The sequence below is a fragment of the Mastigoproctus giganteus genome, chromosome 3 (assembly GCF_048544385.1).
Source record: "Mastigoproctus giganteus isolate SK-2022 chromosome 3, ASM4854438v1, whole genome shotgun sequence".
Lineage (NCBI taxonomy): Eukaryota > Metazoa > Arthropoda > Arachnida > Uropygi > Thelyphonidae > Mastigoproctus > Mastigoproctus giganteus.
In genome coordinates, this window is record NC_143577.1 from 167,407,280 (window position 1) to 167,479,368 (window position 72,089).

The window sequence follows — 72,089 nt, forward strand, 5'->3', positions numbered from 1 at the left end:
AATGTTTGAGAGAATTGGCATTAGCAAAGGCACATGACGCAAGAAATCAAGCTTATACAGCATCAGTCAAAAAAAAAAATTCCCATTTCGCCCATTCATTTGTTCTAAAAGTTTGTCCAGTTCTTCCTTGAATTTATTTAAGCTATCAACTTCCTCATCAGACCACAAGATCATTCGAGCCCACGTATTGCCAAGTTTCATAACGAGCCAGAAATCGCAGAGAAAGTCTATTCGTTGTTGTTTATCACAAGACTTTAGTTTTTGCACTACATGAATCTTATACGGGAACCAGCGTAAAGTTATTCGAAGCACTTAACGTACAGTAGACCAAGGAAGGTTCAAGTCTCTTGGCACACCTTTGGCACTACTGACTGGTAGTGTTTTGAATTCTGACTTGGAGACCATTGTAACCGCCACTTCATCCAATAGCTCTGTTCCGATACTTGGTCTTCCCCTTCCTGGAATTACACCAACTCCCCGGTCGCTTCAAATTTCTTTATTAGTTTTCGAAGCCCCACTGACGTCAAAGCTCCTTTACGCAAACCTTTAAGTTTCCGATATTCACGTAGTGCTGCATTAGTTGTCTTTTCCCCACTGGAGAATTACCTGAAGATCGGCATTTAAGGAATTGGCAGCAGATTTTCGAGAACTTGAAGCTGATTGAGCAGGACAAGGTTTCTCAAAATGGAAAGTTGAATGCAATGTGCTATCATCGGCAAAACTATAGATAGGATTTCCAGTCAATGGAAGAAGGTCATTGATATACAAGAGGAAAAGAGTGGGGGAAAGAACTGAACCTTGGGGGACACCGGCATTAGTGAAGACGTTAGAAGACAGAGAGCCATCTACCATCACCCTCAGTGAGCGATCAGAGAGAAAACTGGATAACCAATTACTAAAAACAGTTGTCAAACCATAAGATGGAAGCTTGTTTAGAAGACCTTTATGCCAAACACGATCAAAAGCCTTTGAGATGTCAAGAGCAACTACTTGTGTTTCACCGAACCTTTCCATTGAATTAGTCCATAAATGGGTAACATAAACCAGAATATCACCATTGGATCGACACTGACGGAATCCATACTGGCGATCGTTGATCAGACGGAAGGTTTCTAGGTAGTTTAAGAGTTGGCAGTTAATTGATTTCACCATTACTTTAGAAAGAGTAGAAGTAAGTGCAATGGGACGATAATTGGATGGGAGGGATTTGTCACCCTTTTTGGGAACTGGCTGGATATGAGCAAATTTCCAAGCAGAAGGAAAAACACCTTTGGAATAAGAAAGTGAAAAAAGGCGGCAAAGAATAGGAGTAAGTTCAGGAGCACAGGTTTTGAGAACAAGTGGAGAAATACCATCAGGATCTGGAGCTTTCTTAGCATCAAGATTCATCAAAATCCTTCTGATATCCTTTTGACGGAAGACCACAGGAGGCATTGAATGGAGCGTGTTAGGAATGGTGGGAGGTGTTTTACCAAGATCATTAATACATGAGCTGGAAGAAAAATGGGATGCTAGCAGGTCAGCTTTATCCTTGGCTGAAGTGACAACAGAACCATCTGGTTTGGACAGAGGTGGGAGCAGAGATGGGCAAAAGTTGCGGCCAATAGCTTTGGCAAGAGACCAGAATGCTCGGCTACCATTAGGGCAAGAAGCAAGCTTTCTACTCTTAGCCTGTTCAAACTCTAGTTTGGACTAATTAATAACTGCTTTACAATTGTTGCGAGCTTTGGTGTAGGCAGAAAATGAAACTGAAGAATTAGAAACAAGCCAATTACGATATGCAACATTCTTCTCTTGGACAGCCTTAGCACATTTATTGGAAAACCAAGGTTTAGATAAAGGACGAGATTTTAAAGTGGAGTGTGGGATAAAGGATTCCATTCCTGCAAGAATAATTTCACTGACACGATCTGAGCAAACGCTGACATCAGAAGTTTTGAAACAGTAATCAGACCAAGGAAAAGAAGAAAAGAAGTCTCGCAGGTCATCCCATTTTGCATTCTTGTAATGCCAAACAATACGAGGTTGGGAATAGCCATGAGATAAAGGTTCCATTGGAGAAGAGACAATCACCAAGTTGTGATCTGAAGTGCCTAAAAGACCTCTCACTTCGACCTTGTACTTAGAAGGGTTGTTTGTGAGAAAAAGATCAAGCGTATTGGCTGTATGATTAGGATTGTCCGGTATTCTTGTAGGTAAATGAACAATCTGTGCTAGGTCATTAGTAATTGCAAAAGCCTCAGCATCTCGACCTGCTGGGTCAGTGTGACTAGAAAGCGGAAGCCAGCTGGAGTTGTGAACATTAAAATCACCAAGGAAAATTACCTCACTGTTAGGAAAGTTGGACTGGAGAAAGTCAAGTTGCAAAGAGAGGAAGTCAAAGAGCTCCAAGTGATTAGTGGAGTTGGGAGAACGGTAGAGACAACAGTTGAATTTGACACAATGAGATAGAGAGATTTTAAGCCAGAGAAGATCAAAGAGAGAAGATTCCAAATTGCCAAGTCTCTGACAGGGAATATCAGAACGGACATATGCACAAGTATCACCTTTGAGGCGAAAGGAATCATACAGCAAATAATTTGGACATCTGAGATGAGCAGTAGTTGAATCAACCGATAACTGAGATTCAGTCAGAAAAAGTACATGGGGTTTGGAAGACTGCAAGTGGAAATGGACATCGTTGAGAATTGAGACCACGTATATTTGTGAAATGAATTAGGAAGTCCTTGGGAGGTTTAGATCTTTTCGCAGATAAGCTTGCTCTATTATTTTGACAATTCATGGTGTATTCAATAGTAAGAAAAAGTGGGTGGGACATGCTGTATGAAGTAAAGAAATTTTTGGATATGGCGTACATGTGGTAAGAATATACCCAGATCCTTGACATAACGTGGCCTCGACAACGCTCCCCGCATACACACTACTCGGACTCCCTCCAGTCACTATCTGGCAGAGTAGAGGTAGCAAGATTATACACTAGCTGATCCGGAAGCCTCCTAGAGAGTTACCAATAGGTTTGGTCCGGTGTACTGACTAGCGGCCGGCCTGCGAACACCGTTTTAGAGCTGTACCCTCGAAATGTAAGGAATATTGGATCTCGCCACGACATTCATCATAACCTCAAAAATCATCAATCATACTGCATGATGGAAGAGATAGGGAAGGGTTGACCAGACCTTAGTTCTAGAGACTAAACATGGGTTCCACCACTTCAAGCCTCCAATAAGCAAAGTGGTGGTATTTCACGGGTTGATGAGAGTCGTCTACCACCTAGTCAGTTTGAGTGGCAGACGACAGACAATGGCAATTAATGGACATAGCTCTTCATGGACTAATGTTATTAATGGAGCTCCCCAGGGTTCGGTGTGGAGCCCATTGTTGTGTCCTTTATTTATCGATGATATTGATGAACGCATATCCAGCTTAATGTACTAGTTTGAAGATGATACAAAAGTTAGCAGGGTGGTTAATGACAATATGCTACTGCAACAGGATCTAGAAAAGTTAGGAAGAATGTCTGTGACATGCCAATCAAAGTTTAACATAGATTAATGCAATGTACTACATATGGCTACAAGGAACTCCAGAGTAACATACCAACTGTGTGGTACTACGCTCAGGGAAGTTGAAAATTAAAGAAGATCTTGTGGTAATTGTGCAGTTAGTTATGCAGTTCTCTGAGCAATGCAGACAAGCTGCCAGAACTGTTATTGGGATTTTGTCAATTATATACAGGAATTTTGTTAGCATGGATAAGGAGATGATTATCCCATTGTATCAGGCAACGGTCAGCCATACCTGGAGTACCGCATATAGGTCTCGATGTGCCATTTTAGGAAGGATGTGGAGCTGCTGGAACGAGTACAGAGAAGGACAACGAAAAAGGCTTCAATTCTGCAAATTACAGCGTCTGGAGACTAGGCACCTGCGAGTTGATCTGATTGAGGTGTTTAAGTCTTTGAATGGATTGAGCAAGCTTAATGCTGACAGGATTCTTCCTCTCACAGACCACATAGATGAGCCGGCATAAATTCAACTTGAGGAAGCACTGTTGCAGAATAGATGTGCACTAGTTTGCTTTTAACCAAAGGGTCGTTGATTGTTGAACAAACTTCCTTGTGTTATTGTTTAAATTGATAGTTTAAATAAAATTCAAGGAAGAACTGGACAAACTATTGGGTGAATGAATAGGTGAAATGGGGAGGTGTCATGGCTTGTTTTTTGCTGATACTATATAAGCTTGTTTTCTTGCGTCATTTGCCACTGCTACTGCTAATTTCTGCCCTGTATTAGTTGTCATATCAATATTTTTAGACATAAGAAAATTTTGTCTTAAGATACTCTTTCACAGAGGCATTCAATTATTCGAATTGCATTTATAAAATAATTAGGTACTTTTTAAATAAATATTATAATTTAAGAAATATGTGTAATGCAAAGTGGTGAATGGTAATATTTGGAAGGTAATATAATACTTCTCTAAGTGTGAGGTAATATAATACTTCTCTAAGTGTGAGGTAATATAATACTTCTCTTCAAACAATACATTGTACTTTGATACATTTACGAGAATGCATCGCCTACAATAAGATAACGGTACTGAACTTTGGAACGTGTATCCTGTTTGAACATTGTATATTATTTAGTTACTAAGGTACAGTGCTATTTCCCATATTAACAGGATATGCACACTCATTTACTGATTCTCGTATACACTTACGTATTCAGCTTGCTATCATAGTCCACAAGGAGACATTCTATCGTTCCATTCCCATCCATCACATTCATCCTAATGGTCATGGTCACACAGGCTAATTCATTCAGTCTACTTATCATACTCGTACACCAAATCATACACGCACTCTTTCACTCACACATTCATCCACATTCTCACAATCACTTAGTATACACTTCACGCAGGGCATGGAAGGAATTCTGGTATGCCTGGGGGGTTGTCAATATCTAGCTATCTTGTCATGATTGGGATGTGTTCACTACTTGGGTAATCATAGCTTGATTTCTTCGCCTGGAGTCGAAGACCCGTTGGGAGAAGCTAAAGAAAGCTATGTAATAGGATTTAGTGATGAAAAGATCCTCATTACCACGTGGGATTGATCCTATTTTAGTCATGAGTAGGCTTCTGTGGCTATGATAATCACAGGATGTGCTCCCAATCCTGGTCAGCACCACAGGTTCACTTAGAATCATTCACAAGTCCCAGATGGCACAATTTGACATTAAAAGAGCCATGTCTGGTAAGGATAAATATGGTATTGAGACCAGAGACATACCAGTGGGGGAACTAGGACCAAACTAGTGTAGGAACCTCCTAGTGACCCAGCCTATGGATGTTTCATCCCATCTTGTTTGCCATAACTGGTCAGTACTCTTTTTCTCACCTGCTTGGTGTGATCGTCAAGGTTTATTGTGATCCCTAAGATGTCAGTTGGGATCTTCCTCTTGGTTCTGTAGTTAAGGCCTCATAACTTCTAAGTCAAGTGGTAGTGCACCTGCCAGAACCTGGAAAGCAGGTGTGCTGCCGTACAGCATGTTTTTGTTATGATCAATAATTCCTTTCCGTTTATACCATCTTCCTAAAGAGGTTTATACGATCTTCCTTTTCGTTTATACCATCTTCTTTAGGAAGATGGTATAAACGAAAAGCCCCCATCAAGCTTCAGGAAATCTTTTCCTTTTTACTTCTAATTATTCCCCCATGCATGGATTTAGGATCAAAGCTTGCTTTATTCCTTCGTCGTCTTACTAGATTTATTTTATTTCAATACTGTTCTAATTATACCCCACCCAGATGCAGCCATTCCTGAAAAAATCAGAGGGATGAGAATTTCTGCCTTAAAACATAAAATTTTAAATTTAATATTCCAAAAATACTTCTTAACCAGATCCTCTACAAGAGAAAATCAAAGTAAGTTAGCATTTGTCCGATTTTACAAAATTAGCGGGTCTCGTCTACACAAGTTGTCTGTCCAACATGTCTAACAAAGCTTCGAGACTTGAGGATTTCCATAATGTTTCTTTACACTATGTCAGGTACCTTCAGAAGGAAAGTATAGCCCGTGTGGAATTGCAAGCCAAATCTCCAGATATCAGTCCAGTTGAACGGCATTCCCGTGATGCTCCAGTAGGAGGGCTGTTATTCGCAGCCCTTTCCCCCAACCTAGAAACTTCAGTGACCCTTCGTTATGTGTACTCAAGAATGGGAATTGTTATCTACGGAGAATCACGTAGTTTTTTTTGTTTCTGTCTATTATTATAGGGCCGTTTTTGGCGCTCTTGAACTTATTTTCATAATTCTATTATTTTAGATCGTAATTTATTCGGTCATTATGCGTATTAGAAAGAATGCCTTACTATTTAACAAAATCAGATTGATCATTTGTAGACATGGGGGGGGGGGAAGTTTCCCTGCAATTTGCGGTACTGTAGGAATCTTAGTGGTATAGTTTCGTGTATACGAGCCATGTCAAGCTGTACGGTGGTTGCATATTGTTACGTAAATTGGACGGGTCCACCTGTTACGTAATTATGTGCCTTTTAATAGACATGATTTATTATTAATTAGTAACTAATCTCCTACAGTTATAAATTACAGACAAATTATAAGAACGGTCGCATTCAGTCAACCTGGAAAGGCAAAATAAAGAAAACAACAAACAGCAAATTTTAGAAGTTGTGATAGCCGAGTCCGTCCTATTTGTACATGCGCTGTTTGTATACTATTAATATTAACATTCAGAAAGCATCACTGTCGGAAACTATGATCATCTTTGTACAGAATGAGACATTTCTGCCATCAAGTTATTTTGTCTTACGCTAAATTTTATCAGCAGATAGTCGGAGCTTGTTTTGATGCATTACTTCAGATTATCAGGATTTAATTTAAAAGGGCGTGGTAAAAATGGTTTTTGCTATTGCATAATATTTGGCGATAAAAACAGGACTTGCCTCCCTTATCCATAGTAAAGTTTTGATATTATATTAGGTTTATCCCATAAAAGCCTATTAACACGTAAATTTGTACTTCATTATATTTTTATGGATTTCAGTGATGTTAAAATGCCTACCCGGTATGTGACTATTTCCTATACAGGGTCATCGAATAAGGTGTCCCTGATTTCCCTTTTAATTATCTTCGGGAATAGTAGCATAGTGGCATAGTATTTAGGTTCAGGCGCCACCGGTGGTTTCCCACATCTGCGCCATATGTGCTCTGTGATACAATGAAGAACTACTGCACAGCCAGAAGAAAAGTGTAATGTCTGGTTAATGTAGTATTGTGCTTTGTTCTGTTGTTGTGTCTGGCTGCTTGGCCGCGGAGCCCCTACCGGGACCCCCACGCTGCCCACCACAACCACTGGGAGGTGAGCCAGGTCGCCCACTATACTCTGGCTGCCTCCGCCAGGGTTGCCTGAGCTTCCTGACAGAGGCCATAAAAAAAAAAAAAATAAATAAATAAAAAAAAATGAAAAGAGAGGAAAAAAAGAGGGAAAAAAAAGAAAAGAGAGGGAAAAAACAAAAGAAAAGAAAGAAAAAAAAAAAATAAAAAAAAAATGAAAAGAGATGGGAGGGAAATGAAAAGAGAGAAAAAAAAAAGTTGAGGCGGTTTTTTTTTTGTTTCTCTCCTTTCTGAAGAGAGGAAATGGGGGCGTAAGAGAAGAAAAAGAGGTCAAAATGTGGGGGACAGTAGTTGGAGTGGACCAAAAGGGAAGGCAGTCCACTCTAAGGTAGAGGATGGAGAAGGGGGTTGAAAATCACAGGAGCAGGTGCTCCTGTGTATCCTGCATCCAGGGTGAACTGCATTATCCTACCCCAGTCGGGGATCGCAGGGTGGGACGTTATTCTGTTCTGCCCTGAGTTCCCCAAGTCTTGCTCTTCTAGAATTGAAAACAGCCTGGGCGTAGCGTGTTAAGGCTAGGTATGTGGCCTCTTCTTGAAGTAAAGTTGACTCCTGATTGCGGAGGTTTCCTTGAATCTCTGTGAGGAATTGAAGTCTGGCGTTGTCGTAAGTGAGACACTCGTACATAACGTGTTCCCAGGACTCCTCTTCACCACAGTGGCAATATGGGTTATTTTCTATTCCCATGGCTGTTAATTTTTGCTGGAACGGTCCATGGCCTGTAAGCAGGAAGGTGACTTGCAATCCAGGGAGTACCAGGGAGGAGGCTTTGTGGGGAAGTCCTACTTATTGAGGGAATAAACCTTTTTGTTATTGCTCCTTTCGGCGTTGTGTCCCATGTTTCTTGCCAGAGGTTTTGTAGGTGGTCTGCAATTTTTCTTCTTTCCTTCTTAGGGTCATTTGCATGGTTCAACTGCAGATTTAATAATTGCGTTGGGATTCCCTTCTTCAGGCTCTGGAAGAGACCCCTCTTGACAACTTCCAGATAGAGAGGTAAGTAACCTGCAATGACTTGTAATGCAGGGGTGCTGCCAGTACAGCACGCCATGGTAACCGATAGTAACATAAATCTTTGAATGGAATCAAGCTTGCGCTTGTTCCTTTCAAGGATTGCCTTTTCACACCGGACGGAGGCTCTATAGCACACAATCGGGACATATACTGCTTTATATATTAATGATAGAGCTTTATTCTTTAGGCCCCAATCCGCTCTACTAATCCGCCTTATCATTGCAGTGTATTTTCGGATTTTAGCTGACAGGTATTTTAAGTGGGGGTGGAAGGATAAGTTGGCGTCTAGATACAGGCCCAGATACTTGATTTCTGTGGAGAGACGGATCGGGGTGTTGTTATTTTCATCACTGGTGGCCGTCGGATTTGGAGCTTTCCTTTTAGAAGGATTGACTTTGTTTTTTCACTGGAGATTGTTAATTTGTGCATGGCAGCCCATTCTTTGAGTTTTCCCAGTGCAAAGTTGGCTTGAACTTCCAATGTGGCTGTTGTAGCAGAATGAACAACCAGTACGAGATCATCAGCAAAGGCCAGGGGCTTGACCTCGCCGAGATCCATCCCCAGGAACTCGTCCAAGACAATGGACCAAAGAAATGGCCCAAGAACAGAGCCCTGAGGACAGCCTCGCAGTATATTCTTGGTGACTGTTTGGTATTTGTTGGTTACCTGCACTGTTCTATTGCTGAGGTAGGATTTTATACTGTTATATAGACTGCTGGATGTCTTGGCCTGCCAAAGTCTTTGAAGTATGCTGGGCCACCATAGTCGATCGAAGGCCCCCGCAAAGTCCACCATTATGGCTAGAGAGTATTTAGATTCTGTCTGGGTAGCTAGAGAGATTAATCTGTGGATTGCATCATCTGTACTTCGGAAATATTTGATCGATTGCTGTGATCTTGCAGCAAACAGTGTGGTAACTCTCTAAGTTTTATTTGACACCTTAACAATGACCTTGGCTGCGCCATGAGTGTGCGCAGAATGACTCCTACGCGCACCGCCTCAGACAGTGTCAGTAAGATGGCGACCGTGCATAGTGGCATAGTATTTAGGTTCAGGCGCCACCGGTGGTTTCCCACATCTGCGCCATATGTACTCTGTGATGAAATGCAGAACTACTGCACAGCCAGAAAAAAAGTGTAATGTCTGGTTAATGTAGTATTGTGCTTTGTTCTGTTGTTGTGTCTGGCTGATTGGCCGCGGGGTCCCAACTGGGACCCTACGTTGCCCGCCACAACCACTGGGAGGTGAGCCAGGCTGCCCATTATGCTCTGGTTGCCTCTGCCAGGGTTGCCTGAGCTTCCTGACAGAGGCCATAAAAAAAAAAAAATGAAAAGAGAGGAGAAAAAAAAAGTTGAGGCTATAAAAAAAATAAAATAAAATAAAAAGATAAAAGGTTTTTTTTTTTTCTTTTCTGAAGAGAGCATATGGGGGAGTAAGAGAAGAAGAAGAAGAAGAAGTCAGAATGTGGGGAACAATAGTTGGAGTGGGCCAATAGGGAAGGCAGTCAACTCTAAGGTAGAGGAGGGAGAAGGGAGTTGAAAATCACAGGAGCAGGTGTTCCTATGTGAATCCTGCACCCAGGGTGCTTGCATTATTCTACCCCAGTCGGGGATCGCAGGGGGTGGCACGTTATTCTGTTCTGCACTGAGTTCCGCAAGTCTTGCTCGTCTAGAATTGAAAACAACCTGGGCGTAGCGTGTTAAGGCTAGGTATGAAGCCTCTTCTTGAAGTAAAGTTGACTCCTGATTGCGGGGGTTTCCTTGAATCTCTGTGAGGAATTGAAGTTTGGCGTTGTCGTAAGTGAGACACTCATACATAAGGTGTTCCCAGGACTCCTCTTCACCACAGTGGCAATATGGGTTATTTTCTATTCCCATGGCTGTTAATTTTTGCTGGAACGGTCCATGGCCTGTAAGCAGGAAGGTGACTTGCAATCCAGGCGAGTACCAGGGAGGAGGCTGTGGGGAAGTCCGACTTATTGAGGGAATAAACCTTTTGGTGATTGCTCCTTTCGGCGTTGTGTCCCATGTTTCTTGCTAGTGGTTTTGTAGGCGGTCTGTGCATAGTGTTAGGGTCAGACGCCACCTGTGATTTCTCACATCTGCGCCATATGTACGCTGTGAAGAAATACAGAACTACTGTAAATGCCAGAAAAAGTGTTGTCTGTTGTATATGACATATTGCGTTAGGTTCTGTTGGGTGTCCTGGCATTTGGCCGCGGGGACCCTGGTGGGACCTCACGTTGCCCGCACACACCGCTAGGAGGTAGCCAGGCTGCCCTTTATTCTCCGGCTGGTCTCCGCCAGGGTCGCCTGAGCGTCCTGGACGAAGACCAAGTTAAAAAAAAAAAAAAAAAAAAAGGAAGAGAGGAGAAGGCCTGGGGAACAAGAGGAAGGGGGTCTGAATGTGAGGAACAAGCTAAAGTGGACAGATAGAGAAGGCAGTCCACCCAAGTAAGGAGAAATAGGGGATGGATAGAGGGATCAAAAGTCACAGGGGCAGGAACCACTGTGCGAGTGCCAAAGCCAAGCACTCTCTGGGAGTCAGCTTTTCAAGGAGTGCCAACCATGATGCCAGCATAGTATTTTAATCTTCAGTCTTACTCTTTTATCAGTTGGGAAAACGCTATCCGACCCGAGTTTGTGTTTGCACTTGAAGGTCGTTGTTCTGAGCAGCTCTAAGTTCAGCAAACTTTGCCCGTCTGATGGTAAAGACAGCTTGTGCGTAACTCGTTAAAGCTTTGTATGTTGTTTCATTCTGAAGCAGGTATGTTTCATGGTTACGAGGGTTATCCTGGATTTCAGTAAAAAATATGGGCCTACAATCATCGTAAGCAGGGCACTCATACATGAGATGCCCCCATGACTCCTCTTCGCCACAGTGGCAGAATGGATTGCTTTCAATTCCCATTGCTGTCACTTTCTGTTGAAAGGGCCCATGTCCTGTGATCAGGAATGTAACTTGCAGACCAGGTGAAAACCAGTAAGGAGACTCTGAGAAAGTCATGTCAATGGATGGGAGGAATCTTCTGGTAATTTCTCCTTTGGGCGCGGTTTCCCATGAATGCTGCCAAAGTCCTTGAAGGTGTTCGAAGATACGTTTTCTTTCTTGTTTCAGGTCATTGGTAAGTTGAAGATTTAACAACTGTGTCGGAATTCCCTTCTTTAATCGATGGTAAAGTCCCTTTTTAATCACCTATCAGGTGGTAGATGACTTTCATCAACCGGTGAAATACCACCACTTTGCTTATTGGAGACTTGAAGTGGTGAAACCCATGTTTAGTCTCTAGAGCAAAGTTTCCGGCATCCCCCTCCCCTCCCCTCTCCCCATACTTCTCCTTCAACCCATGCACGGTACTAAGTACTATAGGTTTTGATACCTTTCGTGTTTGGAGTTCTCATAAAAAAAACAAAAAAAAACCTCAAGATAGAGTGGCAAGCATCCAGTAATAACCTGTAGGGCAGGGGTGCTGACAGTGCTACATGCCCTGCAGATAGACAACAGCATGAATCTTTGTATTGAGTCAAGTTTACGCTTGTTTTTTTCCAGGATGGCGGCCTTTGTACACCAAACTGAGGCTCCATAACACACAATTGGGAGAAACGCCGCTTTATAGATGAGAGACAAAGCTTTATGCTTCAAACCCCAGTCCGCTCTGCTGACTCTTCTTATCATAGCCGTATACTTTCGGATTTTTGTGGATAAGTACTTCAGATGAGGGTGAAAGGTAAGGCCGGTGTCAATGTAGATTCCCAGATATTTGACTTCTGTGTAGAGACGTATAGGGATCTTATTTAACTTCATTGTTGGAGGCCTGCGTATTTGTAGCTTTCCCTTGAGGAGAATCGATTTTGTTTTCTCACCAGAAATTGAGAGGTTGTGGAGTGCTGCCCAGTTTTGGAGCTTTTCCAGAGCTGTATTTGCTTTTGCTTCCAGTGCCGCTCTTGTGTCACCTTGAACCACCAGAACAAGATCATCAGCAAAGGCTAAGGGTCTAGCTCCACCCAGGTCAAACCCCAGGAACTCGTCCAGAACAATGGACCAGAGGAATGGCCCAAGGACAGAGCCCTGAGGGCAACCCCGGTGAACGCATCTTGTCATAGTCTGGTATTTGTTTACAACTGGTAATTTTCTATTGCTGAGATAGGATTTTAGACTATTGTATAGGTTTTTGGACCTGTTTGCCTGCCGAAGCCTCCGAAGGACACTGGGCCACCACAGTCGATCGAAGGCACCAGCAAAGTCCACCATGATGGCTAGAGTATACTTTGAAGTTGTATGTGTGGCCTGGGTAATCAAGTTGTGTATAGCGTCTTCAGTGCTGGAGCCTGTCTTGAATCCAAACTGACATGGTGAGGTGAGTTGCTTATCGGTATAGCAGGTGGAAAGGCGATACAGCAGAAGTCGTTCTAGAAGCTTGGCCAAAACAGAGAGCAGAGCAATTGGTCGGTAGGAGGCAAGAAGTTGGGGTGGTTTATCTGGATTTTTCAGGATCAGCTTGAGAGTAGCAGTCTTCCAGGGTACAGGGAAAGTTCCTTCAGCAAGGCACCTGTTGAGGAGGCTCAAGAGTGTGGTGGGGTAGCCTTCAGCGAATTTCTTGACTATGTCGACTTCGAGTAAGTCAGCACCTGGCATTTTGCCGTCTTTCATTTTAGCCAGAGCCATATTCATCTCTAACATAGTGAAGGGCGGTTCCGTAGCCTCTAGCTGATAAGCTTGATTACTGTCGATGAACTGCTGTTGCTCCAGTGACATCGCTGAAAATTCAGTAGGGTAAATGGAATCAAGAATATTGTTTATTGAGTCAGACCAGGTAAAGGTTGAAGAGCCATCCGGTTTGAGAGTTGTACTAAGAACCTCACCTCTAGGCAGCCTATTGGTGACGATGCGGAACACGATGCCCCATGGGTCTTCATTGCCAATAGTAGAGACCAGGGTGTGCCATGATTCCTTCTTACACTTACGAATTTCCTTGGTGTACATGTTTCTAACTACCCGATATGCCTCCCGGGCAGCTTCAACCTCATGTGGGGGAAGATGGGCACGTGCACGTTGGTAAGTTTTCCTGGCTTGTTGTGCCCTCTTTCTTAAGTCCCGAAGGTCTGTATTCCACCAGGGAACAGCATAGCGGTATGGCCTCCTACGCGGAATGGACAGATCACAGGCACTTTTGATGATGGCAGTAATATTGCGTACACAGTAATCCGGCGAGAGTGAAGCCGGTAGAGGAACATCATCCGGTAGCCTTCTGGACAGTTCCACAAGGAAGCGTTGCCAATCCGCTTTTTTGGTGTTATAACGCACAATGTCCTTTGGAATCGATGCGACGCGTTCCACCGAGCGAACAAGGGAGAATGTGATCGCTCTGTGGTCTGAAGTGGTCCAGGATTCCTGGACCGTCCATCCGGAAAGTTTGTTGGCTAAGTCAGGCGTAGCCATTGTGATGTCAATTTCGCTCTCCCAGAGTGGGCCACTGTAAGTGGGTAGATGTCCTGGGCGGTTTAAGATTTGTAAGCCTGATGTGAGGATAAGATCCTCAAGTCTTGAGCCATTTCCTAGGGCATTCCTATCTGGTGCTTGACTGTGCCAGAGTGGCGAGCGACAGTTTGAGTCCATGCCTATCAGTGGCTGCCCACCCGGGAGGAGCTGGAGTGCCATTTCAATCAGAGAGATTGCAGCAGTGATGTCTTCACCTAAACATCTGATCCTTACCTAACTGGCCAACCGATCTTAACCTGGATAGGATCAACTGACGTATGGACCATCTCATTCCTCAGTGGCAAATTGCACACAGCTCTCTTGCTGCCTTATTTATTGTCCTTCCCGGGTTCCCCTTTCAACTGATGGCGCTTATTGCTCCATTGATAACCTGGAGGATACCTTCGCCTACATCCTCCATATTTCTAGCTATACCCTCCTTTCTTGCGTACACTCTGTACTTCCCCAACTCTACCTTTTTTTTTTTTTTTTTTTTTTTTTTTGTCTCCGTCCAGGAAGCTCTGGCGACCCTGGCGGAGACAAGCCAGAGAATAATGGGCAGACTGGCTACCTCCTAGTGGTGTGTGTGCGGGCAACGTGGAGTCCCACTAGGGGCCCTGCGGCCAAATGCCAGGACACACAACAGAACCTAACGCAATATGTCATATACAACACACAACACTTTTCTGGCATTTACAGTAGTACTGTATTCCTTCACAGCGAACATATGGCGCAGATGTGGGAAACCACAGGTGGCGCCTGACCCTAATGCTATGCACACTATGCACACTATGATGTCTTCACCTGGATGGCTGTAGAGAGAGAGAGGATGAACAGTGATCCAAGAGATGTCATGATTTGGGCACAGGCACTGATGGAAGTGCATAGTGGGGTGATCTTGGTTGCTGTGATATCAGGGTTTCTGATGACAATCGCAGCCCATAGTTGGTCATTTGTACAGTGGACAATTTTATATGATGAGGGGTAGCCCATAACCACCCAAGAGCGAACATAGGGCTCCTGGAGCAGGATTAGATCTATTTGTTTTTCCTCAGCCTTTATCTTCAGCTGGTCTGCAACGACTCTTGCTCTCTGCGCATTTAATTGTACAATTCTTATCTCTAATTGGTAATTGGGAGAAGGAATTCTATCCATAATTTATTCGCATTTGGTAGAGACTCTTTACTTTTAGATAGACAGGGCAGTTGGTATCTCGGATGGAATGTTGGTGTGGAGCCCTTGCAGCCTTGCAATTTGCGCAGCTTGGCGGCTGATCTCTGACAGGACAATCCTTATAGTCGTGTCCCTTTTGGGCACAGTGGCCACATGTGGATTCACGCTGGTTGCAAGTATGTGTAGGTGGTCTGCAATTTTTCTTCTTTCCTTCTTAGGGTCATTTGCATGGTTCAACCGCAGATTTAACAATTGCTTTGGGATTCCCTTCTTCAGGCGCTGGAAAAGACCCCTCTTGACAACTTCCAGATAGAGAGGTAAGTATCCTGCAATAACTTGTAATGCAGGGGTGCTGACAGTACAGCATGCCCTGGTAACCGATAGTAACATAAATCTTTGAATGGAATCAAGCTTGCGCTTGTTCCTTTCCAGGATTGCCTTTTCACACCAGATGGAGGCTCCGCAGCACACAATCGGGACATATACTGCCCTATACAGGGTGTTTCAGTTAAACGTTTCAGAACTTCTAAGAGGGGTAGGGTACATCCTGACAACTCGAAATCATATAGCAATGTGGGGTCGGAAATGCTTTCCTGAAGCGGTGTTGTACACAGAAGCACCATAAAGAAAAGAGACCGTAAGTGAGAAATCGTTTTAATAATACATGAAAAGAAGCAAAAGGTACATGGATTAAAGTAAGTGTTCGAAGTTTCTTCCACGGGCTACAATGCACGCCTCACATCTCCGACGCATGGACATCCGAACATTCTGGAATACTCCAGGCGAATTTCGAATTTCTTCGGCAGCTACTGCGATTCTTGCAACCAGCTCCTCAGCATTGTCAACAGAGGTGTCATAAACTAGCGATTTCATATGACCCCAGAAATAAAAATCAAGACATGATAGGTCGGGTGACCGAGCAGGCCAACGCACGGGACCACCACGTCCGATCCACTGTTGACCAAATGTGACATCCAGGTAGTTACGAACATCTCCGCTATAATGGGCAGGGGCTCCATCGTGTTGGAACCACATTGTGTGTTGCGTCGATGCAGAAATCTGTTCATCTCTCAAAAGTTGTGGCAATACTTGCTGCAGAAAGATCAAGTAGATAGGTCCGGTTAGACGACACGGTAACAGGTAAGGTCCGATGAGGTGATCTCCCATAATACCGGCCCATACATTGACCGAAAATCGAATCTGTGCTGCACGACGTCGTATTGCATGCGGGTTCTTGACCGCCCAGATATGGTCGTTATGCGTGTCGAAAATTCCTTCCCTTGTGAAGGATGCCTCATCGGAAAACAACACTTCAGCAGGAAAAAGGGGATTTGTAGCACATTTTCCAAGGTACCACTGTGCGAAAGCAATACGAGGTGCATAATCCTCCGGTTGCTGTGTCTGGACACGCTGCACGTGAAACGGATGCATGTCTTGTTCTCGGAGAATCCTCCAGACGCTGCAATGGGAAACCCCGACTGCGTTTGCTAGACTTCGTGTACTCGTTCTTGGATTCCCCTGTACATGCTGCAGCACATTCTGTTCGACGGCTGGAGTCCGTGCTGTTCTTACCCTGTCCCTGTCAGCTCTTTCAAATGAACCTCTCTCAGCTAACCTCTGGTGCAGTCTTGCAAAGAAATTATGACTGGGAATACGCCTCGTCGGATATCGTTCCGCGTACAAACGCTGTGCGGCTGGCCCACTACAATTTGCAGCCCCGTACGCCAAATGCATATCGGCTAACTCTGCGTTCGTGTAATCATCCATCCTACTAACTTGGCGTTCTTGTTCAAGAAATTCGAAATTCGCCTGGAGTATTCCAGAATGTTCGGATGTCCATGCGTCGGAGATGTGAGGCGTGCATTGTAGCCCGTGGAAGAAACTTCGAACACTTACTTTAATCCATGTACCTTTTGCTTCTTTAAATGTATTATTAAAACGATTTTTCACTTACGGTCTCTTTTCTTTATGGTGCTTCTGTATACAACACCGCTTCAGGAAAGCATTTCCGACCCCACATCGCTATATGATTTCGAGTTGTCAGGATGTACCCTACCCCTCTTAGAAGTTCTGAAACGTTTAACTGAAACACCCTGTATATTAATGATAGAGCTTTATTCTTTAGGCCCCAATCTGCTCTACTAATCCGCATTATCACTGCAGTGTATTTTCGGATTTTAGCTGACAGGTATTTTAAGTGGGGGTGGAAGGATAAGTTGGCGTCTAGATACAGGCCCAGATGTACTTGATTTCTGTGTAGAGACGGACCGGGGTGTTGTTAATTTTCATCACTGGTGGCCGTCGGTAATTTTCATCACTGGTGGCGACCGTGCAACAGAAAGTGTGTGCTTTGGTACGCTGAATTTAAATCTGTCATACCAGTGCAATTCAATACCGACGTACTTACAGACAAGATGCGCCAACAGACAAGACTATAATACGTTGTTTTAATCAGAGTAAGGAAACTGGCCGTGGCCATCTTACTGACATTGACTGAGGCGATGCGCGTAGGAGTCATTCGGCGCTCACTTACGGCGCAGCCAAGGTCATTGTTGAGGTGTCAAATAAAACTTAGTGAGTTACCACACTGTTTGCTACTACGATCACAGCAATCGATCAAATATTTCCGAAGGTAATTAAAAGGGAAATCACGGACACGTTTTTCGATGACCCTGTATTTTAGAGATTGCAAGAAAAGAGTACCCTTAGACAACATTTGCTCAACAGGAGGCGTTCAGTAGTTTAGATTCTATTTGTTCTCCGTAAATACTATACATAAAAGTCATAGAGTAGAACACAGAATAATTACCGCTCGGATCTGAAGTACATATTTTTACTGGAATATTGAAGATTAAGAATTCGATTTTATTTTATAAAACTGAATTCACCTGACTAAAACTAATTTGAAATAGATAAATATTTTCGACGGTCGAATGCAATAATATTGGAAGGTTTACGAATTGCCTGTATCTTTTAAGAAACTGCCTGTTTTATGAAAAAACAACTGCCGATTTATATAGATGCGTGATTTGGAGCATTGTGGAAATTCGATTTGGTTTATATGTAATTTCCATAACCATTTGATTTTCACTACAATTATGTTACAAGAAAAAAAAAAAAAAAAAAAAAGGCTTGCTACGTGATTTTTTTAGTGTATTTGCTAATACCGACGATAATGTGAATCGAGATTTAAAGATTCTATAGTCTACATTCTACACGATTTTCTGTTTCCTCTTAGGAAGAAAACTAAGTAGGTCATCCAACGTGAGAAAGTCGCTTGTCAACTTTTCTCACTCACATAAACACCTGGCGGAACTTTAAACGGAATGACCGATTACCGAGGTCCCTCTGTTTAGTGGTGCCCTCTACCGGAGTCGTATTCCTTTTGAATGCTTTGATTAATGACTGCTGCTGTCATTGATAAATTGTTTCTTCAATGACGATTATCTTCTTTCTTCAGCATTTTGACTCTGCTATCAGCAAAGAGGAAGAGATAATATCCAATTAATTACCCATTGTTAATATCTGTTAGCTTTTTTTTGTGCAGTAAGTCATACATATGAGTAACGTTCCACTGCTGTGATGTTAAGTAAACTGCCATATGTAGTTTTACTTTTTTTTTTTTTTTTTTTTTTGTCAGTCACGGAGCAGTTAACAAGTTAGTTAATGTACGCAGTACATTGACTAACTTGTTTAACTGCCCCGTGACATTAAGATCTTATTTTATTTCTCACATTAATTGATTTTTTTTTTATTTTTATTTTTCTATATTTAATAGAAGCGAAAAGTAAATAACTAATTATCTTGTTACCAATTAATTACTAACTGGTTAACCAATAATATGTAATACAAGTCACTTCACTGCACGTACTTCCAAAATTAATATCTATCACGTTTTGTAATGCGTTATGATCAACAGCTCGTGAAATGCAACTCAGTTATTTCAGGCTCTGTACGTTAATAAATTAAATAGTAGTAATCAACGCTTTCGTAATGCAGTTTACTTATTCCTTCTTGGATTTTAATAACAATTGAAATATAACACTTATTTAAGGTTTGTATTATTAATGAAATAGGCTATTATTACATTAATAATACCTTAAATAACTGCTATTTATTAATGTAATAAGAAAATAGTAATAATTCACATTTTATGTATTTAAGTTTTTTTTTTTTTTTAATGAAAACCCCAAACTCGAGAGGTATTAGAACCTATAGTATTTAGTACCGTGCTTGGGTTGGAGGTTGAGAAGACGCAAGGAGATATTGGTTGACATTAGACTTGAACTTCTGTAGACTGTAATTTTCAGGAAATACGTATGAAGGAAGGTTGTTCCAGAAAACGGAAGTTGAAAGTATAAACGAGGAAGATGAAAGTTGGTTCTGTGAGTTTGAAGTTGGACAGTAAATGGATATTGGCTGGTGGCGGCACGTGTTCGGACTGTTTTGAAAGAGAGAGAGCGGGAATTATAGAAGCCAATTCAGAAGAACAGTGCCCATGGAAGTATCTGTAGAAGAGGCATGCAGCAGAAACAGTACGTCTATGAGACAGCGAGTGGAGAGACTCTGTTAGAGATGAATCATTAATTAACCTAACTGCCGTCTACTGAATGGAATCAAGAAGCCTGAGAGAGATTTTGGGGGCACCACCCCCAGATGTGGGAACAATATTCCATGGCAGGGCGGATTTGCGATTTATACGGAGTAAGCAGCTGTTTGGAAGAAAAGTAACGCAGAGAACGAAAGAGAAAACCAAGTTTTTTTAGATACAGAAGTTGCAATATTTGTAATGTGCTTGTGCCAAGAGAGATTGGAAGTCAGGGTAATCCTCAAAAGAGATATATCATCTTGCCTAGAAATCGTAGTGTCACTAAAGATAAGCATAAGAGCAGAAAAATCCATTTTGCGATATATAAGACAAGACTGAGTTTTAGGATTGAAATCAACTAAGTTGTCTTTGCCCAACTGGAGAATTACATGGAGATCGGCATTTAAGGAATTGATAGTTGATATTCGAGAAGTTGAAGCTGATTGAGCAGGGCAAGGTTTGTCAAAATGGAAAGTGGAAGCAATGTGCTATCAACAGCAAAACTATGGATAGGATTTTCAGTAAATGGAAGAAGGTCATTAATATACAAGAGGAAAAGAGTGAGGGAAAGAACTGAACCTTGGGGGACACCAGCATTATTGTAGAAGTTAGAAGATAGAGAGCCATCTACCATCACCCTTAGTGAGCGATCAGAGAGAAAACTGGATAACCAGTTACAAAAAAGTTGGCAAACCATAAGATGAAAACTTGTTTAGAAGGCCTTTGCCTTTATGCCAAGATAACATCGTATCAAACCTATACCCGACAATACTGTATGCCTCAGAGATATGGGTCTCGGCTGCCGAATCAACATTAAAAGGATATTTATTCTGTGCCGAATTCTGGCTTCTAAAATGGGCTAACACCAAACTCCACCTTGCCCCAGCTCTCAGATCACGCAGTTAGCAGATGCCGTTCATCTGCGCAGGCTCCGATCCTGCATCGGAGAAAGAAGGCTGCTGTTCACCATCAAGATGGCCAACGGTAAAATTACAGAGCCGAACTTCTGGGATCACTGCTTTTGGCGGATTCCGCCCCTTATCTCTGGTCTTCGGCACAACTGCTAGCAAACCAAAACCAGCTAGTATTAACCGGCATATTCCTGCCAAAGCAAATGCTGCTCTCACTGCAAGCGATCGACGGTAACCTCCAAGAAGTGGTCAGCAATAAAAAATACAGGAAGGGAATCCTCGTCGAACTGAAAATGTAGAACTGTGCTTTGTTGTCTTCCAGTAATCTGGATTTTATGTAACATATATATGTTTTTCTTATGTCTATTTCTTTTGTAAATATGTATTGTAAACCCCTGGCACCACCATGCCGTGATAGGACTAATTGTATGTATATCATGCGGCAATTAAAGATTCTATTGTATTCTATTCTACTAGCCTGATGCACCAGGCCGCTCGAGTCCCACTTTGGCTGAAGCGAACGTGTCCCCATTACGCTAGAAGACTAGCATAATAAGAGTAATAAATTACAAAAAAATAATAAATAAATAAATAATAATAATAATAATAATAATAATAAGCCATCGCGAAAGTTGCTTCAGCGGACTTACGTCTCCCAAGTCGAAGCGGCTGAGGTAGATAGTGGCGCCATCTAGTGTCTCCCCCAATAACTAACCCTACCACTGGACGTAAGCGGAAGTCTGGTCCACCTCCATAGATGGATGTCGAAGATAAGTAATAATCATACTGCATCGAGATTGGCGCAGGATAAAGTCACATGTGGTTACTACAATTGAAGGGTAAGACCATCACCCCAACCAACTGGAAATGTTTCCTATGCAACTGCGCACCAACGCATAAATAGTGGATCATCGAAATGAATACGTTCATCATGCGAACATACTATGAAACATGCTACCAAAAATATACAAACATACTACCAAGTGTTGGAAAGAATCTCGGATATTAAAGTCACCGAATAGCGGACGAGAGAAGGACCATCTCACGAAGAACCTGATAGCTGTTGCTGCAGTCTTGGAAGAAATCAAGCAAGACATGACCGACAAAGTACATAGAACAAAGAATTTGGACAACATGAGAGCAAGAATAAATACAACCAAGAGCATGTGAAGTGGAAAGGGACAATGTCATGATATCCAGAATAGAAAACGAATGGAAGAAGGCCTAACAGAATTTGAGGGAATAGATCCCACAAAGACCAACGTGATACCGAAGCGGAGACCCAATAGAATCCCGTGGAGAGTCACACGCCACGTAAATCGGCAAATACTACATTACTTGACAACAGCTGTACAACACCGGAGGCCATCCACACAGTCGTATACTCTGGCAGTGTACCCAGCTGCCACAATAGCCACTAGGATTAATGGAAGAGAAACGAGAGACCAACAGCAGAAGAAAGGAAAAACAAAGAACCTCGAGCTTGGGAAAGAAGACCTCAGCAGAAGACAGAAGAATTAATAATCAAAATAGGCCAATTGACAGGGTAATAGGAGTAAGAAATTGAATGGAAAAATGAAGAGCAATCTCAAGAGAGGCAACGTCCACAAACAAACAATTACATTTTAGGGTCACCCAGAAATTCTCACATATACCCATTTCTCCCATATGTATGTACTGTATTGTGTCTGTAAATTGTGTGTTCTCTGGTCGATTTGCCGGCTTTGCTGATGAAAAACTCGTTTCTGGGGGAAAAAAAAAAAAAACCTTGCGATGTACGCCTGAGACCGACTTACTCAGTCACAGAGTGAAAAAAGCCCATTAAAGTTCCTCGCGTCATCGACGGAATGCCAACCCCGGCCTTCTCCATCCGGTGCGGGGAGGACGGTGATAATATCACTGTTCTACCCGTGCAGACCATATCTATGCACCAGCGGTCTTTGTATTGGGGTGCGCGAAATGGAGTGTCTCATCTCAGTGGTAATCACCATGTGGTCAGAGGTTGTCCACGCTTCTCGCACTTTCCAATCAAGTAGGTAGCCAGCTAGTGATATAGTGGCGAAGGTGTCTCCAAAACACTCTACCAAATGAAAAAATAATTATAGGAGCGGATGTAAACTGTCGCTCTCCACTATGGCACAGCGCTACTGCCGACAGAAGAGGAACAGCAAACGGGCAGCAACTCGAAAACTATCTGATAGGATCCCAATTTGTTGTACTGAACCAACCGCGCCACCTACCAAAATTCTGCAACACCCTTTGGGAGGCCACCATCGACATCACCCTAGCAACTAGGAACCTGGCGAACCACGTGACCGACTGGAGGATGGAAGACGCTTGGATCACCTCGGACCATCGAGTCATCAAAGTCTTCAAAGTGCCAAGAACAACAGTAGATATACAAACAGGCCACAGATAATCATTTGCCAAGGCAGATTGGCCCCAATACAAAGAGCTACTAACTACAGCGGTTAACAAAAAACTTTCGTCCCTGGACCCACAGAATAATCCGAACGAACTGCAGAAGGCAACTGCTAAACTGATGATAGACATCAGCAACCAAACTATCAGGAAGAAACACCCCCGGCTGGGCGCAGTCCCCTGGTGGACCCGGGACATTGCCATGCTCCGGCGACAAATGAACAAGAGTAGGAAGGACTTCCAGAGGGCCCGAAGATCATGGCCAGTAATTGAGGTCGAAGCCCTGAGGCAAAGATATAGACAAATCAGAAACCGGTACACTGACGCCATAAAGACAAGTAAATGACGCTCTTGGGAGTCTTTGGTCCCCACAGCAGGAAACACTGACCCCTGGGGCATTGTCTACAAGGTAACCACCAATAGACTGCCTAGGGGGGGAGGTGATTGCTACCACTAGGACTCGGCAGGGAGGTCTTACCACGACCTGGGAGCATGGATGAATAATATACTCGACACAATATATCAAAAACCAGATATGCTAACCTTGCCAGCTCAGCAACAGATATGTGACAGAAACGATAACTACAGCAACCAGGCGATTAAGCCCCCCCCCCCCCCATTCACCCGGGATGAACTCAGTGTGGCCACTAGTATGGCCAGAAATAGGAAATGTCCGAGCCTCGATCTTATTGAGCCTGAAATACTCAAGAAAACCGTGGAATACAAGCCGCACCTACTCCTCACATTATACAATAGATGCTTGGAAACAGGACTTTTCCCAACTGCACGGAAAACAGCAAATTTAAAACTAATACTGAAAAATCCTACCAAAAATCCAGAATATCCGGATTCATACCGACCCATCGCACTGCTCCCAGTGGCAAGAAAATTGTTTGAAAGATTACTCCATGCGAGAGTTATAAAACACTATGAAGCGGCAGGCCTCTTTCTGGAAACCAGTATGGCTTCAGACCAGGATCCTCAACTGTGGACGCACTGGGAAGCTTGCTAAGGATATTCCAGGATTGTAGACGAAAGTATCTGCTGCTCATCTCTGTTGACTTTACTGGGGCGTTTGATTCACTTTGGTGGCCAAGCGTCCTGGCTGAGGGAGGCTGAGGTGCCTCTTAATCTGTATAAAGTAATTGAAAGCTATTTAACGCAAAGAAGAGTGGAAATCAACGTACACTATTAAAAAATAACAAGAGAGGTGCACAGAGGATGTCCCCAGGGGTCGGTGCTGGGGCCGCTCCTGTGGACAATGGTCCTCGATGAATTCCTGACGACGGACCTGGGTTCTGTGGCAGCACTCCTTCGCAGACGACTTGACATCGACGGTAGAGGCGGACTCCAGGGCCCAATTGGAGAAGCTGGCAAATCAGGCACTGCAGCGGCTGCAGCAATGGGCATCAAAGAACCAGCTGAAAATATCATCAGACAAGACCTCATCGATCCTCCTAAAGGGGACTTTACAACTACGACGACCCCCGCAAATTAAAATTAACAATGTAACCATCAAATTTGTGAGCCAACTGAAGTATCTGGATGTTATCTTAGATAAAAATCTGACGTTCTAGCCGCATCTGAAATACATAAGAAGAAAAATCAGAGGATACTCCGGACTGGTAACCAGAATCACAAGGAAAGATTGGGGACTCAAGAAAAAAACACTGATGCTTTACTATAAAACAACCTTCCTGCCAGGAATCACCTACGCAGCAGCAGTGTGGTATCCAAAAACGACACTGGTAGTCAACAAAAGAACGCTAGAAATGATCCAAAGGACCATACTGCTATCAATAACGCGCGCTTGCAGCACGGTAAGTACCCCAGCATTGCAGGTACTTGCTGGAGCGCTCCCTCTGGGCCTGGAGGCTATTCGAGCGGGGCTACTGTTTTTGCTGGCCAGGGGAGTGGACGCTACCCACCAAGGATATACGACTGACCCGGCGGGCAACCTAAAAAACGAAAAAATTAGGCTACGCCCATCTCCTAGACCTTTGGCAGAGAAGGTGGACGGAGACTACAAAAGGCGAAGTAAAAAAAAGATTTCTACCAGACCTCCGGAAAATATACCCAAAGCAGCCGGCCTGGTACTTCCGAGAGTACCATATGACAACACTATTAACCGGATACGGACCCTACAAGAAGAAGCTGTTCGGCTTCGGACTCGTTGAGGACCCCAACTGCATATGTGGGGAGAGCGAAAGCTGGAGCCACATAGTCTATGATTGTCAACACTATGAAGACCTCAGAGGGCTACTAATAACAAGATTGAGATACAGTACTTCGCAAAAGGACTGGAGCACCACTTCCTGGACACTGAGGATGAATTTAGGGCGGCTCTCCCAGTATACGCAAGACCTATTCACCAGGAGAAAAACACTAAGAGCTATCTACAGCAACCTACATAGAGATTGATAAAAATCGCCTCCAAATGTGACAGAAAACTGAAATTGCAGGGGACCAGTACTTGGACAAGAAAAGTGCTGATCACACGGAAAAGAAAAGCAAGGACGGGGCTTGCCCCATGTGTGTCAAAACAGAACAGACTAAACGCAGCACAGAGAGCAGAGAACAGACTAAAGGCAGCACAGCTGCAAACAGCCTGATGGCGATCTGAAGAGGGTAGGGACCCTAGTCCTCTTCACCTATTATTCCCACTTCCTTGGGGGGGACGTTCTATGTCCCCTCTCCTCCACCCCCCAAACTTCTACTCTGGTAGGGCATGGGCATGCCCCACTGAAAACTGGGGCTATCTACTATATTTCTGTCTTTCCCCCCAATCTTCAGTCTCCCTCCCCTCTCTCTACCTTCATCATAGTGAAAGTCCCACACATCAAAAACTTAATATGATAAAATTACCTTACGCCAAAAACTCGGCCTAGCAACCCTAAGCGATATTACCCCTACGATAGCGCATATTTTTTTTTTTTTTTTTTTTTTTTTGGTCCTAGCCGCCGAAATCCCAGGAAACGAAGCGGCAGGATCTGCCAGAGTGAATCTACGGTTACTGGGTTCCTGGTCTGCCTCCACGGGACGTAAGTGGGGCATCGTTGGGCCTCAATAGGGGTCCAACGGCTAAATGACCAGATGAACAACGGTACAGGACACTACACATGAACAATCCCCACACACTTTTAAATTTCTGACTGGCATTTCCCAGTGAACTGGTTCACCACAATGAAAACAATGCGGAGATGGGGGAAACCCCTGGTGCCGTATGACAACACACACACACACACACACACACACACACACACACACACACACACACACACACACACACACACACACTTCTCTTTGTCTGCGCGGGTAGCAGCACAGTGGTATCGTCACCGTCCTCTCCACACCGGGTGAAAAAGGCCCGGGTTCGAATCCTGTCGATGACGCGAGGAACTTTAATGGCCTTTTTTCACTCCTTGGCTGTGTTAGTCGGTCTCAGGCGTAGATAGCAAGGTTTCCCCTCCCCCCCAGAAACTGGGGTTTTTCGTCCAGCTAAACAGACAAATCGACATAGAACACACGCAATTAACAGACATAAGACACAGCATGGCAGATGAATTTAATTATTTGGGTGGTCTAAATATAATAGTTTGGTTTTCAGTTTTTAGTTTTTTATCTTCTCTTTGTTTAATTTCCCTTAGAACTAGGGGGAAATCCGTACGGATTGAAGATGTCCGATTGTCTGTTCAGTCCATAAAAATACTTCATAGGATGATTTGGCCAATTTCAGAAATTAAAGTTTTTCCTGTCTAAGTCCGGGAAATAATGGTGTCAAAGAAGTGATACAAGATTATCTTGATTCCAGCTGGACCATAAGACAATCTCAACATCGATTTGTTAAAGGGTGATATTTCCTGACCAATCTGATTAGCTGCCATGAGGTCGTCACAAAGGAACTGGATACAAGATAATTTTGACGTCATATACTTAGGTTTCAGTTAAAGCTTTGATACTGTTTCATATGAGCGATTCTTGTATAAATTGGAACAATATAGCATTATTACGAGAAAGTTACTATTATGTTTAAAAGGTTTGTTAAGTGGCAAGAAACAGAATTCTTGTAAATGGTCACCTTTCTTCATGGACTGATAATACGACTCGGATACCACAGCGTTCGGTGTTGGGCCCTTAGTATTGTGTATTTATTAATGATATTGACGTACATTTTCAAATTTTATCTTTAAGTTTGCTGTGACACAAAAGTGAACAGGGTAATTAATAACATTAATCAGGGTATGCTTCTTTGAGAAAATTAGATAAACTAGGCAAACGAGCTGAAAAGTGGCTACTGAGATGTAACATGCGTTAATGCATGATACTGCATTTGAGTAACAGTAATTCTGGAATAACATGCCATTTTGGTAGCATCAGACTCAAGGTAGCCCATAAGGAAAAAGATGCTTAGGGGTAATTGAACGGTCAGAGGTGATGTTCTTTGAGCAGCAGATAGACTGCTAGAACAGCTCATGGTGTTCTGTCAATGATGTACAGGTGTAGCAGGGACAAGGAGGTGATTATCGTATTCTATAAAACAAAGCAGCTGTACTTTTGATTTTTGCCTGCATGTTCTTAACGGGGACGACTTTAATTTGAACCTTCACTTATGATTCGTAATTAATGGAAAGGGAGGATTATCATTAAGCTATTCCAGTAAGCCAGTATTCGACACGATCTCAATGAGAAGTATGGGTAGGTAGCTTGATTTGGGTTGCGCATGTGCTAGCTATTGTGTAGTTCAAACGTTACTAAGTAGACTTTTTATTACATAAAATTTATTGGGTTTTATATATTTTTGTTTCATATTTGTGGTGCAGTTAATATATGCGTTTATCTGTTTAAGTAAGTGAAACTTTCTTTACTGATGAGCGGTTAATGGAAAAAATTACAGTAGAATTAGGAAAGAACTATACTGATTATTCATCAAAATATCCTTCACGAGGTTTTATCACCCTTACACAGACGTGGCATTCTGGCAATTAATTTTATAATAATACCTTGACTAGTATTATTCCAAGCGATCTGCAAGGTTTCCCCTAAATTTTGTGTTGCGAGAACACCAACTGTATCCTTACCATCTGTAACGGGTACAGGCCTTGTCACCAGCAGATTACCCTGCGCGAGTAATGTTCTGCCAGTGGTATTCAGGCAGAAGGTGGACATTTTGAACAATTACTATAAGGTGATGTGAACAGTTAAGTGTCATAGACAGACCTTCAAAACTCGGAAACCAAACATTTCCGGAACTATGTTGATATAAAATATTTTTATTGTCTACATATGAGGAACTCATTCCTGAAGTTATGCCGTGTATTTTTGAGACACCTTGTATACATGTAACTTTTACTAGCATTATTTTCTGGACTTGCATTACCTATTACGATTTGCAGTTAATTCGTGCTGATAAATTATTGTGATATGATAATAATGCATTAACGATGAACCTTTTTCTTTTCTTTTAGAGTTAAATTTTAGCGTTTTTGTTTATCTTCTAAGAGCACTTGCTTCGACAGACTCATTCATTCTGGCTGTCTGACATTTCTGACATTCTTAATTAAGAAAAAGAACTGGAACAGTACATTGTTGTTATGCATATTATATATTATTTTTTATTTGTTTATCTCATGTCAGTTTTTCCCCCCTAAGTTTCATTCAGAGAGTAGGCGTGCTATTATATCTGATGACAAACAGGAAGTACCAAGGGACACAACGAGTTGTCTGGATATATGGAAATGCATTTATTCCTAATTAAAACTTAATTAGCTCGGCAAAACCCGTGACTGTTACAGGCTTACCATAAGGACATACTGTACCTGTCCGATGACACAATCCTGTTTGTAAACAGGCTGTTCACGCCTACAAATAGTTGTGTCAACAAATTGTTAAATACAGTACATGTCGTTTCAGCATTCAGTTCAGTACGATTGATGGTTTTAGAAAAATAAATTTATGGATTGCATTACGCAATATGCATCACGTCTGCATAATGGAGATCTGTATTTCGAAGCACTTTGTTATACTTCTTCTATAGTATAGTATATGCAAAATAAAGTTTCCTCCTGGGGGTCTACTGATAATGCCGTAATATTGAACAATAACAAGATGTGTTGGGGAAGAGATTTCTAAGTAAAAATCATTAATTTTATTCTTTCCTTACTCGTCGTTATATTTTTAGGCGCATTCGCCAATGTATATGCTAGGCGCCAAATTACCTTCATCATGTCCGTCCATCTGCATGTAACAGAGGGACTCCCAGTGGACGGATTTTCATGAAATTTTGTATTTGAACTTGTTAAAATATTTGTTGAGCCAAGCCAAATTTCATTAAAATCTGGCAAATAGAAACCCGGCAATTATTATTTATTTTATCCACACAATTTGCATAAAAAAAAATCATAGATTAATTGAATTTTTAATGCAGTATTATAAGCTTTAGACAATCCGTGCCTTGTTATGCAAGACTCGTGAACGTGATGTCGCTTGTGAAGAGATACATACATATACACTGATGTTCAAAGAAATGCATCACTCCTTAAAATTGTAATTTCCGTCCGAATAACGTAAGTACATGACAGTATTTCTTACAGATTGCATCAGATAAGATTGAAACGCGCAGGTCATGACGTAATATTGCATCAGCTATTGCTTTCAGCTATATAAGCACGCTCTGTAAGAGTTGCAGTCATTCCTTGCTTGTGTCAGGATGCCGAGTTACGTGCAGTTGACGCCAAGAAGAAAGAGTACTATGTTGCTTTAAGTGAGAAAGGATGTTCTTCCCGTCATATTGCTTATAGAGTGTCTTGTAATCGGTCGACAGTGAATAGATTTCTTTCCAAACTCAAGAATACTGGTTCTGCTGATAGGAAAAAAAGAACTGGGCGCAAACGCGTCTCTTAGCCAAAACAGGACCGCGTTTTGAAGCGCTTATGCCTTAAAACCATAAAGCTTCTTCGTCTGAGCTGAAAAAAAGAATGGGAAGAGCATACAGGAGTGGTAGCAAGTGCAGTAACAGTCAGAAGACGCCTCTTCAAAAATGGACTTGTAGCCCGTCGTACTACGAAGAAGCCCCTCCTCACACAAAAAATGAAAAAGGCCCGCTTAATTTGATTTGTGTAAGGAGCTTGTCAAATGGACCCCCGAGCAGTGGAAGTCAGTTTTTTTTCGGACGAGAAGAAATTCAACCTGCATGGCTCTGGTGGGAGACAAACGATTCGCCGTAGACGTGGTGAAGAATACCATCCAGACTGTATGGTGTCTACAGTGAAATTCCCTACCAGCCAAATGATATGGGGGGGGGGGTGCATTTCGTATCGCGGAGTAGGTCACCTGCAGTTTATAATAAAAGGTTCCGTAAATGTCAGTGGATACCTGGCTATATTGGAAGGCAAATTGCTGTCAACCATTAGAGGCCATTTCAACCTTACAAGTAACTGCATCTTTCAGGACGACTCTGCTCCTTGTCATCGGGCGAAAAGTGTAAGAAGGGACTTCTGTAGTTACTTTAGTTTCATTTCTGCATTAGAGGTTCGACAGTAATGTGTTTACATTTGTTACAGGTGAAAAAATGGTTGGAAGAACGGTCCATTTCAACTCTTAGCTGGCCAGGAAGCAGCCCGGACCTGAATCCTATAAAGAATTGTTGGCATCGTGTGGAATCTCCAGTTTCCAGAAAGAAACCGAAGACCCTTCGTGAACTTCAGTGAGCCATAATTCGTGTTTGGAACCAAGAACTATCAGTTGATTATCTTCAGAAATTGATCTTGTCAATGCCTCGACGGTGTGCTGCTGTCATCAGGGCCAGAGGCGGTTTAACTAAATATTAGTTTGCACCTGGTGAACTTTTCATTTTGTTTTCCATTTAAAATGATAAACTGAAGCAAATTGAGGGGTTCTGATAACATTTCAGCCATAATTGTTATGTTTACCAAAACTGTTGTATAAAGGTTGCAAATGCTCATTTTGGAATATTTTGAGAGCACGTGTCAAATATTAGCCTTACCTATTAATAAATATAGTTTGTTTATATTTCTATTTGTGATGCTAGTTATTAATGCAACATACCATCGCGAAAAAAGGTTAGAAATGTGAAATTTCTAAGTGATGCACTTTCTTTGAACACTAGTGTATACAGAGAGAAAAAGAGACTAAAAAAGAAAAAAAAAAAAAAAAAAAGAGTAATTCGGGTGGTCAACTGTATTATACAGTTGTATTAATGCCCATCACCACCAAATACGGAGGATGCGAAAAGGTCAGGGAATGACCACCGCATATTCCCGGAGCAATGTGGCCTTAGTTGCTAATGCTCCTAAAAACCAAATAACAAACAAACAACAAAAGTTGTATTAATTAAACCGAACGGCTAAGTTTAGAAAACGTAAACCAATAGCATTTTATTAAGAGTTTATAAAGTTATTATCTTATTAATTAATTGATAAGGCGATAACTATATTTACTTTCATTTCTGTTAATTACAGAAAATTAAAAAAAAAAAAAAAAAAAAAAAAACGAACGCGCCTTAAATATAACGCACTGCGTACATTAAATAACTTGTTCCTACGTCTTTCGGTCTCCAAGCTTCAGTGAAGTCCTTTGTTATCCGGCACGCATTGGGATTAGGGCGTTCCTCTTATGTTAATGCAGTAGAGTTTAGGAGCATAAGCGACTAAGGCCGTATTGCTCCGTGTATACCGTCTGTAAGTTGCGTGTGTTCTAAGATCGATTTTCTGGACAAAAAACCCGAGTTTCCCGTCGATGACGCGACGAACTTTAATGGGCTTTTTTCACTCTGTGGCTGAGCTAGTCGGTCTCAGGCTTAAATAGCAAGGTTTCTCCCCCCCCCCCAGAAACTGGATTTTTTTCGTCCAGCAAAACAGGCAAATTGACCAGAGAACATATGCAATTTACAGACACATCACATAAATGGATATGTAAGAAATTGTGGGTGGTCCTATTATAATAATTTGAATTTGAATTTTTTCCTGAGGATGCAGGCTCCCTCCTGCAGGAACAGCATCTCATAAGAGAAGGAAATGAATCCTATGCAACAAGTGACGCTGAACAACCGTTTACCTCGACAGAGCTGAACATGGCTGGCTAAAGCAAAGGAAGGTAAAATTCCTGGTTGTTACCTCCTGGAGGTGGATATGGTGAAGAAGATGGCTGAGATTTACCCCAACAAACTTTTTGGTGTATTCAATAGACGCTTCGGTGCCTTTCCCTCTGCCTGGAAAGTGGCCTCCATCAAGCTGATCCCAAAGAGTCCTGATGAACTCTTTCAGCTCCCCAAATCTTACAGACCCATAGCTCTCCTCTCAGTTTTGGCCAAACTCCAGGAACGAATTCTCCTTTACCGCATATCTGACCACTACTTTTGAACAATTCACCTCACCACAGCAGTTTGGCTTCAAGACTGGATCCTCTACGGAAGATGCCATTCACAAGTTAATCAGCTATGCCACGGTGACAAATCACAAGTACTCTCTGGTCATTGTGGTCGACTTTGCTGGAGCCTTCGACAGCTTGGTGGCCGAGCATCCGTAGCTGCATCAGATTCTATCTTATTGACAGGAAAATCCAAGTTATCACACAGTTCCAGAGCATTACAAGAAGTGTTTCCCGCGGCTGCCTCAGGCTCAGTTCTCGGGCCATTTCTGTTGTCTTGGATGATTTCCTGGGGATGGATCTCTTTGGTGTCTACCCTCTTGCCTTTGCAGACGACCTGGTCCTCGTAGCCCATGCTGATACAATAGAAACACTGGTAACCGCAGTCAACTTTTCTTTGGCCAGGTGCAGGACTGCGCCTCCACTCACCACCTGTCTATCTCTGGTGAGAAAACTAGGTCTATCCTCCTGAAATGTAAACGACAAAATAGAAGACATCCTGTATGAGGAGTTCAAATACTTTGGTCTCTACTTCGATATGTGCCAGTAGCATGTTATGGAGCCTCAGTCTTGTTTCCCAGGGTCTTTCACTCCCCACACACTTTTTAAATCTCTGGCCTTCACAGAATTCTGTGCTACTCAAACAGAGTACACAACGCAGAGATGGGGGAAACCCCTGGTGCCGCCAGACAACTAACACACTGTGCACTTTCTCTCAAGGTCTTCCTGAAGAGAAACAGGCAGAAACTGGATACTGTCCATGACCAGGCCGTGCCGCACTGTCAGCATTCCTGCCCTCAAAGTTATAGTAGGATTTATGCTACTGCATCTTCAGGTTGCACGTATAGGCCTATTCCAGCGGTTAAGGAAAGGATTACCAAATCAAATCCTGGGACTGGAACTTGACTGGCCAATGACTCCAAGCAGGAAAAGAGACGGAGCTGGAACTACCGCCTAAACCTATGACAAGAAGAATGAAACAACGCAGAAGATAAGAATTACCAAGAAGTTTCTACCCACAGTCAATTTTACCTTCTCCAGGCCTCATCCCTGGTTCTCCCCTGGGCTACAAGTCACCTTTGTGCTTACGGGACACGGACCTTTTCAACAGAAGCTCACAGCCTTTGGGATTGAAAGCGATCCGAGATGCCACTGCGACGAAGAGTAAACCTGGGAACAAATGATATATGCCTTTCCAGCCTACAATCACCTACGCCTAAGACTACTCACGGAAATACAAGGATCTCCACAGGACCAGGAACACATACTCCTAGCTGATGAATCGACATATGCTGCTTTCGCACGATTTTCCCAGGCTGTACTCACAGACGGACCAGACGCTCCAGTACTAGAATTGGAGAATTGGAATGGTACCACGCTAACCCCTAGTGGGACAGGAATATGCACACTCCCGAAGGGGTAGGATCATGCTAGCACTTAAAGTGTAGAATCTGCAGCGTTACTCTCCGCAGTGCTAAATGCGAGATCTTCATACTGAGTGCATGGCTATTGGCGCTCACACAGGGGCAACTGCTTCTGTGACATGCACTCCCCTTTCCTAATCCCCATTTCGCCTATACTGCTTAGTGGACCGTCTTCCCTGTTTGTCCACCTGTCACCTCACATTCTACCGCTTCTGCTCTTATCTCCCCGTACGCTCTCCTTGCTTTTTTTTTTTTTTTTTTTTTTTTTTAAACTTGGACTTCGTCCGGGAAGCTCAAAAATCAAATTATTATATTAGGGTTACCCGTAATTGATTACATTAACCCGTATTTGTGTCTGTAAATTGCGTGTGTTCTCTGGTCGATTTGCCTGTTTTGCTGGACGAAAAAATCCCAGTTTCTGGGAGAAAACCTTGCTATCTACGCCTGAGACTGACTTAACTCAGCCACGGAGTGAAAAAAGTCCATTAAAGTTCCTCGCCGACAGGATCGAACCCGGGCCTTTTCCACCCAGTGTGGGGAGGACGTTGACGATACCACTGTGCTACCCGCGCAGACTGTCCAGGAAGCTCAGGCGACCCTGGCGGAGAGTCCAGCCACAGAATAAGTGTAAAGTGTATTCGTGTCAAACGGCACCAGGGCTTTCTCCCCATCTCCGTGTAGTTTTCATTGTGAGCTTTTTTTTTTTTTTTTTACCCTGACGGAGACTAGCCAGAGAACTATGGGCAGCCTGGCTACCTCCTAGTGGTGTGTGCGGGCAACGTGGGGTTCCACCAGGGGCCCTGCGGCCAAATGCCAGGACACACAACAGAACCCAACACAAAACTACACATTCAACACACTACACTTTTTCTGGCATTTACAGTGTTCTGTATTTCTTCACAGTGTACATATGGCGCAGATGTGGGAAACCACAGGTGGCGCCCGACCCTAACACTATGCACTATGTGAGCTTTTTTCACTCCGTGGTTGAGTTAGTCGGTTTCAGGCGTAGATAGCTAGGTCCCCCCCCCCCAGAAATTGGGGTTTTTTTCGTCCAGCAAACAGGCAAATCGACCAGAGAACACACGCAATTTACAGACATATAAATATATGGGTGGATGTAAGAAATATGGGTGGATCTGAGAACGGGTGGCCCTAATATAATAATTTGAATTTGAATTTGTGGGTGTAACAGATCACTGTCTAGGCCAGAGATTTAAAAGTGTATGGGGTATGGAAGTATTGTGTTGTGTATCGTTATTCCTCTGGACATTTAGCCGCTAGGCCCCTACTGAGGCCCAACGTTGCCCCACTTATGCCCTGTGGAGGCAGACCAGGTACCCAGTAGATTTTTGTATACTCTGGCAGGCCCTGTCATCTAATTTCCTGAGATTTCAGTGGCTAGGGCCTTAAAAAAAAAAGAAAAAAAAAAGAAGTTTTTTCTTTTTTCCCTTTTCCGTGGGGTAGTTCGCTAATAGGATTTACGCCGAAATTGGTGCGCGATTTGGCTTTCAGAATTTGGAAGTATATTTAGATTTTGTCGTGTGGGGCATACACTGTGTTGTATAGGAAGAGTAAGGGGGAAGTCTGAAGACTGGGGGGGAAAGATAGAAATATGGGGTCAATAGGGAAGGCGGTCCGAATTTTCAGTGTGGCATGCCCATGCCACACTAGAAGAAAAAGTAGGAGTGGCCGGGGGGGGGGACCACGCAATTTAATTTTTGTGACGGGCATCACTTAGCAGCTGTGGATGACAGCTGCTTCCTGATGGCAAAGTGACCTGACATTAACAACACACTATACACACAAACACTTCTTTAATACAATTTTAACCTTTCCTATTCAAAATTCAGTTATTAGTTTTAGATCATTGTTCAAAATTGAATCCATCTCAAAATTTTCTTCTTTTGAATATTCTATTTCTTAGCTATAATTCAGGCCCGCTTTACAGTTTTTCTGTTAAAATGTTTTAGGTGGAGATGGGCACATGCCTAGGTACCACCCCGACACAGTATATATACACACACACACACACACACACACCTCCACCCCGCCGTGGATTTGGAGTGAAAGAGGACCGTGCAAGGGTGCAGGTCCAGTTTGCCAATAAAGCGCGTCAGCATCTTGACAGCTGTCTGGTGGTCCTTCCTACGACCATGTTCCGTTGTTACTCATCTTGTTACTCTTGTTACTCATCTAATCGTAGGTTTCCGTCATTGGGTATCTTCCTTGGTTGGCTTGTAGTGGTGGTCGTTTGTTCTGCTTTGTTGGCCGGTTATTTCTAGATTCAGTCGTTGGTGTCATCTATTGGTTTGTTTCTATCAGTGGTAGTCTTTTCCTATGTTTATGTCATTGCTCGTTTGAGTTGTTATGGATGGCTATTTCAGTTCTTCTTCTGTTGAAGATGTCTTGTGCGAAGCGACTGAGTGCAGTGTACTCTTCTTCCGAGTCTGATAGGTGCTGTTCATTGTTTTTTGGTATATATCGTATTCTGGTGATGAGCAGTGATCTCATCTCCTCATAGCATTCGCATTCGTGCATTACGTGCTGCCATGTCTCTCTATTACCGCAGATACACGTTGGATCATCTGTTATTCCAAGGCATTTAGTTTAGCATTAAACGGCCCATGGCCTGTCAGCAGAAAGGTGGTGTTTAACCCTGGGTAGAACCACTTTGGGGCCTTAGGGTAGGTTTTGTACACTCGGGGTGTAAAACGCCGTGTGATTTCTCCCTTGGTTGTCTCCTGCCATCTTTTCTGCCATTTTCTCTTAAGGTATTCCACAATTGTCTGCTTTTCGTTTTTGTGGTTGTTTGTGGGATCTAGCATGAATGCTTCAAATGTATGCCCTTTGCCAAGAGGTACATTAATCCTCATCTAGCCACTTCGAGGTCCATGGGAAGGGCTCCCACCAGGATCTGTAGAGCGCTGGTACTTACAGTGTTGCAAGCCCTGGTGATTGTTTGGAGGATGTTGCGCTGGATTGTTTCCGGGATTCTTTTGTTCACGGCGGTTCCCGCTTTAGTTAACCATATTGGGGCTCCATATGTTATAGCAGGGACAAATATAGATTTGTAATACAAGGATAGGGGTTTCTTCTTTAGTCCCCAATCCCTGCGTGTTACTCTAGCTATTAGTGCAGCTTAGTTTCTCATCTTATCCTTTAGATTGATTAAGTGCTGTTTGAAGGATAGGTGTGAGGTTGTTGAGTCCAGTATGATGCCTAGACATTTCATGTGTTTTGCCAACTTGACTGTGGTATCTGCGATTTTAATCTGTGGTGGTCGTCTGATGTTGAGGGCCCCTTTCAACAAGACTGAGTTGATTTTAGTGGGGGAGATCTCTAGTGTGTGCAGTTTTGCCCAGCTTTGTAATGTTTCTAATAGCTTGATTTCCAAGAACTTCAAGTTGTGATTTGGAGTCCGCAGCTATGGTTAAGACGAGATCGTCGGCAAACGCTTGTGAGCCTACTTCACCCAGATCCAGAGCAAGGAACTCGTCGAATACGATGTTCCACAGGAGCGGCCCCAGGACGTGATGGCACCTTTCCGAAGTCTGACCAGACCGGTCCGCAGGGGCTGCCCGCAGCCCCTGCGGACCGGTCTGGTCAGGCTTCGGAACGGTGCCATTACTTTGATGTTTCTGTCGGAAAGGTAGGATTTTATGCAATTGTATAGATTTGCTGTGATTTTCGCTTTCCGAAGTTGCAGAGGCCACCACAAGGTGTCGAAGAGTCCGGTGAAGTCGATTGCGATGGCCAGGAAATATTTTTTTGTTGCATTGTGCTGTGGTATCCAGAAGATTTCGGATAGCTTCGATGGTCGAGAGTCCAGGTTTAAAACCATACTGTCTCGATGACTCTAGGTTTGCTGCTCTGTAGTGGTTAACTATTCTTGTGTGTAGTAGCCTCTCCATGAGTTTGCTTAGCGTTGATAGGAGCGCTATGGGACGGTATGAGTTTGGTTCTTCGGGTGGCTTCGTCGGGTTTTTCAGGATTAGCTTAAGGTGCGCTGTTTTCCAACTGGATGAGAATCTGCCTGTAGTGAGGCAGCAGTTTAAGAGCTGTAGCAGGGTTTCTGGAATGTGCTCCACTGCCTTTTTGATTAGTTCTGGGTCCAGAAGGTCCGGGCCAGGGCATTTCTTGTTCCGGATTCGTGTTGCTGCTTCTTGCATTTCCTCCACGGTAAATGGTGGTTCTAGTTATTCCGTCGTGTATGCTTCGTTGACTTGGACGATTGCCTGCTGTTCATTAGTGAGGGTCTCTGGTGGTTCTCTTATGATAGTACTCAAGATATTTGACCCTGAATCATCCCACGTTGTGGTAAGTGTTCGTTGTGGCATCATTGTTGCTGTGGTTGTTTCTCCTCTAGGGAGTTTGTTTGTCGTGATCTTGTAGACTACTCCCCCTTTCCTATTACTGAGACCATTTGTTCCCAGGAGACTCTCTTGCTCTTTTTTATTCTCTCTGTATATATGTTCCTTATTTCTCTGTATTGTTGCCTAAGGTATGCTACTTCCGCACGTGGCCATGAAGTCCGGACTCTGGTATTTCTTTCTTTTTGCCTGTGCCAGTTTTCTTAGGCGTTGTAGTTCGGGGGTCCACCAGGGCTTTGCTCCGCTTGTAAGCGTTTTCCTTTTTATGGCTGTCTCGACTGCCTTTGTTATCATTTTTGTTGTCGGAGTCCTCGGCCAGGCTACAGCCCCCCGTCCAGGTCGCTCTCTTCTGCCTTGTTGGGCTTTCCTGATGAGCCGCTCCCGGAAGAGTTCCCAGTTTGGTTTTGGTTTTGGTAGACAGTATGTTGATTTCACTGGTCTTCATTTTAAGAGAAGTTCTGTGAGGGTTTTGCTGCTGGTAAGAATAATCTGAACTACGTTTTTGACGGAAATTTCGAAAGTTATTTGAAATTTGCTCTATCATGTTAGAATTTTTACAAATAAAAAGGAGAAATATCTGTGGAGGTGCTTCTGATTTATTTTGAATTGTGTGAAAAGAGAAATATCAGAGACTACGTCCTCATTTCAAGCACAGATTGCCTGAAACTGGATTTCTTATACAGTATTCACTATACTAGACAGTTAAATTTGAGCCATTTTGACTTCCTCAGGCAGCTAGTTTCAGTGGCTGTGTCTCTTTTTAGCATTCAGCAGTAGTTGGCCATCCTATTGACATTTCATCCTCCATGTCCCTTTTTTCTGTTTCCTTTACATACTGATGGAATCTTTCCCCCCTTCTTTTCATTTAAACTGCATACTTTTTTGTGGAAATAGTTGACACGAGAGTGCAAGAAGTGTACGTTGACACACATATTGCAGCTTAACTCTGAACTCCTCCAGCTTGTCACTCACAATCATCTATAATCCGGGTGTTTATTGTCCCCCCCAAAAAAAATATATATATTTATATATATATAAATATATATATTTATATATTTATAAATAACCAGTCCAAACATCCCTTTCAGTTTGATTCATGGATTCTTCAAATACAGAGTCTAGCAGAATCTCGCGGATTTGAGGTCAAACAAAAATTTCTGTTTTGATTTTTTCATATGTAAGCGATGGGAATTTAGTGCGTGAATGAAACAATTTTCTTTCGTTATTCAGGGCTTGGACGAACTCCTTCATTAAACTAGCTTTACAACCGTTTACAAGCTTTACAAATTAGCCTTAGTACTAGTGTATGCAAAGGAGGTAATAGTACCTCCACTACTAGCACTTTGTTTAGATCTGCTAGTGGCTTGTCTTTAATATTCTCTGAACCTGGTGTCAGAGACTGTTTTGGTAGGCACAGCTTCCTTTCTCAATGTTCATTTCTTGCTCGACCATCCCATTCGCACCCCATCTAACAAAACAGCAAATTGACTACAGAACACACGCAATCTACAGACATATAATATATAATATAATATAGTATATACTGTGCAATATGGCCTAAGTTGCTGGTGTGCCTAAAGTCCACTGGCACAGAAAGCAAGGAATTTTTTTGCAGCAAGTTGTTTGCCGAGTAGCAGACCAATAACTTTAAAATTTCCTCACATTAGCAACTATGATCCTTCCAAAGTAATTTTGAAGGAGGCGGAGAGTGTATTGAACCATTTAGGTTAATTATGAGGACATCGTTGGAATCATGAGACATGCCTGTGGATTGGAAAAGTGCCACCGTATCGCCAATACATAATGACGGTTCCAAGAGTGTAGTCGGTAACTACAGACCGATAGTGGTAGGGAAAATCTTAGAGGTAATGACTAAGAGTGCAATCCAGGAACATTTAGATAGAAATGGCATTCGGTAAACTATTTTGACACAGTTACTCGTGAGCTAGATGTAGGGAATAATTTCGACATAGTTTATTTGGATTTTAGCAAGTTGGAATTTAACGTGTTGGAATTACTGGATAAATTCTAAGATTGATTTCAGGGTGGCTGCAGGACATAAGGCAGAGAGAGGGTTGTGATTAATGGATATTCTACAGAGTAGTCTAACATCTGAGGTGGGGTCCCCCAGGATAGGGTCTTTGACCACTGTTGTTTCTGATTTTCATAAACGACATTGACGAAGGCATAAAAGGCATGATGTCAAAATTTTTAGATGACGTAAAGATTAGGAGAGTCATTAATGATTGGTGTCAAGCAGCTCCTTCAGGATGACTGGAACAGGCTTCAAGAATGGTCACAAAACTGGTAGTTTTGTTTTAATGCAACAAAATACAAGGTCTTTCAATTGGAAAATAGCAAGCCTAAAAAAAGTTATACATTTGGTGAAGTGGTATTAAAAACAATAGAGAAAGAAAGGGATCGAGACTTAAGATAGAGCAGATATGAAGTTTTCTAATCGGTGTAAACAGGCGGCCAGGAAAGCTCATAATGTCCTACTGATGATTTATAGAACAATATTCTGTAGAGGGTGAGGTCATAATCCCACTGTATAAGGCGTTGTAAGACTTCCAGAATTCCAGTACTAGGGGCCATAAATTAAAATTAAGGGAACAGAGGTTTTGAGTAGATTGTAGAAAGTTTTCTTTTAGGCAGCGAGTTGTTGGACCAAGTTGCCTTCACAGGTAGTCGAGGCTGAAGGATGTTCTGGTACCTAGGATGTTCCAAAAGGATATTCCGCGACAGGTCCACAGAGTGTGCCCCCAGGGCTCTGTCCTGGGGCCCCTCTGTGGAACATTGTCCTAGATGAATTCTTAAACTATGATCTTCAAAACGCACAGTCACCGGCATATGCGGATGATTTGGTACTCACCCTCGCAACCGACTCTGGACAACAACTAGAAGCAGTGGCCAACAGAGCTCTACTACTCTGCAGGAATGGACAAACCATAATTTCCTTCACATATCATCAACAAAACTAGCGCCTTACTGCTCAAAGGGAACCTAAATATGAGGCGCCCACAAATAAAAATACAGGGAACAACAATCCGCCTAACAGAGCAAATGAAGCAGCTGGGGATTGTCCTGGACACAAACCTGACATTCACTCCCCACTTAAAATACATCCAAACGAAGATACGAAATTACATAGCCATGGTCAATAGAATCACCCAAAGAGACTGGGGCCTTAAACGCCGCGCACTGTCCTTGCTCTATAAGGCTACCTTTATGCCAATCATCAGCTATGCCTCCGGCATATGGTGCCACAAAGCAATAACGGCGACGAATAGAAAGATGCTTGACACGATACAACGCTCCATACTGCTGACTATATACTGCACGGTCAGCATCCACGCCTTACAAATGCTGATGCCATCCCCCTTGACCTTGAGATTGTCCGGATAGGCCTAATGTACAACCTCACAAAAGGCGGAACAGTAACCTGCCTTGCCTATACCACGGATCCAACAAACACCCACACAATGGAGAAAAGGCGATTTGTTACTCGCCTAAGGCAGATATGGCAGGACTGCTGGACCAATTTCACCAAGGGAAACATCACCAGGAAATTCATATCCAATGTCGAAAAAACCTACTCAAAGTCGCCACACTGGATTTTCCCAGGTCTACATGCTGCCTTCCTGTTAACGGGACACGGACCCATTAGGGAGAAACTCTCCATCCTAGGCATCACTAATAATCCACTATGTCACCGTGGACACCCTGAAAGTTGGTAGTAACCTAATGTACATATGCAAACTATACGTGGATTTCAGATGCTAACTAATAAAAAATATATATTACCTGCCGCTAGACCAGGAAAATCACATCCTGAGTGATGAAAGGGACTACAATGCCTTAAAGATATTCGCCCACAATCTCTTCGAGAGAGAAAAATCTTCCCACTCAACTAAGACATAATTCTAACTTCGAATGTCTCTTCAGTAGCAACCGAGGTATACATCCACTCACGACCAAATCAAGCCTGGCAAAAAACTGATAGTACAACGTGGACGTGACCTGTGCGCCAGGAACGATGTCTTCGCCGAATACGACACACCTGATTTGGACGCTCAACCTGCAGCTCTGCTGCCAACGCCATCTGGCGATCTGTATCACGCTCTCTTGCGTGGTACCTGTAACCCCTCACCTCAACAAGAACTCCTCTCCTCCCCGGCGAGGGGAGGAGAGGAGTTCTTGCTTATCACCCCGCTTCCCCTTCTGGTGAGGCATGGGCCTGCCTCAGTGACTGATTGGGGTCGCTTTCCCTAACGTCCCCATACTTCTGTCTTTTCTCCCCAGTCTTTAGTCTTCTCCCACTCTATCTATACGCAAGCGAATGCCCCACACGTCTAAATTTAAACATGCCAAAATTAACCGCGATCACTAGTTTTTGGCTGTTCCAACTTCAGCGTTCCCCTACGTTTTTTTTTTTTAGACCCTAGCCACTGAAATCTCAGGAAACTAGGTGGCAGGGCCTGCCAGAGTAAAAATTTCAGACTACTGGGTACCTGGTTTGCCTCCACGGGGCAAGGCGTGGGCAACGTTGGTCCCCAGCAGGGGTCTAGCGGCTAAATGGCCAGATGAACAACGGTATATAACATTAAACTTATACAAAATCACTTTCAAATACACTTTCAAATCTCTGGCCTTCCTAGCGAACTGTTACACCAACAATGAAAGCAACGCGGAGATGGAGGGAACTCCTGATGCCGTTAGACACTAAATAAACTTTACTTTACTTTGTTTTCGGAGTAAGTCTTTGCTCGTCGTACGGAGGTAAGAACACTGAATAAATGACTCGGGGTCTTACTTCTACAGATGCAATGGCAATTTCCTTGAACTTCAAATTATCATCGGCATCATATACTTGGTGGATATCAATAACCACAGTCGGTGACATTTTTAAAACTGTGGTTGAAAACAAGCAACACGCTTCTCAAGCTCCGTATATGGAAACGGGAAGCGAGTTGGTCCGTTTATAATAATAATAATAATAATAAAAATTGGTGATACCACTCCTAATCCTTCTGCTCTGAAACCTTTTACACCATGGTTTCGGAGGTACGGTACACGTCCCTATATCAAATGTTGATATCCAGTGCAAAGCGAGTCGCCCACAGAGATATAGCAAACCTTCAAGTCACTATACCCTCCCATATCAAATGTATTTATGAGCTTCTACTTGTCTGCTGTTATAACAAACACCAACACAGTTTTTCTTGAATTTTGCTAAAAGTTAATTTATTTCTAATGAATGAAAGTTTATTTCTTGCCATTAAACTTAAGAAGTGTTTAATCACATCTTAAGTAAGTTCTCTGAAAAAAATAAAAATAAATAATAATAATAATAATAAATAAATAAAATAGAGGTACTCGAATTTTACCTAAACTACAGTTAAGTTATTTTGCTACCTTAAGTTTACTAGTTTCTGTGAAAACAAAAAGTTGGTAGAAATTTATGAAGCTAATTGAGGAGATGATCTGTATATATGCAATTAATATACTTTGGAAAGTTTAATTAATTCATTTCGCTTGTCTCTTGTTGAACCTCAGAAAAAAAAAATTAACGAAGGGATAAAAGTCACAAATGAGAGTATTTATTCACTTAACAATAATATTTTTTCTTCTTTCTCATTTCACCTAACATGTGTCACTGAAAAAGGGCCTTACAAATGATATGCTGTTCTGAAAACGTTGAAAAAATATTCTAAGAAACTTAGTTCAATTCATGTGGAGTAGAGACTTAATTAAAACCTAAATATAAAAATATACGGGTAATCGCGGACAACCTTGCGAAAGTAAACCCCCTCTGAATATGCTGTGATCACTGCTGCCAAGTGGTTTCTTTACCTGCTGTTTTTTAATGCACAAAGAGTTACTGTTCATAATCAGATCAAGAATATTGCTTTTTCGAGTTGCCTTTTTAATTATGCTGGTGTAGAAAACTGATATCCAATAACGGTAAAGCTTTGTACAGACTGAGTGACCAATCCACAATTTCCACTAAATATCCGGAAGTTTAAAATCCTTCATTATAAGACGTTCCTGATCTGTTGGTCCACGCTGTCTGTATAAGTGTTAGTTATACTCATGATTCATTAGTTCTATAACACATTGCTAATCCTTCTTTTTTTTTTGTTTTCCCACGATTATGTCACCCCAAACTGCTAAACGTTGTACTGACTTCCTTTCTCAACTGGATGCACTGCCCTAGATTCTATGTGCTTCTTAACTAAGAGTATTGGTTATCACCTTCCCTCCTCTCCTGCCATCTACACTTGCCATCAAGCTTTGTTTTCATGTTTGCATCTCTTTGCGAAGTAAACTATTATTTCCTTGTGAGGCAAGAAACTTTCATCTTCTGCGGTGCACCGGAACTCAACATTTGCATCCAGTTGCGGTGCATTTCTTTGTGAAAAAACCTATTGCATCTCCTTGCGATGCATCAAATCCTTCATTATAAGACATTCTGATCTATTGGTCCACGCTGTCTGTATAAGTGTTAGTTATACTCATAATTCATTAGGTCTATAACACATTGCTAATCCTTTTTTTTTTTTTTGTTTTCCCACGGGTTCTTCAGGTTCTTCTATTGCATTTCCCTGTGCGGAAACGTCGACACATACGACAGGGTCCTGTTATTGCCAGTTGTTTGTCTGCTTTGGTGTGTGTGTGTTCAGTTCTTAGTCGAATTATGTATGTTTCACAATAGTAGATAACGATGACTGTCTGCTGCTGGCAGGACTCATTTGTAAGAAAGAGTTCTCCAGTGGAGAGTTAGACCTCCAGACAAGCCTGCTGATGGTGGATAGTGGCGATAGCCGAGAACCACAAGCTGGGATTTTCTAGGTTTACGGCAGTCACAACGATAGCTGGGCATCTGGATTTCTTCAGGCGAACGGGATAGGCGCGAGTACTTGACCTAAAGAAAACCAAAATTATTATTTTTAGGCCACCCGAATAATTAAATTAATTTGCCGTGCTGTGTGTCTTATGTCTGTTAATTGCGTGTGTTCTATGGCCAATCGGTCTCATTTTCTGGACGAAAAATCCCAGTTTCTGGTGTGGGGAACCTTGCCATTTACGCCTGAGACCGACTAACTCAGCTACGGAGTGAAAAAAGCCCATTAACGTTCCTCTCATCATCGATGGGATTCGAACCCGGGCCTTTTCCACCTGGTGTGGGGAGGACGGTGACAATACAACTGTGCTACTCGCGCAGACCGAGTGCTTGAACTGCATGCGTTAATGGAGGTGCTTGCTCAACGGTACAGTGCAGAATGCTGATCTGGTGGTGTTCGCTTTAGAGGACGTACTTCGCTGATTACGAATTTAATTATACTGAACTGATTTACTAGACATGTGGTGGCAGGTCTCATCTCATTTCTTTTGTTAGGACATACACTGTGCTGCCACTCTATTAGGTACACCTATCTAGTAGCGTGTTGAACCTCCTTTAGCCTTCAAAACAGCCTGAATTTGTCTAAGCACGGATTGAACAAGATGCTAAAAACGTTGTGCAGGAATGGAGTACCATGCCGACATGAGTGTGTCACGCAGTTCCTTAAGATTCGACGGAGGTTTATGCCTGCAGCGAACAGCCCTTTCCAGCTCATCCCAAATATGTTCAATAGGATTGAGATCCGCCGACTGAGCGGGCCACTGCAGCAAAGAAAAGTCATTGTCATGTTCCTGGAACCATTCCATAGTGATTCGGGCTTTGTGCACCGGCGCATTTCTCTGCTGAAAGTAACCATCTGACTGAGGATAAACTGTCAACATGAACGGGTGCACTTGGTTAGCAACGATGTTTAGGTACAATGTGCCATTCAGACGTGAATCTATGGGTATCAATGGACCCAACGTGTGCCAAGAAAACATTCCCTACACCATAATACTGCCCTCATCACCTTGCACAGTAGTCGTCAGACATGACGGGTCCATGGATTCATGTTGTTTTCGCCAAATTTTGAGCCTTCCATCAAGTGCTGGTGTTGCTGTGCCCACAGTAGGCGTGCTCTCTTGTTCTTCATTGATAACTAAGGTACACGATGTGGCCATCGGCTGTTGTAGCCCATTCGCGACCAAGTGCGACTACTGGTCTGTTGCGATATTGTGTTCTGCGCACCAACGTTGTATTCTCATGCGATGTGCGACATTGTGGCTCTTCTGTTTGCTGCGTGCATAATTCTAGCCATCCTCCTCTGACCTCTCTCATCAACAAGCGATTTTCTTCCACAGAAGTACTGTCGAGAGGATGTTTTCTGTTCGTTGCACCATTCTTGATACAACCTTTAAACTGTGGTGCGTGAAAAGTTCAGGAGAACTGCCTGAAACTTTTTCAGGAGAAAAAGCACAATTCTAGCCATCCTCCTCCTCTGACCTCTCTCATTAACAAGCGATTTTCTTCCACAGAAGTACTGTCGAGAGGATGTTTTCTGTTCGTTGCACCATTCTTGATACAACCTTTAAACTGTGGTGCGTGAAAAGTTCAGGAGAACTGCCTTTTCAGAGGTGCTTTGTCTATCACGTCTTGCACCTACTACCATGCTACGTTCGAAGTCCGTTAGATCACTCCTTTTCCCCATTCTTGCTAGTTTGTACGCTTAACTGATACTAGGAAGATTGTTCTGCTGCATCTATATCCACAACTGTGGTCACGTGACTTGCAATGTTGTGGGACAAACCATTTGTGTGCACAGCTGGGGTGTACCTAATAAAGTGGCAGCACAGTGTATACTACCTTATATATTAATGATCGAGCTTTATTCTTTAGGCCCCAATCCGCTCTACTAATCCGCTTTATCATTGCAGTGTATTTTTGGATTTTATTGACACGTATTTTTATTGGGGGTGGAAGGATAAGTTGGTGTCTAGATACAGACCTAGACATTTGATTTCTGTGTAGAGACGGTTCGGGGTGTTGTTAAATTTCATCACTGGTGGCCTTCGGATTTGGAGCTTTCCTTTTAGATGGACTGACTTTGTTTTTTCACTATAGATTGTTAGTTTGTGCATGGCAGCCCATTCTTGCAGTTTTCCCAGTGCAAAGTTGGCTTGTACTTTCAATGTGGCTCCTATACCAGAATGAACAACCAGTACCAGATCATCGGCAAAGGCCAGGGGCTTGACCTCGCCGAGATCCATCCCCAGGAACTCGTCCAAGACAATGGACCAAAGAAATGGCCCAAGGATTGAGCCCTGAAGACAGTCTCGCAGTCTATTCCTGGTGACTGGTATTTGGTTGTTATCTGCACTGTTCTGTTGCTGAGGTAGGACTTTATACTGTTATTAAGACTGCTGTCCAGTGTATTAAAATCAAATTATTATTTTAGGGTTGCCCGTAATTGAATACATTAACCCGTATTTGTGTATGTAAAAATGGCGTGTGTTCTATGGTCGATTTGGCTGTTTTGCTGGACGAAAAAACCCCAGTTTCTGGGGATAAAAACCTTGCTATCTACGCCTGAGACCGACTAACTCAGCCACGGAGTGAAAAAAGCCCATTAAAGTTCCTCGCGTCATCGACGGGATTTGAACCCGTCTACCCGGTGTGGGGAGGGAAGGATGGTGACGATACCACTATGCTACTCGCACACACGTCCAGTGTATTTGGTATGTTGAGGGTCCAGCGGCTCCTGGGATTTCTCTCATCTCCGCGGTGTTCTGTACATCGAGTGACAGTACCCTGTCAAGCCAGAGATTTGAAGTGTGTGGATCGTGTATAGTGTAGTCTGTTGTGCCCATTGTTCATCTGGCTTATTGGCCATCGGGGCCATGATGGTACCCGGCGTTGCCCATACCGCTCCACGTGGAGGCTAGCCAAGTGATACCAGTAAGGAATCAGTACTCTGGCAGGTCCTGCCACCTACTTTCCTCAGATTTCAGTGGCTAGGACCTAAAAAAAAAAAATCGCTGTTGATGCTTTTGTTGTGTCATAGAGATTTGCTTTAAGAGCGAAAAGGGACTGTACGCTGGATAAGTTTTATTTTTGGCCGAAAAGGGTCGGGCAAGCAATTTTGGTGTAGTTACAATTTTGACATGTGGGCTGTGCGCTGTGAAGGTAGACAGATTTGGGTGGGAAGAAGGAAGCCTGGAGGGTAGAAAAAGAAGAAAGGGACCGATAGAGAAGGTGGCCCCCAAATATTCAGTGGGCATGCCCATGCCACACCAGAGGGAAAGTGGGTTTAGCAGGGAGAGGAGGGGACAGGGGTGTCTCCCCCTCCTCCGGGAAAAGGAAATAAAGCAGGTCCGGCAAGGTGTCGGACCTGGGTCGCCATTTGGCTAGTTGGCAGCAAGGCTGCAATCTAAGTCGTTCACTTTGACTCTCCGGGTGGTGGATTTAGTCTGGGCAGAGGCCAGGATGCGTCACCTGCATGCGACAGGCCAGCTACATCTAGGTCCCAGTGTTTGGTCGCATCCAGTAAGAACTCAGTTGTCTTTCAGTTACTGTAGATTGTCACTGCATCTTGTGTTCAAGTCCTGTAGTCACTCAGCTGTTCGTCAATGGCCAATTGTGTTCTTTGTGTCCATTCGGTGGTCCAAAGTCTGAAATTTGTTTCAGGGTTGTGGAAGTGCTCTTTGCCTCGCGAAGAGATTTTGAGCGAAAAGCTTGAAAGCCTTATAATTAGCTGTTCGTCATTGGCCAATTGTATTCTTTGTGTCCATTCGGTGGTCCAAAGTCTGAAATTTGTTTCAGGGTGGTGGAAGTGCTCTTTGCCTCGCGAAGAGATTTTGAGCCAAAAGCGTGAAAGCCTTATAATTTTCTTCTTCCTGCAGCACAATGTTTTCCTGATTTCTAAGGATGGATTATAGTTTGGTACAAAGTACAAAGTGTGTTGAGGGTCAAACGGCACCAGGAATTTCTCCCATCTCCGCGAGTGTTCGCTTTATCGAGGGACAGTACTCTGTCAAGACCAGAGATTTAAAAGTTTTTGGATCATGTGTTGTGTAGTATGTTGTGCCCATTGTTCTTCTGGCCTATTGGCCATCCAGCCCCTGATGGAACCCGACGTTGTCCGTACTATGCCAACGAGGAGGCTGGCCAGGTGTACCTTGAAATTTATTATACTCTGGCAGGTCCCGCTGCCTAATTTCCTGGGATTTCAGCGGCTGGGGTTCTAAAAAAAAAATAAAATAAAATAATAATCGCAGTGGTATTATTTCAAGATCGCTATTAAGAGATAGCATGTGGGGTTTGTTCGCTGAAATGACTATGGGGTTGTACGCTAAGTTGACAAGTTCTAGTGGCCTAATGGGGCGGGCAATAATTTTGTTGTTTATTTAAATTTGGATGTGTGGGGCTTTCGCGGTGTATAGTCAAGAGAAGGGTAGGGAGACTGAAGGCTGGGGGAAGAAAGAGAAGTAAGGGGCCGATAGGGTAGATGGCCCCTGCAGTCAGTGGGGCATGCCCATGCCTAACCAGAGGGAAAGAGGGGATGGCAGGAGGAGGAGAAGACAGCGAGACATCTCCCCCCCCTGCCAAGGAATAGGAGTGAAAGCAGGCTGGTCAAGGTTACCAGCCCAGACCGCCATATGGCTAGGTGGCAGCAATGTGCTGCAGTCATTTCTCTGAGCCCTTGCATGGTAGTCTTGTTGTCTTGATTAGGTTGTCAAATGCCTGTGCTGGATGAGGTTGTCTTATCGGGTTGTCACAGTGTGATTTCTTTTTTATTATTTTTATTTTTTTAGTTGGTCACTTCCAGGTCAGGTCCAGTTACCTTATTCATGTCATGTTCATGTGTTGAATGAGATTGTCACGTCAGGTGGATACATCTGTGGGTTGTCATAGAGATTGTCACTTCAGGTAGACTCAATTTTGAGGTTTAATTCCTTGGTTATTTCACCCTGGTATCAGTTCATCATCTTGGTAGGGTTAAGTGGTTGTGTAGATTTTCTGCTGGTCTGCACGGCATGGTTGTTTATTGCAGTGGTTGAGGCTGTGGAAGCGTCCTTCTTCTTGTAAAGAGGTCCTGGGCCAGCTGCGCGAATGCCTTGTATGTGCAACTTCAGTTATGGCGAGGTCTTCTTGATTACGGAGGTTAAGCTGTGTTCTAGTGATGAACCTTCAATAGAGGTCCTCATATAGTGGGCAACTGTACATTAGGTGCTCCCACGTTTCACGTTCACCACAGAGGCAAAACAGCGTATCACTCAGTCCAAATCGTTGTAGTTTGTCTCTAATGACCCCGTGTCCAGTCAGCCGGTAGGTGGTGTAGAATCCTCGTGAGAGCCACGGTGGATAATCTGGGTTTACCAGCCGTATGTTGGGAAGAAATTTTCTAGTTATTGCACCTTTGCTGGAGGTCTCCAAGCGGGCCTGCCAAGTTTGTTGGAGGTAAGAGGAGAGACGGTTCCTTTCTACTTTGGGATCATTTGACAGATCTATGGTGTAGTCGAGGCATGTTGCGGTTCTACCTTTGATCAGTTGATAGAGTAGCCCATGCTTAACAATCTCCAGGTCCAGAGGGAGGAATCCCGTTAGGGCCTGGAGTGCGTGGTTACTTACAGTGTTACATGCTCTCGAGATGGTTACGAGTATGTGTTGCTGCGTAGTCTCCAATTTTTTCCGGTTCACTGCAGTGGTAGCCTTGCGATACCATATTCCAGCAGCATATGTAATCGCTGGCAGGAAAATAGCTTTATAGTAGAGGCTGAGGGTTTTTCTCCTCTGGGAAAGAGGCTGAGGGTTTTTCTTCCGTTAGTGCACAATATGTGGTGTAAAGCTCAGGTTCTTGTCTAGTACGACTTCAAGGTGCTTTCATTCGGTGGTAAGCTTAATTGCGTTACCTTGTATCGTGATTTGAGGGGGGTCGTTGGTATCTAGGGCTCCTTTTAATAATATAGATCTTGTCTTAGAGGATGAGATCTTCAAGTTATTATTGTTAGCCCAGTCCTCTAGATTTTCTATTGCTCTGTTGGCATGTTCTCCATTTGTGCCCTAGACCCCCCAGGTAGCATCAGAACCACATCATCCGCATAGGCTAGGGGGAGGACGTCGCCGAGTTCCAGGTTCAAAAAACCGTCAAAAACCAGGTTCCATAGAAGTGGCCCCAGGATTGAGCCCTATGGGCATCCTCTGCATACTTCTCTTGTTACTCAAGGATATGGTGCTCTGACTATCACGAACTTATTCAACAGGTAGGATTTGATCAAACAGCAGGTCACGGAGGTCTTCATACATATTACATTCGTAGAGCAGGTGCTCCCAAGTTTCTTCTTGTCCGTATCTACAGTGCTCTATGTCCGAGATTCCAAAATTGTGTAGCTTCTTCCTGAAGGACCTATGCCCTGTCAGCAGATAAGTGGTATGATATCCAGGAGAGTACCAGATCGAGGAAATAGGGTAAACACGTCCAATGTCTGGTATGAATCTTCTAGTTATGTGGCCTTTAGTGGAGTCATTCCACCGATTCTGCCACACTGTTCTCATGTGGTCTGCAAGACGTCTTTATTCCTGTGGTCTAGTCAGAGTTGGGTCCATAGTGTATCCCAAATGTATGGTTACCCTTCCTTTGGCATGTTGGTGCAGCAGCTGATGGCTGACAATCTCCAAGTCCAGAGGAAGACATCCCGCAAGTACCTGGAGAGGGTGGGTGCTCACCGTGTAGCATGCTCTGGTTGTTGTGAGGAGAATTATTCGATGGATGGTTTCCAATTTCCTTCTGTTAATAGCAGTGCTTGCCTAAGCGTACCAAACTCCCGCTGCATAATCCAGTACCGGGATGAAAAATGGCGAGCGCCCTCTTCTTCAGACCCCAGTCTCTGTGTGTAACTCTAGCGAATAGGGTGATAATATTTCATGAATTTTACTCTGAGGTAACTAAGATGCGGTGTGAAGTTGAGGTGTCTATCGAGGATTACGCCAAGATATTTTACTTCTGTTTGGAGTTTAATGGTTGTTCCATTTATCTTGATCTGGGGAGGCCTCCTGGGATGAAGGGAGCCCTTGATGAGTATTGAAAGTGCTTTTTCTGGTGAGATGTTCAGTAGATTCCCATTTGCCCATCCTTGCAGAACAGAAATGGCATGCTTTGCATGGGTCTCCAGATGTGTCCTGCTATTAGCCTGCATCATCAGTATGAGATCATCAGCGTATGCCTACATTCTTATATTAAGGATTTGAGGAACTCATCCAGCACAAGAGTCCACAGAAGGGGCCCCAGAACTGATCCCTGGGGACAGCCTCTGTGGACCTGCCTGGAGACATAGTGTTTTGTGGAAGGTGCCACCAGTGGTTTCCCACATCTGCACCATGGTACTTTGTGAAGAATTACAGAATCTCTGTAAAAGCCAGAAAAAGTGTGGTGGCTGGTTTGTGACAGAGTAGTGCTAAGTTCTTTTGTTCTGTCTCTGGCTGCTTAGCCGCAGGGCCCCTAAGGGAACCCACATTGCCCGCTACCACCACTGGGAGGTGAGCCAGGCTAGCCCATTATACTCTTGCTGGCCTCTGCCAGAGTTGCCTGAGCTTCCTGATGGAGACCAAATAAAAAAATAATAATGAAGAAATATATATAAATAAATTTAAAAAAATTAATGAAAAAAATAAATTAATGAAAAAAATAAATTAATTAAAAAATAAAAATAAATAAAAAATAAAAATAAATAAAAAATAAAAATAAATAAATAAAATAGATAAATAAAGTAATAGATTAAAAAAAAAAAAAGAGGATTAAAGGGGGAATGAATTTGGGTGGGCTGACAGGCTAGAATAAATCCACCCTAGTTTAGGCGAAGTATAGGAAAGGTAGTGGGTTTAAAAGTCACAGGGGACAGGTGCCCCTGTGTAATTGCCAATGGCATAGTGCCTGTAGATCCCACACTGTGGTCAGTGTCAGCAATCCTGCACCTAGATCGGTGCCAGCAGTATATCCTACCAATTTCGGGTTTGCAATGACTTTTAAATCCCGCACTCCGAGGAGTGCTAGCATCCCGCACCTTGGATGGTGCCTGCAATAAATCCTACCCTATTAGGGTTAGCATGATCATGTCTGTGTTTTTCTGGGGGGGGAATGAAGAGTTATCCCACGCCGGTCCGGTTTAGTCCTTGGGCGTTGAGTTCTGCAATCTTAGCTCGCCTAAGTGCAAATGTTTCCTGCGCGTAGGTGGTTAATGTCTTATAGGTATCTTCTTCGAGTAGCAGAGTGAATTCTTGATTGCGAGAGTTTCTCTGTATTGTGGTGAGGAATTTAAGCCTAATGTTGTCGTACCTGGGGCACTCATACATGAGGTGTCCCCAAGACTCCTTTTCGCCGCAGTGGCAACGTGGATCATTCTCGATGCCCATGGCGGTCAGTTTTTGTTGGAAGGATCCATGGCCGGTGATGATAAAGGTTACATGGAGGCCAGGCGAAAACCAGGGTGGAGGTTCTGGGTGAGTTGAACTTATAGCTGGAAGGAATTGTTTTGTGATGGCCCCTTTTGTTGTAATGTCCCAATCATGTTGCCATATCTCTTGTAGATGTTGTGTTATCCGTTGTCTTTCTTGCCTAGTGCCGTTTGTGGTGTCAAGTTGAAAATTAAGCAGTTGGATTGGAACTCGCTTCCTTAAATGATAAAAAAGCCCTCTTTTAAACACTTCTAAGTATAGTGGCTGACATCCAGTTAATACCTGCAGAGCAGGGATGCTGACGGTGCGGCACGCCCTGCAAATTGAAAGGAGCGTGAACCTCTGGATTGAATCCAGCTTATGTTTATTTCTTGCTCGGATTGGCTTTTCTGTACCAGATGGAAGCACCATAACACATAATTGGCGTGTACACCGCTTGGTATATGAGAGTAAGAGCCTTGTGCTTCAGCCCCCAGTCTGCCCTGCTGACCCGCCTTATCATAGCACTGTACCTTTGAATTTTGTTGGCTGGATACTTTAGGTGGTGGTAGAAGGTAAGCCCCGAGTCTAAGAAGATACCTAGGAGCTTGACTTCAGTGTGTCGTATGGGTGTAAAGTTTCATTTTATTGTAGGTGGTCTTGTGATTTGTAGCCTGCCTTTAAGGAGTATGAATTTTGTTTTCTCTCCTGAAATGGTAAGGTTGTGCAGGGCTGCTCAGTTCTGGAGTTTTGCCAGTGCTCCATTTGCCATTTTCTCCAGGGTCGCCCTGGTGCTAGCACATACCAAAAGGACAAGATCATCCGCGATGGCCAAGGGCTCAACGCCTCCCAGGTCCATGCCCAGGAACTCATCCAGGACAACAGACCAGAGGAACGGGCCAAGCACAGAGCCCTGCGGACAGCCTTGATCGATGTACCTAGTTACTGTCTGGAATCTGTTAGTAACTTGGACTTTTCTACCAGTAAAATATGACCTTAAACTGTTGTATAGGTTGTTGGAAACATTTGATTTCCGAAGCCTCCGAAGAACACTGGGCCACCATAGTCGATGAAAGGCCCCAGCGAAGTCTACCATGATTGCAAGGGAGTACTTAATGGCTGTGTGAGTTGCTTGAGTGATTAATCTGTTGATGGTATCATCTGTCCTGCAACCTGCTTTGAATCCAAATTGCTTGTCACTTGGAAATTTTTGTTCTTCATATCTGGCGGTTAAGCGAAATAGGAGCAGGCGTTCTTGTAACTTAGCCATTACAGTTGTTGTTGTTATTTGGTTTTTAGGAGCATTAGCAACTAAGGCCATATTGACCCCTGGGTCAATATGGCAAACACTGACCCCTGGGGGGTGGTCTACAAAGTAACCACTAATAAACCTCCCAGGGGAGAGGTAATTTCAACCACCATAACACCACAGGGAGATGCTACCAATTCTTGGGAGGCATCTGTTAACAATATTTTGGATGCAACCTTCCACCCTCATGTAGACCCACAGACACCCCAACAAATCAAGATGTGCACAGATAATGACGACTACCGAACAGAAGACAGGGAACCGGATTTCACAATAGAGGAACTACAAGCGGCTGCGCACCTTATTAAAAGTAAGAAATGTCCGGGTCCGGACCTCTTGGAGCCCAAAATCATCAGGAAGGTGGTGGAGATAGCCCCTGACATGCTACTGAACCTCTTCAATCTATGTCTCCAAACTGGAACCTATCCGAAGGACTGGAAAAAAGCAAATATTAAACTCATAATTAAAAACCCGACAAAACCACCAGACCAACCAACTTCCTACAGACCAATAGCCGTACTAACAGTCTGCAGTAAACTCTTGGAACGACTCCTGTTAACCAGAATACAGGCTCACTACCTACAGGCAAACCTAATGTCCCCAAACCAGTACGGCTTTAGACCGGGAACGTCGACTGTAGATGCCCTGAAGAACGTCCTTGCACGTGCAGCTGCCACAGAAAACAAATATTTCCTGGCTATCTCTATCGACTTTGCTGGGGCGTTCGACACCCTTTGGTGGCCGAGCATCCTGGCCCGGCTCCGGGGGAGTGGGATGCCAGGCAACCTCTATCGAGTAATCCAAAGCTACCTCTCCAGTAGACTCATCATGGTGAATGCTCCATATAAAATACTCACCAGAAAAATCAACAGAGGCTGTCCACAAGGCTCCGTTTTAGGACCTACGTTATGGAACATCGTTTTGGATGAATTCCTAAATACCGATATTGGAGAGGCGTCTTCACAAGCCTTTGCAGACGACCTCATCCTGATGATAGAGGGAAACAGCAGAATCCAGCTGGAAAGAAAGGCAAATCATGCCCTTAAAATCCTACAAGAATGGACCAATATCCACTTCCTTAGGATCTCAGCAACCAAAACGGACTCCATTCTCCTCAAGGGTGCCCTAGATTACAGGAGACCCCCACAGATTAAGATTGATGGTATCACATTACGACTGTCCAAGGAACTTAGATACCTGGGAGTAATACTGGACCCCACTCTCTGCTTCCAGGCACACTTGAAATACATCCGTAAGAAGATACGGGGCTATACAGCCCTTGTTACCAGAGTCGCAAAAAGGGATTGGGGATTGAAAAAGAAGACCCTCAAGCTGTTTTACAAAGCCGCCTTCCTGCCGATAGCTACCTATGCTTCCGGAGCTTGGTACCCCAAAGTCACCATGGCTGTAAATCGCAGAATCCTCGACTCTATCCATAGAGCCATGCTGCTCGCTATAACCCGGGCCTGCAGAACAGTTAGCACCCACGCGCTGCAGGTGCTGGCGGGAACCCTACCTTTAGACCTCGAAGTAGCTAAATGTGGAGTATTATATGAACTCTCCAAGGGAAGAGCCTGCACCTTCGCCGGCTTCGACGCAGATCCTACCACAAATCGTTTGACTGAGAAAAAGAGACTTGCAAATCATCTCATGCAAACCTGGCAAACTAGATGGGAGAATTCCCCAAAGGGAGAAGTCACCAAACGATTCTTCCCCAACGTTGGAAAACTCTATCCAATGGCTCCAGCATGGTTCACGCCGGGACTCCACGCGACCTTCCTGCTAACAGGACATGGTGCCTTTAAGGCTAAACTTACAGCCCTGGGCATTACAGATGACCCTACTTGCTGCTGTGGAGAGCTGGAGAGCTGGCACCACCTCATGCATGAATGCCAGCTTTATGATGACCTCCGCTGCCAACTCATCACTCGGATCACTTTTTTGCCCAGAGATAGAGAACAACACCTCCTGGATGGGAGATAGGAATATATTGCCTTCTCAAAGTTCGCTGAAGCCCTGTACAGAAGAAGACGGGACCTGAATGCACATTAGCCACATAATGGCTAGAAGCCAAAAAATCTGAATGAAGGACGAATAGCAGCTGTTCTGGCGGCCTGAGCCAAGCACTAGCCTGGCTCTCCTTTAATATCCCTTCCTGGCAGGAGGACGAGATGACCAGTCGCCTCGCCCCCTGCTACCCCACCTTTCCTTCTGGTGAGGCATGGGCATGCCTCACTGACTACCTGGGGGAATCTCTTCTGTGTCCCCCATACTTCTGCCTTTTCCCCCCAACCTTCTTCCTCCCCTCCCCCACTCTATCTATACACAACGCGAGCGCCCTACACACTAAATTTAATCTAGCAAAAAAATAATCTTCGCCCAGTCTCGGCCTAATTATCCTACGCAGTGCCCTACTCCTGCCATATGAATGCATGCACACGTGCTGTATGCAAACATCCAAAGTAATTACGATTGCATGGATGCGTATATATTATGTATCACTGTTGTGTATATGTGCATATATGTGTATGTGTACATAAGTTTTGTTTTTTTAGGTCCTAGCTGCCGAAATCTCAGGAAATTAAGCGGCAGGACCTGCCAGAGTAAATCTTAGTCTACTGGTGTTTCCTGGTCTGCCTCCACGGGGCGAAGGTGGGGCAACCCTGGGCTCCAGCAGGGGTCCAGCGGCTAAATGACCAGATGAACAACGGTACACGACATTACACAGGTACAATACCCACACACTTTTAAACCTCTGGCATTCCCAGGAAACTGGTACACCCACAAAGAAAGCAACGCGGAGATGGGGGAAACCCCTGGGGCCGCATGACAACAATATACCTTACACCTTACACCTTACACCTTAAGGCCATATTGCTCCGGAAATATGCGGTGGTCATTCCCTGACCTTTCCACATCCTTCGTATTTGGTGGGCACGGGCTTGAACCCCGGTCTAATCAAGAAGCGTGTGCTACGCACTGCCGCCCCCGCCAACCTGGCTTCGGAGGCGCCTGGCCATTACAGAGAGCAAGGCAATCGGGCGGTAGGAGGTTGGAATTTGTGGTGGCTTGTAGGGATTTTTCACTGGAGACATAGTGTGCATAGTGTTAGGGTCAGGCGCCACCTGTGGTTCCCCACATCTGCGCCATATGTACACCGTGAAGAAATACAGTACTACTGTAGATGCCAGAAAAGTGTTGTGTGTTGGATGTGTAGTGTTCTGTTGTTTGTCCTAGCATTTGGCCGCAGGGCCCCTGGTGAACCCCACGTTGCCCGCACACACCACTAGGAGGTAGCCAGGCTGCCCATAATTCTCTGGCTAGTCTCCTCAGGGTCGCCTCAGCTTCCTGAGCGGAGACCAAGATAAAAAAAAAATTAATAATAATAAAATAATTTAATTAATTAAAAAAAAAGCAAAAAAAAAAGCGATTAGATAGAGTGAGGCAGTACAGGGTGTACAGAAGAGGGGGAAGAAAGTAAGAGTAAGGGGATATAGGCGAAGGCATCCCCAACTAATCAGTGGACACTCATCCATCAGGCGAAGGCGAAAGAATGGGACATTGACATCGGGTGGTGTCCAATCCAGGGGTTTAATTCAATCTAATGGTAGCTTTCAAACTCCAATCGTCGGATAGTTTTCCGTTTGATGGTGTGACGGTAAAGTTCATGACTGTCTAGTCTGGATGAAAGTCCATCATGGTCTCAAACCGTCTGTTGTCTTCCGTGGGACCGTTGTGGTGCCGGTACAGGAACTGTAGATAAGGATTTCTTTTGGCTGAAGTGCTCTTGTGTGAAACGCGTAAAAGCTGTATATTCGTCCCTACTAACAAGCAGGTGTTTTTCTTGGTATTTGGGTATGTAGGTCAAGGACGTGACGAAGGTGCAGCGGAGATCCTCATACAGGGGGCAGTCGTACATAAGGTGCGACCAACTCTCAGTCCCACCACAGGTGCAAGTGGGATCATCGATGATTCCCAGGGCCGTCAGTTTGCCTTTTAATGATCCATGGCCAGTTAACAGGTATGTAGCATAAAAGCCAGGTTAAAACCAGGGGGGAAGCCTTGGGAACACCCTGTTAATGTAAGGGAAGAACTTTCTAGTGATTTCGCCTTTGTTGGAAGTAGTCTATCTCGCTTGCCACGCCTGCTGCAGATGCGTGAGGAGACGCTTCTTTTCTTCTGTTCTGTCGTTTACGAGGTCTGTTGTGAAGTCGAGGATGGTCTTGGAATTTGCTTTGGAGAGGTGGAAGAGTAGTCCACAGCGGACCACCTCCAGGTCCAGTGGCATGGCGCCTGCCAGCATTTGCAGAGCACAGGTACTGACAGTGCAGCAGGCACGGGTAGTAGCGAGCAGGATGTTTCTTTGCAGAGAGTCGAGGATTCTTCTTCCACTAACAGTGATTGCTTTCGGGTACCAAATGCCTGCTGCGTACGTTATAATCGGGGTAAATATCACTTTATAAAATAAGGACAGAGTGTGCCTATTGAATCCTCAGTCCCGTCTGGAGACCCTGGTGACAAGGGCGGTGTAATTGCGTATCTTTCTTCTTAGGTATTTAAGATGTGGCTGGAAATTTAGTTTGCTGTCAAGGATAACTCCTAGATACTTAAGTTGAGTGGAGAATTTTATGGTCCTGTTGTCGATTTTTATCTGTGGTGGTCTGGCTTCATTGAGACTTCCTTTGAGAAGAATAGAATCTGTTTTGGTGGCAGAGATGGTGAGGTTATGGTGTTTAGCCCAGTCCTGTAGCTTCTGTAGTGCATCATTCGGCAAAGTCTCCAGTCGTGCCCTAGATTCACCGGTAACGGTGATAATTAGATTATCTGCATAGGCCTGAGAGGTGACCTCTCCCAGGTCCATGCCAAGGAATTCATCAAGGACAAGATTCCACAAAAATGGGCCCAGGACCGAGCCCTGTGGGGATCCTCTGTAGACCTCTCTGGTGATTTTCATATATGGAGCATTGATAGTGATTGACCTGTTGGAAAGGTAGCTTTTGATTGAGTTACATAGGTTTACTGGAAGCTTTGATTGGCGCAGCCTGCCTAGGACGCTCGGCCACCAAAGTGAGTCGAACGCCCCAGCAAAGTCGATAGCGATGACCAGAAAGTATTTCTTTTGGGTAATTCCTACTGCTTCAAGGAGATTGTGGTGTGCTCCGTTTTGAATCCAATTTGTCTGTGAGAAGCCATGTTTGCATTGTAGTGTTTGAGAAGTCTGTAGTAGAGTAGCCTTTCATAGAGTTTACTAAGTACCGACAGGAGAGCGATGGGACGGTAGGAGTTCGGGAGTTCAGGTGGTTTCGTTGGGTTCTTCAGGATTAATTTTATGTTGACCGACTTCCAATCTGTTGGGTAGTGTGAGTCCATAAGTCTGTGAGCCCATAAAGGATCCCGTGGAGTGACCATCACGTAGACAGGTATTGAATAGATGAAGTATTAATTCGGGGGCACACTCCATTGTTTTCTTTATAATCTCCGGCTCCAGCAGGTCCGGTCCTGGGCATTTCCTATCTTTGATTAGGGCCAAAGCAGTTTGTAGTTCTCCTAAGTCAAAGGGAGATTCCTGCTCTTCAGTGTGGTAAGTCTCATTCTCTGCACAGAGGGATTTTTGTTCCTGAGTGATTGGGTTTGTTGCTGGTTGTAAAATGGCGTCCAAAATGTTTGTTATGGATTGCTGCCAGGTGGTTGCTTCCATACCTTGTAATGACTTGATTGCAGTGGTGACCTCTCCCCTGGGTAGTTTGTTTGTGGTGATCTTGTACACCACTCCCCAGGGGTCGTTATTGCCAGTGGTGGTGACCAGGTGTTGCCAGGATTCTTGTTTTCGTTTGCGGATCAGGGCCGTGTACTGGTTTCGCACTTCCTTGTACCTCTGTTTGAGCGCTTCCACTTCACGTGCCGGCCAGGTCCTCCGGGCACGCTGGAAAGTCTTTCTTCTTATAATGACTTCTCGGCTCAACCTATGCAGCTCTGGGCTCCACCAGGGCTTTGCGCCAGGGGCAGGGTTTTTCCTTTTGATTGCCAAGTTGCAGGTGGTTGTGATCAGATCAGTGATTTGTCTTTGGAGGGCATCTGCGATGTCGGGAAGTAGGTGGGGTTGGGCTCATTAGTTAAGGTTGTCCTGAAGACGTCCCAGTTCGCCTTTTCAATTGCATATCTATTTAACATGACTCGTATGGCTGGGGATCTAGCTAGAGATCGGTTTAACCGGAAGGAAATAACGCTGCGATCCGATGTAGTCTCAGTTGCTGATGCGCCAATAAAATACAAACAAAACAAAACATCCGATGTAGTCCACGCCTCGTTGACATTCCAGTTGGAAATTTTGCCGACAATGTTCCTTGAGGCCATAGTGATATCCATAGTGGCCTCCCATAGGGTGTTTGAGAAGGTGGTAGGATTGTTCGGTTGGTTAATGACTGTCATAGTTGAGTTTGCCAGGAAGTCTTCTAGGCGTTGTCCATTTGCAGTGCTCCGCTTGTCTGGTGTCAAACTATGCCAGACCGGTGATGGGGAATTGACATCGGCTCCGATGATGATTTTTGCTTTTGGCAGAGTTCTCGGGACATCTTCCAGGTATCTGATACCATAGGTAATCTCGTCGCCTCGTCTACAGTATAAGGAGATCACGTAAAAGGATCCCGTGGAGTTGATCAGGTGAGCACACCCAGCCCAGGCTGTACACAGTGCTGAGATTTTAGTTGCTGTGATTTCTGGATTTCGAATAACTGTTGCATCCCAGGGGGTATCCTGGTCCGTTTGACCACGACCAAACGGTCAGGAGAGTTCACAAGATAGACAGAATACAAAAAACAGCACCGTATTCAGCAGTCACGGGCTTGAACCCCGGTCACTCAAGGCACGTGTACTTATGCACCCGCCCGCCTGACCACTAGGCTACGGCGACCTTTTATTGCCCAGTTTGTGCAAAGGTCGATTATTTTTGTAACCGTGAGGTCTTGGTTACAAACCACGACAGCCCCCCAAGTAGTGTCCCCTTCCACTTGGACAATCTTGAACTTTAGGGGGTCCCTCTCACTCCTTTATTATGTGTATATGGCTCCTGGAGTATGAGCACGTCCAGGTTTTTTATTAGATTTCTTAACTAGTTGAGCAGCAACTGCCTTAGAACGCTGTGCATTATGTTGTGCAATTTTTATCCCGAAGTGATTGTATTGTTTTGGATTACTCCCCATAATTTATCCGTAGCTGTTGTGTACTCCTTGCTTTATTGTGTATTGGGCAGGCGCTAACCCTTATAGAGTGGTCATGTTATAGAGTGGCAGCTTCAGGGCCTGGCAGTTGATGCAGACCGGGGCTTCAGCTTTGTTTGAACAATCTCTATATTTGTGGCCATCTTTGGCACACAGTGGCCACATGTAGAGTGCGTTTGCCTGCAGGTGTCTGTCGTGTGGCCAAAACGACAACACCTGAAGCATTTGTGAACAGGCACATACTCCCTGTAGCGGTGACTACCCCAATTTACATATACCCTTGTCTGTTGCTTTATGGATTTCTAGGCAGCTGTCGACAGCTCCAAGACCCAGTTGACAGCACCCCCAGTCCACCCTGGTCTTGAACCTCGGTGTGATGTGCTGCTCTGGCTCTCCGTCCCGTTGCAATTCATTGAGATTTTTCCTGTAGATTTCTTGGACTGACCCTTGAGGGGTGATATCATTATCTAGGTCATGTATCATTATACAGGGCCCTTTTTTCCTAGGCGGTTCGGCAAGCAGCCCCAGCAAGGATATTTTGGGTTTTTTTCGTATCCCCTGTATGTCTCTTTCTGTTTCAGTTTGAATGATCACGCCAGCATTTCTCGTTTTCCTGATGGATCTTATTTTTTTGTGTTTAAAGTCGTCCTTCAGATTGTCCATGACGGTCTCTTTAACTGCTTCACTAGACTTATGAAGCAGTCTGTTTCCAGTGCTGCTGGTTTCAAAACTACCAGGTGGGGTCTGGTTATCAGGGTTTTCTGCTGCCCCGTTTTGGAGCATTCTGTGCCGGCATTCACACTTGTGATATTTATGTTGCTCCTCAGCGCCTGTGAGTATGTGGGAACGCGCTGTGGCATTTGGTTCGTTCCACTGATTTCGAGCACCTTTAGCTTGGCTTGGGCAATCACCTTTTCAAGTTGCGTCTGAACTAATATCGTCTCCATCTTCATTCAGATGGAGACTATCTCTGCAGAAACCCTGTTTGTTTGCTCCTTGAACAAGCTCTCTAGCGCCGTTCGCAGAGCATGGGACTGTTCCAGGGCCTTGCCCGGCGGCAGTGTCGGGTCTAACGGGGTGCCCTGAGATTTCTCCCCGATGTTGTCTGCCTGTATCACACGTTGTTCAGCAGGATCCTGATTCTCGCTTTTGGAGCAAGTCACTCTTTCCATTTTTGGTGTCACATATTTTTTGTGTTTTCCTTTGGCTGTAGTGGAGCCAGATTGTGCGAAGTCAATGTCCTCACTTTCTATAATTTCAAAGTTTTCGTTGTTTGCCATCTGTGGCTGCGATGCTCTTGATTTTCCTGCTTTTTCATCCGTTTCCGTTATCTTTGGATTAACGAGGTTGGAACGATTTATGGAATCCATTTTCAAGAGTGATTTTTTTTTTTTTTTTTTTTTGATTTGGTAGTTGTTGGCGCATCGGCTTCTGTGGCCATATTGCACCTCCCAAGGTTTTTGCAGTACTTTGATCCAAGCCCGAGGCGGGAATCGAACCCGCGACCTTTGGGTTGCCGGGCAGGTACTTTACCCACTCGGCTAGCCCAGTCGGCGTTCAAGAGTGCACTTCAACCGCGGTGAGAGAGAAATATGTAGTTTGCCACCCTCTCCAACGCTAAAACAGTGCCGCCATGGTGAGCTGACACATTGTTACCAGCGTTGAATCGAAAACGAATTGAAATGTACTAAAACACCCAATAAAAAGAGAAACAAATCTCACCGCTGTGATCCACTGATGAATATTACGCCTTGGGTACACAATTTGGATAGCTGGCTTAACTTAAAACACATATTCCGAACACATTTTTGCGGAGCGGCGTACAGCACGTCCGAACGGTAAGGCAGCCATATTGGCTATCTTCCCGTCCAGTGTATTGTCAATATTATAAAAAAATAGCACTGTGTTGCCATATAGCACAATAATAGTACTATATTTCATTGTAATGGGCCAATGCAACTAAGACTCTTAAGGCGTCAGCTATATTGTGTCTGTAAGTTACGTGTTTTTTTTTTTTTTTTCTTTCTTGATCGATATGCTTAATTTGCTGGACGAAAAACCTAAGCTTCCGGGAGAAATACTATGCTACACTCTCCTAAGAGACCGACTAACCCAAACATATCTTTGAGCTCGTCGGTCTTTGCCAAGTTATTGAAGACTTTTCCTCCTGCTGTAGGGAAGACGTTGATTATATTAATTGTGCTACAGTTGGCGTGGGAGTCATCTGCTGCAATAGGACTTTTTTGCCAAAAGTAAAAGGACATCTGCACATTTCAAAAAATATTTTATTGAATATTTAATAAGGTATTAGCTCACCCTTTGGACTGAATTACCGATTTTTGGTAACAGAAAGAGGTTATTTTTGTCCATTCCTAATTCAACACAACGCCAATTTCAGCTACTGATTGCGGGTATATTGGCTTGCCCAAAGGCCGACGTTCTACTGTATCTCAGAGGTCTTCAGTGAGGATTATGGTCAACGCTCTGGCCAGGGCAATGAAGTTTTTTCACACCCATACCTTCAAACTAAGTTGCTACTAGCTGTTCAATATGACAATATACACTGAGTGATCACTGAATTTTGACCACCCCTATGAAAACTGATTGCGACCCGTTGATCACGTGAGGTACGAGAATGCGGAGTTAATCGATCTGCGTAGCATAGATAAGGTGTCAGTGGTTCAGTAGGTAGTAAAATTCCGAGCGTGATGGATGGCTAAAAGGAAGGAATTATCGGACTTTGATAAAGGACAGATTGTGGGTGCTCGACGAGTTGGTGTCTCGATTTCCCAAACGGCTGAACTGGTGCAATGTTCTAGAGCTGCCGTAGTTAAAGTGTACCAGGACTGCCCTCAAAATGGTCAAACAACGACCCGAGTGCAAAACTGCAAAGGACAGCGAAAGGTTGATGTTAGAGGTGAGCTTGGGGTACGGCGACTCATACAGGCGAACAGGAGCAGCACTGTTGAAGAGTTGACTACCCAATACAACGTGGGCCAACCTGGAACAATATCTGGCATGACCATGCGTCGCACGTATGGGCTATACCAGCAGACGACCCCTATGGCATCCTCTCCCAACCAAAGTTCATTGGCGTAAAAGACTTGCTGGTGCAAAGAGCATGCAAGTTGGACGTTAGAAGACTGGAAGAAGGTGTGCTGGTCTGATGAGTCACGTTATTTATTCCACACCGTGGATGGTTGGTCGTGTATGGATTTGGCGTCAACAACATCAGGCTCTTGATCCATCATGCATGGTATCAAAAGTGCAGGCCGGTGGAGGCGGTCGTATGGTGTGGGGCATGTTTCACTGGCAGGAACTTGTACCCCTGGTGCATGTGGAACAACGTATCAGTGGTCTGCGCTATCGTCAACTGCTTGCTGGCTGTGTACACATCGCTATATTACACTTTTTTCCCGAATGGCGATGGTGTCTTTCAAGATGATAATGCGCCGAGCCATCGGGCACTTGCTGTGCAGGAATGGTTTGAGGAACACAGTTCTGACTTCCAGCATATCGATTGTCCTCCGAACTTCCCCCGATATCAATCCCATAGAGGACTTGTGGGACACTATGGAAAGGCATATCAGGCGTCTGGATACACCAATCTCATACCTGCATTGCTGATCGCATTACCCACAACTCGGTTGACGATACCTCACGAACGCTCCCGACATCTTGTTTTGAATCAATGCCACGTCCGATAGCTGCTGTACTGAGGACAAAAGGAGGACCTACGAAGTATTAGGTAGGTGGTCATAATTCTGTGATCACTCAGTGTATATTATCCTTATGAAACAGAAAAGGAGCTTCCTCATGCTGCTGCTGCAGCAGCGTAGGAAGATAGATCGGAATTGTCCAGAATTGTCAGTGTACCGCATAGCAATCTTTGTTCCAGCAATGACGAGAATGGTTAAATTCCAAACCACAAGAAAAAATTGTGTGTGTGTGTGCTAGGCACGCATAACGGAAGTTAAGTGAATTATTTTAGGAGAACATTTATCACTTGACTGAGGATCCCGTATTGACCGTATGAATGCCGCAGGCAACGAATTTGCGTGAATGGGTACCTCGGAGGTATGAGACGTTCCGTTACAAAATCTAGTTTCGCAAGTGCTGTGCCATCGGATGACTTCGATGACCATTTGACTTCGATAGAGCTGGAATCACTTCGTTCTTGAGAGAGCCACGACAGCTGTTACAAGCCGATATTTGATTTACATCATTAGGAAATGCTGTTTGAAGAAGATCTCGAGTTGCTACAATCTTCACATCGTTCTTGAACCAAACCACACAGAACAGATTGAACCGAAATCATTATCCAGGAATGTACGTTTAAACTTTGCATGGATGCTTCGGTGTTTCTTAAAATCCTGTTGCTGCTCCGGCTGTGTATTACGTGTTGAACAATTTGCTGGAGTCGGTTTTGGCTTCTCTTTTCGTTTACGACTGCGCTTCGAGGACTCTTCGTCGTTTTCATTTGCAGTATCAACTTCCATGACTCCTTCCAAATTCACTTCTAACACTTCTGGAGAGATGTAAGACTCTGAAAATGTGGATGGACCTTCTCCGGCTTCTTTGCTTAATTCCATCGCACGCCGTAATTTCTTCCGCTGTCGAAATAGCTTAGATCTCTCCTTTGTACTCAATGGAAGTGGTTTCGCTGGTCTGGTCGTTGCACGTATACGTGCTCTATACGCTTACAACGCTCACTATTAGTCTTCGACATGTTGAATTATAAATTTTTTCCGTCGAAATTTTTTTTGTTATATACGGTGGAGAATGAAGAAAGAAATAGCACGACGCAATCAGTAGGGGTATTGATTGGATATGCGTTGCTCGTGCCTGGTAAGGAGTGATACAATGGTGGTGGTGGTGGTGGTGGGGAGGGGATTGAATCATTTCGTGTAGCGTTTTCTTCGCCATTTTTGTTAATCCACGGACGCATTGCACGTTTACGTGTACTATACGGCTTACAACGATCAGTACAGTGTACCCTCCGGTTTACGATTTTTATGTATTTATTTATTGAACCCTTTCATTAAAGTAAGAAGTGTTTGCTTTCACCCCTTGTACACAGCCGACCGGCTACAAGGGTGTACAAAAATGCAAGAATTACAGTTATTTACAATATAAGAAGGGCGTACAAAAATGCAAGAATTATAATTATTTACAATATTTACAATAATGTTTATAAAATGCAATTACAGTATTGACTAGATTATAGTTGAAGTAAGCTGTGCGCTTCGGAGAGACTCTTCACTCTGTACTCCTTGCTTTCGGAGTATTTCACAGGGTCTATTGCCAATGAATTGAAAAGGTTGACTGCTTATGAAGAAATTCTTCAGACAGCACAGATTGGACAGTATAGAATGTAACGGAGGTAGGGGTTCTCATTACTGAGTCCAGTACGTGGAGTAGAGATAAGTCCTCGAAGATTGGGGGCATCAATCACACCGGTAAGCATCTGAGAAAGAAGAATATTCCTGGATGCCATGTGAACTCTCCAAGAAGTGATCTTTAGGTTGGTATATAAAACAGCCCTCGAGATGGTGAATGCGTTGCCCGTAACCCTGTTCATCCATCGCATTATCTAGTACTCGACTGCCAGGAATCTGTTTATGTACGATGTCGCGGCAGAAGACCAGATTGATGGTGCATATAGTGCGATAGGTTGTAGGCACCGCTGGACGTATCCTCCGACTACATCGACGTTGAGTAACCCTGTCAGCTCTTGTCGAATTGCCCACATCGCCGAGAAAGTCTTCGATTTCATGGTCGAAAAATGGGTCTGAAAAGTGAGGTCCTCGTCCCAAGTCATGCCGAGGTCGGTGTGAGACTTCACTTTCCTTATCTGTAATCCGTTGTGATAGGCTGTGATGTCATTTTTTATTCTTTTTTTTGTAAAGGTAATTTGAGCTGATTTTGATACACTTAGTTCCAGGCCCATTTGCAGTAGATAGGCTACAAACAAGACTGTCGATCAGGACGGAAACTCGCTGATTTATCAAGTGAGTTTGTTCAGCGTCTTTAGATGTCATGTATAATTTGAGGTCGTCTGCATGATGAGAATCAATGTACCTTTCGAGGAAAAGTTCAATTGCAGGGAGGTGTCCTGTCCGAACAGTAGATCGGACAGAACACCTCCCTGCGGTACTCCTATCGTTATAATGCACTCCTTTTGGAAGGATTTATAGGTGATGATGAGTTGTCTTGGTGTAAGGATGAGGTCGATGGCTTTTAACAGGCTTCCTGTAATGCCAATTACTTTTCTAGAATGTAGATGACAGCGGGAATTGAGAGCTTATCATAAGCAGATGAAATATCAAGGAAGATGACGTCCAGCTGAGATTTACTGTTGAGAGAGTTTGAATTTTAAATAGTGTCCAGTAGGTTTGTATATGTAGATCTTTTTGGGATTACAGTATGCAGATGTTTAAGTCTATGGGAGACGCATTGGTTGATCAGTGCTGATAAGATAGTTTTCTCAAACACTTTTAACAGAGAGCTGTTAAAAGTGTTTGAGAAAACTGTCTGAAGTCCGTAGGTTCCTTAGGGTTTCTTCTTTTGGGTATGGGTTGTACCCTGTAGTGATTGGGTATGGGTTGTACCCTGTAGTGATTCCATATTGTCGAGATTGATCCGGAATTTAATATGTGATTAAAGATTACAAGAAGGGGCTCCACAATGAAGGCACTACACACTTTAACCATGAATAAAGGGAAGCCGTCAGGGCCAATTGTAGATTTATTGGGAAGTCTTTTGATGGTATTTATAAGGTGTGGTTTTGTTAGCGTTATAGTTGAAAGGGGCTGTCTGGAGTGCATGACGAAATCACTTAGGTTTGGGGTTTTTGGGTCTGATGGCATCTCGTTGAAAGTCAAAGATACCCATTCCTGAAATACCTTCTAATTAATATGGAAATCTTTATTGCATTTGGATGTAATACTTTTGGAGTGGTTTATTCTGTTGAGTACCAGCTGCTGGAATGCTTTTCGTTTACATTTAAGAAGGTTGCCCGCTCTTTCTTGTACATCTGATAGTCAGCTGAGTTATGGTACTTTTCCATATTCTGAAAGATTTTTATTTCATCTTGAATGCTTTCCTCTTGAATGATTGATTCACTGTACGATCAAATCACTTTACGATGGACACTCCATAACAAAATACCTTTCACTATACGACCTGTAGTAAGCGTCGGTCATTGTGATGACGCTAACGAATTGAATTTTGATTCTATTAACGGCGATTCTAATAAGCGAAAATAGGAGGAATGTTATCCACAGACTATAAAAGTCAAGTTATAAAGCACAGATTTACATTTTATTATCTTACCAATCAACAAATTTAAATAGTACATGAAAATCGGAAGGATATTTTACACAAAAGAAAAAGAGAAAGGAAGACAAAAAACCGAATATTCCGCGGTGGTCACTCTCCCAATTACTAACTGGGACTAATGCTACTTAACTTCGGTGATCGTACGAGAACCAGGGCATTTAGCCTAGTAAATAAAATTAATTTTCTGTTTATACTCCGGGACGACCAAAAGGAATTCACGATATAGACAGAATATGACAAACAGCACCGTATTTAGTAGTTACGGGCTTGAACCCCGGTCATTCCAGGCACGTGTACTTATGCACCCGCGTGCCTGACCACTTGGCTACGGCGGCCGGTGCTGTTTTATTTATACGCAATTTTATATATTACAGAAGGAATTGCATTATATACACATTGAATTATATACACTATTTACATTGATTAAAAAAATATACTTTTCCGGTTATTTGTCTGCTTTAACATAATTTTTTTAAACAATATATATATATTCTAACACTTTCAATTTTAGTATAATTTATGTGACATTTCCTTTTAACACATTATTAAGAGTACTTTTCTAAAGCCTAGTGCGATAGTTGACTGTCCAGGGTGCCCGTAATGCGTCTTCTAATGGTAACGGTCGCATTTTCGTTGCGTGTTTTTGTCAGTTCACGAATGCAAGTTACTCCCATATGAAAACTGCCTGGGGCGCGCGTAAAGAAGTTTCACTTCAAAAACGCGAAACGGTGATAGAATCAAACTTCACAGTTGGAGCGACACACTCTGGTAGTAAATAGCTTTCCAGGCATCTGTCAGATCCCAACTTAACACAGCAACCAGATCGGAAATACCTTGCGCCATAATTCTTCACTCCATAGCAGTTTTTTGAGGTACCAGGGACCGACTGCGTTGAGTTGTTCACCAGGCAATTCGACGCTGTACATTGAGTGCTATGATTTTTGTTTCTGTGCTGCATCTATTTCGTAAAATCCGACACCATGCAGTTCGCTGTTTATCGTCCTTGTATTAATATTAGTTCTTTTGGCCTCTCTCACTCCTGTTTGATATCTTTCCGTCAGCTTCTGCCGTCCGCCCGAACGTTTTATCTCGGTTCTACTATCACTATAACATTTCCATTTAGTGATTACGTTAGCCACCGTTGATCTAGGGTGTTGCAATTTTGCTATGATGGCAGGAACAGATTTTTTCCCAATATGGCATTCTATGATGATCCCCATTAGGACTTGCTAAGCTGAATATCTCGAACACCTACTCTATATTGTTGATCTGCGCCCTTCTATCATGAATGGAATTGCTTTTATACCTATTCCTGATGCGTGTTTGGTGGGTGTAGTTCATATTTCCCAAACCCACGGATGTCCGGATACTTTTTGGCAATATTACACCATCCTGGACATTGGGAGTGTGGGATTGAAACCACACTCTCATTAAACAGATATTTAATTTTTCGTTCAGTTTCTATCGAGAATAGAATTCTGAAGCAGCAACAAGGAACTCCAACTATCAGCATCGCTTTCTTCCTTTCTCTATTCTTCCCCTCCCCACCCCAAACGCACACTCTCTGTTGCTAGGTTGTGTGCCGAACGACATATTCATAATTCAGTAAGAACACGATGTCTTTATGCCCTTATTCTGCCCAGTTTGCTACGAATGAGCAAGCACTGGGTGCGGTTTGATGTTTTCTAACGATTAGCTCGGAGTAAGTGACTGATAGGTCTGCAGCGCATTACAGGAACGCCACCACCCTTTTCTTTAAAAAACTCTTGATGGCCCATATAATCCAACACGGCAGTGATTCAATTAGAACCTTCCCTTTAATAATCAACCTAGTGATAAAAAGAAACAGTTTGTCTGCATTATCAAGGTAACCACATTAAGAAATTTCGATCGATTATCACTCCACCTGAAGGTATGAGCAACATTTAAAAAGGGAAGCATGATCTTTAGATAACAGTACGGAATCTGGAAAATTTGAATTTCTTCACGTTGCGTACAGATTATTGCAGATGTTACACTGGTGAACAAAATTTTTGTTATCTTACAAGACTTTTGAAAGCACTGAAAATTATAATAATATAGAGTGTCCGGGATAGAGGTATCTAAAAATGCGCACATATATTTCAGCATCTATAAGGTGTATTAAAGTATTTTTTTTTTGTTATTATACAGAGTAACTCACCAAGTTTTTATGAAGGTTAGTAAAGTTCAATGTGGGTACCTTTTGTAGCTCGACATATGTCAAAACGATACTCGAGCTCTTGCCAAGTGTGTTCCAGCATCTGAGGCGTTATTAGAACAACTGCTTCAACGATTCGCTGTTTCAAATTGTCCAAATCCCGAACTTTTCTCTGGTACACACCGTCTTTAATAAAGTCCCATGCAAAAAGGTCCAACGGAGTCATGAAACAGCGTATCGTTGGAGCAGTTGCTCTAATAACGCCTCAGATGCTGGAAAACACTTGGCAAGAGCTCGAGTATCGTTCTGACATCTGTCTAGCTACAAAAGGTGCCCACATTGAACTCTACTAACCTTCATAAAAACTTGGTGAATTACTCTGTATAATAACAGAAAAATTATTTTAATACACGTAGATGCTGAGATATACACTTTGCTGCCACTTTATTAGGTACACCCCTGCTGTGCACACAAATGGTCTGTCTCACAAATTGCAAGTCACATGACCACAGTTGTGGATATAAATGCAGCAGAACAACCTTTCTAGTATCAG